Source organism: Linepithema humile, chromosome 4, assembly GCF_040581485.1.
Source record: "Linepithema humile isolate Giens D197 chromosome 4, Lhum_UNIL_v1.0, whole genome shotgun sequence".
NCBI classification, from domain to species: domain Eukaryota; kingdom Metazoa; phylum Arthropoda; class Insecta; order Hymenoptera; family Formicidae; genus Linepithema; species Linepithema humile.
The window spans coordinates 11,734,115-11,797,774 of NC_090131.1; the positions used below are offsets into that span (position 1 = coordinate 11,734,115).

Sequence of the window (63,660 nt, forward strand, 5' to 3'; positions counted from 1 at the left end):
TCGGTAAAACCTTATCTATTAGCTAGGGTTCCCGTAGGTGGAATCCAAGAATATGACTAGCTGGTGCCAGTTTTTCTTTTTATCTCTTACTCTAACCGTCTGGAGTCGGTTAAGGTCTCCAGCTACCGCAAAGTTTTGACTTTTACGGTTTTTCTGGCGACGATAGGCACGCTGAGCGGCCAGGGTATTTTGAAATATCCATGCCCCTTGCTATTTTTCTCTGTGAGAAGATTCGAGCTCCTGGTGTCTCATGAGAAAAACAGCTCTGGCGTTATAATATTTCTTAAGAGTTTTTGTTGGTCCCGTGTTTACTAGGTCTGGTATTTAATGAAAAGAAAAGAATCGTGAAGTCTGATCAGGACGTAACATATGTTTAAAGCTTATTTTTGTCGCAATTAACTCATGTTAATGTTTTAATAGGAAAAATGTTTTTCTACTAAAATTGCAGAAATGTTACTTGTTTTGTTTATATATTGCGATATATAATTTTTATTACTTTATTCTTATTTTATACATTAACGTGAAAAATTATATTCTGCAAATACATAATGTTAAAATATTTTTTTAATATGAATATGATATATGTTTCATAAAAGACTGTAAATCTCAGAAAAAATATTGCGTCGAGCGAAAGCAACACGCCGCTAGTCGACTTAGTCGCGTGGAGCAATATTTGGGAAAACATTTTTGCTGCCAACGTTTGGCAGAAGAAATAATGCGAGCGTCAAAACCGGTTTGATGCTAGGCTTGGTGGGAAGGAGATACAAAACATAGGTCCGCTCACTTCTACCAGTCGACAGTCGAGCGCACACGGACACGTGACGTCAGCGGGTCTCGGTTGTGTGGAGCTCTCCGGGGAAAACTGGCAGCTCTGTTCGCGGGCGCAACATTTTGGGGGCTCGTCCGGGATCATAACGAACGATCGGACTGTGCAGTGATTTATTGTTTTTGGGAATGGCAACTACGCATACGCCAAAGAGAACGCGCTCGCAAACCCCAGCGATGTCTGCCGAAACGGAAACGTTGAGAGCGATCCTGTAGGAGCTGGAGCAGCTTCGGGAGGAGCGCAGGCAGGAACGGGAGCGGTTGCAGGCGGAATTGGAGCGGCGAGATTTGGCGATGCAGGGATTTAAAGAACAACTAACCCAGCTAAGTCGTGCACATAATAACTCTCAGAATAACGCTAGTCGCGAAAATTTAATACCGCGAGATGAATTGTGTGCGAATGCTATGAATTTGGGTTATAAATTAAAGCCTGATGTTTATGACGGAACGGGATCTTTACGCAAATTTTTTGTACAATTTAATTTGATAGCTAGTGCAAATAATTGGTTGAATAGAGTAAAAACTTTTGCGTTAGCTTCTTGTTTGAGGGGAAAGGCACGTTTGGTGTTAGAATGTGTGTCCGAAATAGAAAATTTAAATTTTGACGAATTAAAATCAAAATTGGAATTACGTTTTGGAGAGGGGTGCCTCTCAGGTACATATTACACTCAATTTACGAATCGTCGGCAAAAATTTGGAGATGTTTCGGATTTAGGTGCTGAGATAGAAAGACTTGCCAGATTGGCATATGCGGAATGTACAATTGAAGTCCGCGAAAAAATAGCATGTGCACAATTTATCAATGCTTTGAACGACGGATTTATAAAGAGAACCCTTCAATTGGAAGAGATAACATCGCTAAAATTAGCGATTGAAAGAACAAAAGTCATAAAAGAAATTAATGAAAATAGTTTTTCTAATAGAGAAAATAAAGAATGTTGGCAGTGTGGTGAACAGGGGCACTACCGGTCAGAGTGTCCTAATGTGACCGATGAAGAGAAAAAAAAAATTAATTAATCTTGATAAAATTTTGTTAATTTTGAAAATTTTTAAATTAATTTTAAACAATTTGACAAATTTAGGAATTATAGAAAGTTTTATTACATCTGAAGCCCTAATTAATATTCTTCTTTTGTGATCAATTTACTTGTTTGAGTTTTATTTTTTTTTTAGTGTTCTGAAGATTTTATCTTTACGAATATGGAACTGTTTGGAAATGGAAAGCAGTTAAAGGAATGGAAATGAAAAGAAGTGAAGAATAATTGATTGAAGACTGTCTCGCCCACGGTTTTTGCCCGTGGTTTTCCCGTGGGACGAAAGGTAAATGCCGAGACAGGGACTTGAGGAGTCTTTTTAAAGGCAAAGGGTCCACGGAAGCTACCCCTCCTCTTGTCCGAAAAACTCGATTGCAAGACGCTTGGGTGTAAGGTTGATTGGGACCTAGGAACTAAGCTCGGTAACTTGCAGCAGAAGCTCAAGGTAGAGCAAGAAAATCGTTTGAGTGCCCTGGAATCAACGAAATAAGGACCGACGATTTACGCTTGGTAACTTACTGCAGCAGCATAGGGTAGAGCGAAGAAGAATCTTGGTACCTTATAATCATCACAAGAGGACAACATTGGAACTCTGGAATAATTGTCGGGACGACAATTTTGAAGAAAGGGGGAAGTGTTGCATCCTCGCCGTTTTGATTTTCGTCGCCCGATATCGCGTTTACAGCTGATAGAACCGCGATCGATATATTGATTTGCGGAGTTAATAAAAGAGGATAGTTGCTAAGAAATAGTAAATGTTTAACAGTTACTAGGATATTGTAAATAAACAAGTTGTTGCTAAGAGAATGTAAACAAGGAGACAGATGTCAGATTTTCGGGAGCTGCAGAAAAGTGCGGACGTGTTTCTGCTAGCTCAGCGGTGTACCATTAAAACGAGCTTGTTCTGTGTTTTACCGTTCAGTGTTTGAGTGAAATAAAGTTCTGTTGTGTTCACAAAAGTGTTCATTCTTTCGTGCGTGCCGTTTGCGACGGAAAGACTGTTCGCGGGCGCAACAATATATATATATATAATATATATATATATATATATATATATATATATATATATATATATATATAATTAAAATCAATAAACTATATAAGAATATGTAACTATATATATATGAAAAGATAATTAATATTTATAATTAAAATTTTTTTAAACTAATTTTATAAAAAGTTAATTTTTTTCAAATAATGTTATCATTAAACTTTATGTTCACGAGTTCTTCTATGTCAATTTCTATTTTACTCATCGCAATTCGCATTAAAATTAATAACCGATTATCAGTTAATAAAGATCTGTTTTTGTTTTTATCAGTTTTATTACAGAAAAAGCACTTTTACATGAGTAAGTAGTGCCAAACATCGAAGCCATTTTAAGACCGAAAATTTGAAGCTCGGGGTACAAATCTTTCGGAAAAAGTTTAAAAAAATCAGTGCCTATTTCTTTCTTCATTGAAACATAAGCATCAGCTTGCACAATTCAACTCGATATTTAATATTTTGATTTTTAATTGGTACGGCCAAAGGATCATTAAATAATAACACATCATCTTTTAATATGAGTAATTCTTTAAATCGAGAATTAAATTCAATTGTAATTTTATTAATTAAGTCTCCGAAGACAGTAAAATCAGTATCGGAGTGTTCTTTTTTTATTTCTGCACAACAAGGGAAATGATGAAATTCTTCGTTTTCAATTTCTATTTTAAACATATTTAATTGAATTTGGAAACCATTTATAAAATGAATTATGTCACTAATTGATTGATTTTTTCCTTGCAATTTTAAATTCAAATTGTTCATATGTTGAGTAAAATCCGTTAAGAAAGCTAATTCACTCAACATATCTTTGTCCATTAAAGCTTTCTCAAAATGAATAGTATTACTGGATACTTCTTCTTGCAAAAACTGTAAAATTTCTTTTCTTATGGCAAAAAAGTACTGCAAGCATTTTCCAGCACTTAGCCATCGTACCTCACAATGAAGGGGCAAATTTTTATAAGTTGCATTAATTTCTTGTAAAAAATTTTTAAATTGTCTGTGCGACAACGATTTATGCCCACCTCTAATAAAATTAGTAATTGAGGTAACTAATTTCATGGCATGGCACATTTTAATGGCTTTTCCACATAATGCTTCTTGATGAATTAAGCAATGAATAGTTAAACAAGTGATGTCATTTTTCTGTAATAAGCCAAAAAAGCCCTCTTTCAGGCCAATCATTGCTGGGGCACCATCTGTGACGACAGCTGAACATTTATTAAAATCGATGTTGAATTTTTTAGTTATTTTAATAAAAGCATCATAAATATCGACTCCTTTTGTCGTATTGTGCAGTGATGCCAAACCTAGCATTTCTTCATTAACTACAAAATCTTCTTGTATTGTTCTAATAAAAATACATAATTGACTGATGTTACAAATATCTGTACTCTCGTCTAAACAGAAAAAATAATAAACCGCATTTTCTATCATAGCTTTTAGTTTATTACATAAATGCTCATTAATATCAGTAATTCTTCTCACAATTGTTTGACGACCAAGAGGAACAGACTTAAATTTCTCAGCTAATAAATCTTCCTTGAAGGCTTTGGCCATTTTAATTGCACATTTTTTTATCATTAATCCATCAGAAAAACTTTTTTTACTGTGAGCTATTTCGAGCGATACATCATATGAAGCATGCATAATTTGTTTTTTTCTCAATATTAAAGTCTTGTATTTTGGGAGAATTTTGAAATAATTTTATTTTATTTTTCAGTTTGCATATTTTTTTTATGAAGTTCTCCGTCATATTTTTGAAATTCAAGCTCATGGAACTTAGCGTAATGTCTTTGTACATTATACTTTTTAAAAGTATGTAATCTACTTTTACATATGAGGCATAGTAATGAATCATCATCTTTAATGAAAAAATAATCATTTTCCCATGTTAAAAACGAAAGTATCTTTTGTCTTTTCGCCATTGTAAAAAAACAAAAAAGTAAAATTTAAATAAAAATTATTGCAAAATATTTTGCAAATATTGCAAATTGCAATATAGCAAAATTGCAAAAACACAAAACAGCAACAGACAATAACAAAAAAAAAATAACAAAAAGAATAGAACAGAAAAAATAACAAAAAATAATCTGAAGAACAATGAAGATATCGCTTTAAGATTTGAGAACAAATATCGCTGATCGGGCTGACGAATATCTGGCAGAGCGCACGAGAATTGACGATAGTCAGGCATCACTGCGAGAATGACGGCCGTATGGAGGGGATAGGTGGATCGAGGGGCCAGAAAGGAAAGACGGGAAGAAGCAGCCGCGCGAAGAGAGGGCATGTTCTCCTCCTCACGTGCTCCGTGGGTGCCCACGGAGCCAAGCCTGGTTTACATGTTTCATACCTGCCAGTGAGTCCGGGGTACCTCATATAGACGCGACCCTAGCATAAATACGTCCCTTCCCTGCCAGGCCCCATAACCATAAATACGACACTACAACTTACTTCATTAAATCTATAGGTAGCCCAGCAGACTAGGACCAGGACTAGAAATCCAGCGATCCAGGTTCGAACCCAACTTGGATTTTTTCAATTCGGAAAAATAAAAATTTCCGCCATCTTGTTAACATCCGTCATCTTGTAGACGTCCACCATCTTGAGCCCACTGACCTATCTTTTCCCTCTCCCCTCCCCTCCCCCTTTGTTTTGACGCCAGACCATAAGTAGGTCAGTGGGTCAAATATGGGGTAGGTGGTGGGGATTTGTTGTGACGCCCCATACCTGCCATGTACTACTTAGATTGCTGCACATATTTTTGAAAGTTGCGATTTGTGCAATTCATGGACGTATGAATCTGTCAAATACAACAAACTAACGAAATTCAAATATAATATTCATTGCTATAGGTATATAAAGTGTAACTCATCAATCGGGCCAATAAGTTCGTTGTATGAAGTTACAGTTCATGTATCGCTGGGATAAAGTGCCTTCGATATTGCTGTAGTGGCGAAGATACCTTTCGGCGGCCACCAAATCGTCGAATCGCTTTCGAAGATCCACGAGTCGAGAACTGCGGAGCACCAGTCGTCGCCAATAACAACGTACCACACCTTAAAAAGTAATGTCACAGAGCAGAATCAATATATTCATTTTTATTTATACAATAATTTATGTTTAAATAGCAGGTACAATTTTACAAAAATTGAGCTTTTATTTAATTTTCTTCAAGTCAAAACAAATATAATTTTAATATCATTTGTACAACGTATATTTTACTTTTTATTTTAATTGAAATTAAAGGTCATTATGTAATAAGGCAGGTACGAGGTATGTTGAGTCATTTCTAAAATTCATTTGAAATACTTTATTTTTAATTAAAGAAACTGGCCAGTTTTGCAGGGCAGATAAGTCTGCAACAACGTATATTCCTAAATTTTCTGAATTGCAGGGATAATTAGGTAACATTGAAATATTCGTAAACTTTTTTCGTAAACTGATAATCATTGGAATTTCACGATAATATCCAATATTGGAAATGCAAACAATGTGCGTGGCATTATTTTCCTCGATGTAACAATTGTTATATCTTTTTGTTGTCAAGACAAACAAAGAAAATTTTATCTTACTGTGTGCATTACAGCAACCCAATGGTAAATTCTGATTAACCTTTTTTCTGCAGCTGAGGATACTGCTGATCATAAAATAGCTGATTTTCAGTAGGAAACAAAAATTGTTCATCTAATCTGTTAGAGATCTGTTGTAACGGTTTATCAAACTTTCTGAGAAGTTTTTTCAAAATAAAAAGGTAATTTTTAAATGGAAAAGCACTAAAAGAATCTAAGGGGTCCAATCTTTTTGCATCAGCAGCTAAATGTATTGAATTATGCATGTTATAGGTAACACTCGATGGTTCATACAGAATGCTTATGTTTTGAACAAAATATACAAAAGAAGATCATGTGCATATTCGTTGTTTCTGTCATAATCGTCAACGCTACATAAAATTCTCATTGCACAATTCATTAAAATGTACATATTTTTTATCCGGCAAGACATTTTTAAGAACTAACGGTCCTAAATAAAGAAAAAAAGTGCGATGTTGAGTCGCTTTCCATCTGTGATATTCATCCAAGTCAAAAGATTTTCGAGCAAATTCCATTGGAATACATTTTGACACAGTTTTCAGTGTATCCGATAAAATGTTAAGATAAACTTTGACTACTCTGGAAGTTTTCGACCTGTCTATCCACGACTTCAGAAGCAGCTTATTCACACCAAGACAGGAATTATGCATATAGTCAAGAGGAAAATGATTTACCATTGGAACTGAAACCAGTTTAAATGGAGATGAAATACTTTCAAGGTGATGTTCGAGTTGCGACCTGTTAGAAAAATCGATATCGGTCCGAAGTGGAGCACTTATATCCAAAAAAGTTATTCGCCTATTTATACTTTCGCCGATTACAGTACATTTTCCACAGCCAAAGTGTCTAATATGCGATTTTGTGCAAGTAACGTATGCTCGAGCCGAAGCATCGCAGATTGCAGCACGGATATTGACTTCTCGGGGCTGTTCGTTGATGAAGAATTTATTATTTTTTAAATCTAGATATTCATCGATGAATGGTTGAAGAAATTCGGATAAACAAGCTTTTTGGTAGCCATGATAGACACCGATGACAAATGGTGCAAATGGCAAATCAGAAATTCTGCTTAAAATCGGCCAAAGCTGACCTTTTGAACTTTTCGCAATTGGTAAACCATCAATGTTTAAATCCAAATAAATTACATCCCGATGGTCATAAGCATGAGGAAAACGATTAATGTAAGCGTTTTTAATAAACCGTAGTAAATGACCTTTAGAAAGAGTTTTAATTTCGTGAGTACCTGGTCTTGGGGTTTTCAAAAGCGTTCGCGCATCCCGGGGTAAATTATTATGCCCGTGTCTCGAAAGAGTATGCAATAATGAGGTTACTGCATTTTGATTAATTTCGAATTTATTTACCCATTTGCACAGTTCACCTGCCAAAGGCAAATTTACATTTTCCTGCGCATGCGGATTAATTTAAAATTTGTCACTGACGGTGCTTGTCTCTGGTAATGATGACACATCATCGCCATCGTCTACGTAACTAATGCTACTACCAGTTTCTGATGAAGCAAATTGCGAATTATTGATCTCCATTATGCCATCCTCAATCTCTCGTTTTTCAAATTCGAAAGATGAACATAATGGACCATCGATTGGGTTTCCGTTAATATTTGGAAGTGAAACCGGCTAGGAATCTACTTCACGATCAGAATTGTAAGAAAGTAAAGTTTGTCGGTTTCTTTGACGTTTTGATAATTCAGAAAATAGTTTGGGCATTTTCAATATGGATTTATCGTAAACGTACTTTTCACAGCTATGTAACCTATAAAACCCGGCTTGACTATATATGCTTCAATACCATATCTTAATACAAGATATTTTATTAATTTATAGCAAAAATACATATCATAGTTGTACTCTGATAAATTTACCACCGATTTAATTGATTTACTGTGGAAAATCTCTGGATATTGCTTTGGAATCTCTGAATCTCAGTAGTTAGAACTGGTCGGAACCTCAGAACTACTTATTACTTTGGCAATCACGCGCCATTTGCTTTGCACTGCATCGTGCGCATGCGCGACAGCGACATTTCACGAATGGCTTTTTGACCATGTCTTCCAGTCGACTTAAGTCAACCTACTCACAGTCAACTTCAAAATGTCTACTTCAAGACGTCTTGAAGTCGACATTTAAAGGACGTTTGCAGACGTCTAAATAAAGTTGACTGGCAGTTAACTACTGAAGGTCTGACTTGGCAAAGTCGACTCACAGTCGGCATATGAACGTTCGTGTTGTTAGGGATAAATTTACTGAGGAAATCACACAAAAAAAAAACGTACCATCAATAGTACCTCAATGGTAATGTGAAAATCTATTGACGTTAAATTTAAATATATACCATCTATTTGCTTCATATTATAATAATATATAAAAAAAAAGAATATTTAATGTAAGGCAGTGCTCGGAATTAGATGCACATTTCGAGCTGACATTCCCGAGACGACACCTTTTATTCTCCCACTACTGCTCGAGGCTTGACGGCCGAGCCGCTAATGTTCTGGCTCAGGAGCGTCCCTATATAAAAAATAGGATTGTACCTTTTATAAAATCATTATTAACATTTATATAGGGACGCTCCTGAGGCTGAACATTAGACGCGCTATTGGCGGCTTGGCCGTCAAGTCTCGAGTGGTAGTGAGGGGATAAGAGGCGTCGTCTCGGGAATCGGTATGAAATGTGCATCTAATTCCGAGCACTGATGTAAGGCATGGGCACTATAATTTAAAATAATCCGCTTTATCGAGATCTCAACCTGAGACCGAAAAACCAGGAGGCCGGGGACAATCTGTTAAACGATCTTCTGGTGAGTATATGTCAGGAATCAAAAATTTTTTTTTTTTTTTTTTTTATTCGAAGATGAGAAAAATCTTCCAAAGACACTCTAGAGCCCGTGCTCCAGGGTAGTGCTGGATTCGACCGGGAGTCGTACCGAGGCAACCCAGCAGAATCGGAAGGAATTACGTCCCCGTCCTAACCGGGGTCAGGACATCCCACACGGGGCAAGAGCTTGCCAAACACCCGGAGGCGAGGAATTGCAAAGACCATCGTTCCCACCGGACCCCGATAACCATCCCGACTGCCAACCAGCTAAAAAACTCACCTCTCGCCCTACTGAGCCGTTTACAATGAAGAGAGACGGGATTACTTACGAGAGCATGACGCCGCCTCCCCTCAGACATAGCCATCAGCCCCAAACAACAGTTTTAACGGGACATCAAGAGAGAATGAAATGTAAATAAACCACGCACACACTAAGTCATGCATGAAGCCAGACATATTCATTCTAAACATACATAATGTTCATACCTAAGTATACTACAAATTTTTTAAAATTCTTAATCTAGCAATAACTCTTAGTCCTAATTCTAATAATAGTAATAGTACTTATTGTTTAACTTTATCACTACGCGATCACTCTATATATAGTTTATATCAATCAGTTTATAATGGGAGCTTTCCATCTAGGAGATACAGATCGACACTGTGTGACACGGTCAAACACCGTGCTTGGATACTTGATGGAATGCGTTTAGTTCTGAACTAGACTGCTAGAGTCTGCTTATGTCTTCCCATGATATCTAGTAAATTCATTTAATTAAAAAATTGGCGTACCAAGAGCATATTGGCATATTTAAAGTACGTACAAATCAAACATAACCATCATTAATTATTGTTTACGATCGCGATGAGTATAAATATATTTTGCAGATGGATAAAATAAAAATTCTCTAGAATACCATCCCAAAAATTGGCAGCCATGAACTAGACTCTGTGTTTGACTATGCTCTTCTGCTGTGTCGAACCGTGCCGTGGCGTGTCATTGTTGGAAAGCATTGTGTCTGACACCGTGTCGATGTGTGTCGCCTAAATGCCTTGATGGAAAGCTCCCAATGTAACTCGACCAGGAAACCGATAAGACGTTTAGATCACCTTTCGAGCTATACGTGTATTTGTTTCAGCACCCACAGGAATTGGGAATAGTTTAAAGAGGGACAAATCAATTCACATGATTAGACTTTCGTGAACTCAACACTTTTATTATAGGTACAGCGCCATGTTACGCTTCTTGTACTTCGCTTCTTCTACGACTGACTGTCCGCCAGTCTAGATCCTTGCATCAGACTATCGACCATGGAGGACCTGGAGAGAGCATTACATATGGAAATATAATACTAGCAGTGTAACGGATGTGACGAAATATAGGCCACTTTTCGCACAGGTTTAACGCATGGTGCGCTACCGTCGGGCGAAATAACTAATATGGCTGCCTCCATGGATTGACACTCATGTTCACACAAAGACACATGACTGACACCAACCCAGCGAACCTAAATTGACATACTGTGATTATTGTGAACCTGATTTCTTATATACTGTGTTTAAAAAAAATGGGTAGTTGTAAAATTTGTGGTCAATCAAAATCGAAATCCAAAAATACATCTATAACTTTTCACATGTAGGTAAATAAAATTAACAATGCTTCGGAAATGCTGCTTTCTCAGATGCCTTTTTAATATTTATGTAGAACGTTATGTTCTAAATAAACGTTTAATAATGATAAAACTTTGTAACAAAATATTCCTTCAGGTTTCCTAAAGATCCAGAAAGACGGAAGAAATGGATACAATTTGTTGATCACCCAGATTGGGAACCAACAAATTACAGTTTGTTATGTTCTGTTCACTTTACAAGTGATGATTTTGAAACGAATACAGGTACGAGAAGACGATTAAAATCTGATGCAATTCCTTCTGTGCACATTCAGCGAATCAAATATGTAAGTTATAAGGAAGCAAATATTTTTTATAATATATTCTTTCTCTTTCGTTTGGTTCAGAATAATTGTTAATATAAATTAACAACAATAATGTTTGTCAAAGCAGTTCTTTATTAATGCGAGAGTTAATAAATATTTTTCACATTTTGCAGACACGGAATTTTGATACAGAGATCTGTGATTCTTTTAAAGACAATAAACTACTGGAAATAATTGTTGTTCCTGGAACTAGCAACAAAAGTATTGCCTGCGGAGAAGACTCCTTTTATCCTTCAGCAAGCGACACACCTCGAAAAATCAGCCTTAAAAGGAAAATATTAGAATTGGAGAACATGAACCAATTGCGGCTGAAAAAAATTCGCAAATTGCAGCATTTAAATTGGCGCCAGAAGAAAAGACTAAAAAATTTGCAAGATCTTATTAAGACATTACAGAACCGGAATCTACTGAACGATGAGGATGGAGCCATAATCACGCAAAATTTCGGTAACAACACAGAATTATTTAAGAGATTATTGTTAAAAAATAAAGGTAAATCGGTACCAAGAAAATATTCTCAAAGCTTACGTAGTTTTGCACTAACGTTAAATTTCTTTTCTCCAAAAGCTTATAATTATGTTCGGGATCGGTTTCTATGTTCATTACCACATCCAAAAACTCTAAGTAAATGATATTCGACAATTGATGGTTCTCCGGATTTTTGTTCAGAAGCATTGCATATGTTAAGACTAAAAGTGAAAAAATTAATCAAATCTATTGTATGTTCTTTGGTTTTTGACGAGATGGCCATTCGCGAACATTTAGAGTGGGATGGTAAAAAGTATTGTGGTTTGGTAGATTTTGGTGGTGTTGTTCACGACACGCAAATGGGAAATGCAACTCAAGCACTTGTTTTTATGGTAGTATGTGTCAATGAGGCGTGGAAAGTGCCTGTCGGATATTTTCTCATTAACTCATTGACAAGTACACAAAAAACTGAACTACTGAAACAATGTGTGCATACTGTATCCGATTGTGGCATCATAATAAGTAATATAACGTTTGATGGCGCAGCAGTTAATTTCAGCGTACTAAAGCAGTTGAATTGCAATATAGATATCAAAACATTAAATACCGAAGTCAATATTTGTACCAGCGAATTTGTATTTCCGGATCCGTCACACATGATAAAGTTAGTACGGAATTTGTTTGGTGAAATACTGAGTTTGTTGGACATAGACGGTAATGAAATTAATTTCAAATATCTTGTGGAATTAAATAAACTGCAAGAGAATGAGGGGCTTCATTTAGCAAATTGACTAAGAAAAAAACATATTTTATTTTGCAAACAAAAAATGAAAACAAAACTGGCAACTCAACTGTTAAGTCGATCTGTTGCAGATTCTTTGTTATTTTGCAAAAATGTACTAAAGCTTGAAGCTTTCGCATATTGCGCTGCGACAGTAAAATTCATCATTATGATGAATGATGCGTTCGATATATTAAATTCGCGTAAAATCACTGCTACGGGCTACAAGAAGGCAATGTGCAAAGACAACATTTGTACAATTAAACAGTTTTATTCGGACTTTTGTATATATATATTCGGGCTGAAGGATAAGGATGGCGGATTAATTATTGCAAGTCGACGAAAGACAGGTCCACTCGGACTTGTTATAGCCTTGAAAAGTGCCATTTGTTTGTACGATACTTATATTGGTTGTGACACACCTATTTTAGAATATATTCCACTCCATAAATTAGGACAAGACCATTTGGAACTTTTTTTTGGTAATTTGAGAGATCATGGTGGACACAATGACAATCCGACTGCACGACAGTTCACTGCAGCATATAAAAAATTATTAATTCACTCTGAAATAAAAAACAATGGCATCGGAAATTGTATTCCCTTGGAGGAAATTAATATTTTGAATTGTAGTTCCGGCAAAAAAGTTAGCGCTGTTGATTTAATCAACGAAAGAAATATTATTCATAACGAAATATCAGATTGCTCTACAGTTAGTGAGGCCCTTGAAGATCACGACTATCTGTTCTCTTGCACATTGTCTGAGTACGCCCAAAGTATTGTCGTGTATATTGCTGGTTTTGTCGCCAAAAAATTATTAATAAAAATTAAATGTGAGATATGTCTAACGCAATTGCTAGGGGAAAAAGACAATTTATTAAATTCTTTTATAAATTTTAAAAACAAAGGTCGGTTAACATACCCTAGCGATAATGTAATAGCAGTCTGCAAAGAAACAGAGAAAATACTTCAGCATTATCGTATTTTAGATAATTTAACAGATAATGCAATTAAGTATAAAATTTGCAACGAAGCGCTTCAAAAATTTCTTTTTTCTAAAATATTAGATGATATGAACAGACTTCATTCCAGCGACGAAAATATTTTTTATAATCATCGGATTTTATTTATAAAAGCAATTATAGAAGAATATGCAAGTTTGAGACTGTACTACGTTGCGAAGCAATTATCTGCCAAAGATTCTATAAGAAACCATTTAAAAAAAATCGTTTTATTTAAAGGGCAATAATATTGCACTGTTATGTGATATGTTTTTATTTAAAGAGCAATGTATTGCACTGTTGTGATATGTTTTTGTGATGCATGTAGCGTGTTTAGCATGGTTTCATATTTATATATATTTAAGATTATTATTGTTCATATCTTTATGTCATCATATTTTTTCATATAATTTGCATGTATTTTTTTAGCTTTGCATTTAACAATAAATAACGATCTCTATATTCTGTTCCTTGCTTTAATAATGGCTTTTATTATGTTTGACCTCCCGCTAGATTTTGTACATATTTTTTAACATTTTCAGGAATGAGGTACATGTCTTTTTATTTTATTTTACGTTATTCTTAATGTAACTTTACAATACACGTAATGTAAAGGTTTTAAGTAATTGGTATATTATTATGTATAAAGTATATTTTGTTTCAGACACATCCAATTTTCGCAATAATGAAGTTCAAGTTTAACCGGTGATGGCTGTACAACAGGCATAAAAATTTATTGAACAATTGTATTTATTTCACTTTTTGCGTTAATTGTGCTGCTATAATAAGCTTACAATTTGTACAGAATGTATATCCAAAAATCATTTTTATCTGTAATACTGTATTCTATACATATATTTAATAGTTACATTTGAATCAATGTTTTTCTGTTTTATTTAATAAACTTTTTCCTGCTCTGATTAAATTAGATAAATTTACATTGTTTGTTAGTTTTATTATTTATTAATAGTTTGTTAGTTTTATTATTTAACCCTTTGTAATTGTAAGGCGGACTGTGCCCGACAGAACGCTTATCTCCACGAACGACCATTTCAAAATTTCCCGCCCAGAATTTTGCTTCCGGTATATAGGCCATCGCGGTTAACGCTCGATCGTCTAATGCTCTCTCCAGGTCCTCCATGAACAGCGCTATCAGTACACTCATGGTTGGTCCAATTCATGCTCGCAGTGCCATCATGAACATAATGACATCATTTCGTAGCGCGCACGATGCTCACAGTGCCCTTAGGCTGCGTTTCGTTATTCACTGTAAGTACTAAGAGAGTGTGACGTAATTCAGTAAAGCTCCATGATCGTTCCGTAATTACTACTATTGCTTTTGCGACTTATAATGCTACAAATAGTAGAACGATTCGCAGTACACTGTGATATATAACCTCTTATTCTTGTTTTGTAGTTGAAGTGCATGTAAACCTCTAAAATATGGAAGACATTGTGATATCGGTGGAATTTACAAAATGTATAATAGAATCCTCATCTGAAAGCGATTCATCAGATGAGGAGGATGTTTTGCCAATATTAATGTTAATTGATAGGCCACGTACAATGCAACATGTTCGTTGCCAAAATTATGTAGAAAATGTCGTGCCTTTATATACAGATACGGAATTTCAAATGCATTTTCGGTAAGATATACATGTACATATAATTAATCCTTATAAATATTATTAATTTAATATAATATAAAAATGTCCCTCTCTTATAATCTATTTTACAATTATAGACAACTATCTCTGTCAAATTTACAATTTTTTCTCTCTTTTTTTCAAATATATATTTCTTATTACACCTATCTTATGAATATATAATCAATCTACAAATAAGTTAATTAATACACATTATTTATTCTTACTCATATATATATATATATATACATCAAAATAATTATTATTGTAGAATAAAACGGAATACTTTTAATATTTTATTGGAATTATTAAGACCAAAACTCTGTAAACAGAGTGAAAGATTTGGCAGAGAACCAATTTCTCCGGAGAAGCAATTACTGATTGCGATATGGACATTGGCTACACCAAATTCTTACAAGTAAATAGCATACATATTATTGAATTTAAATGAGAATTTTATATTACAAACATTTATGGCCAATTTCTTCATCTCCAGATAACTTTATCCGGCGAGTAACTTGCTGATTAGCCAATAGAAATTGACTAGGGTAAAAGACCCAATTACTGACAGTGTCCCTAATACTGTCAATCAATATTTAAACGATTTTTTAAATATGAAAACTATATGGTATATTATTTTAAAAAATTTTTTTAAAATCTTTAACAAATATAATTATTATTATAATAAATAAATAAAAAGTAAAACTAAATACTAGTTTTAAAAAAAATTTTAAAGTTTGAGAAACACATTTTTTTTCCGGATTGCGTCCATTCTTATTAAGAAAGTAAGTAAAAAGTACCTGCAAAAATGATTGATTACTGGCGATCTTTACACCTTAAGTCTTCCTTAACGCATTTTTTAAATAATATAATGTTAAAATTAAACAAAAAAAAACAAATATTGAATAAATTATTAATTTTTATAATGTAATTATTAATGCCAGTAACACGTTCACTTTTTTGATATTGTTCCTAATACTGTTAACAGTATTACGGACATAAATCGCAAAATGAATGTAATATTGGCATGTGACATAACCCACATCGTGTGCACAGAGTAAAACGTGTCTGTATCAGTTCAATACGTTCAAACTCAATGTAAGTAAAATAAAATTGTTTGCTAGGTTATCTTATTATTACTTTATGTTTACTAGATATACAGGGTGTCAATTAAGTCTCGGGACGGCTGAATATTTTCTCATGTAAGGTATTTTTGAAAAAGGTCAAGGTCATTTCTGAAGTAATTTTCAACGAGGAATTCAACGGTGACCTTCAATTTGATCTTGAGCTTGACCTTCAAGGTTATTTCAAGGTTAGGTTAGGTTTTTTAAATAGAAACCCCTATTTTTGATTCCAAAATCTAATAGCTGGTGTCAAGAGCTTTTTAAAACACTATAATAAAGTTATTTTTTATTAAGTACTTTTCGAGTTATGAGGCTTGTAAATTACAGTATTTTGACATAAAATACAAAATATCTTGTAAAACATTCAATTTTTGGGAATCTTACCTTAATACTTTTATGCATAAAATAATAAGACGAATCAATTGGTATAAAGAAAACACATAGTTGCTTTTAAGAAAAAGTATGCAGTTGCATGTTGCAAACTACTCAGAAGTATCTCTAGTATCAAGTTTTATAAAAATCTGTCAATTTTCTAAATTTTCAATATTTTTGGTCTTCATATTAGATCTGACATTTTCAGTTTTCGAAATCCGACTTAAGATTTGTATTTAGCTGGCCGTAAAACTCTCTGTTCAAATTTTATAAAACTCCCTTACTTTTAAAAATTTTTCAAATTCTTAGTTGCCATATTAGATCCGCCATTTTGAATTTTCGAAATGCGACTTCAGATTCGTTATTAGCAACCCGAAAAACTCCTTGATACCAAGTTTTATAAAAATTAGTTAATTTCTTAAATTTTTTAAATTTTTGGCGGCCATATTGGATCCGCCATTTTAGTTTAGACTTATGTGACAGTGCACAGATAAACAGAGTACTCGAAAGTATTAATTGGAAGAGAAAAACGTCGAATGAATAATTGCTATACTTGAATAATTACCGTTTTTATTTTTTTTCGGTTTTCTGAAATTTTAAGTATGATCCAATTGAATTTGATAATTTTGCCACGCGCCATTGGAAAGCTTACATTTTTCTGTAAATTTTAAGATTTTTTTAAAAATTTTTAGATCAAATAGAAAATGGGCAGCATGGGTGTAAAGTTGAGAAAGAATGCCCCATATTCATAAATATTTATAATTTTTGTATATTTACCATGTTTTTAGAGTTAAAATGAGTGGAAAAAAACGGTGCTTGTACAGCGTAAATGATTTGGAGAAAGCATTATCTGCAATTAATGTAGGAATGAGCATAAATGCTGCCAGTAAGAAATTTAATATTCCTCGCTCAACTTTGGATGCAAGAAAGAAAAAAATTTACGCAGAAAAAAAGCCTGGTCCACCAACTGTTCTTTCAAATGAAGAAGAAAAAACATTAGTAGATTGGATATTTCCCTTAAGTCGAAGAGGCTTTCGGTGACTAAAAATCAATTATTAGATAGTGTTCAAATGCTTATTAGATCTTTACAAAGAGAAAATGTATTTGTGAATGATCGGCCTGGACGGCATTGGTACCAAGGTTTCCTGCAGCGACATAAAAATCTTGCAAAAAGAATGGTTGAAAATTTGACCTTTCGTCGAGCTGAAGTTACCGAAAATGCTCTAAGAAATTGGTTCCATGAAGTGATTAGTTATTTAAATTCTAAAGAACTATTAAATATTGCACCAGAAAGGATTTTTAACTGTGACGAAGCAGGTTTTCTACTTAACCCTAAAGATTCATCTGTTTTGGCAGAAAAAGGACAGAAAAATGTATACAAGATAGTAGGTAATAATGAGAAAAAAAGCATCACAGTTCTTTTCACTGGTAATGCAGCTGGTATGTTAGCTCCACCTCTAGTGTTATTTTCTTACAAGCGGATACCAAATTATATAGCATCAAAGTTGCCAAATGGTTGGAGCTGTAGCAAATCAGATAGCGGATGGATGGTCGCAGCTAATTTTTATGAATATTTCCTTAGTCAAAAATAGTACCAAAGCTTCTCTAATCATATACTAAATTTTATAATTTGTATTACACTGAAGATGGCCACGTACCTTGGCCGAAACGTCTGTAGAAATTTATAAATAAAAGGAATTTTTGAGCAAATCGATCCAGCTCTTGCTCTATTGGCTATATATATTAAAACGATTTTTAATTTAATTAAGGAAGAGCAATAACCAATTATTATTGTATTTTATGAATATATTACGAATGTATTCCATCCATGGCTTATTCAAAGCGGAATATCTCTTCCAGTAATACTCCATTTGGATGGTCATTCTTCACATATGACTAAACATTTGAGTGATTTTTGTAGCACACATGAAATAGAGCTAATTGCTTTCTATCCCAATGCAACACATATTCTTCAACCGATGGATGTATCAGTATTCAGACCTCTAAAAATGATTTGGAAAATTACTGTTAATAATTATCGCATAGAAAATAAGCAATCAGCTGTGACGAAAGAAGATTTTGGATCATTATTAAATAAAGCTTTAGATGGTGTTGAGATCTCTAAATGTCTACGCAATGGATTTCGGATTTGTGGTTTATATCCACTCAATGCAGATGCTGTTGATTATAGCAAAGTTATACGAAATCAAAATTAAAATACTCAGGAGGTATCAGTTAATGATGAAGCCCAGGATGATAAAATTAACATTGTTTTACATTTTATGAGAGAAAATTTGGATAAAAATATAATTGATGAATTTGAAAGAAATAAAGATGTTGACGAATGGAAAGGAAGTATTGAATATAAAAAGCTATTTGAATTTTGGAAAATATGTATAAAAAAACGATCTGCAATAAAATCACAAATTGAAGTGCGTATATATATGTAAACATTTTTTAAAATAATTAATTCTTAATGAATAATTTGTTCTCAAAACTTTTTTACTATTAATTTCTATTTTTGTTTTTTCCAGAATTTGGATAATACAGTTTCGGAAAAATTACTTGATATATCTCTTAATGTACAGAATATCAATCACGCTACTATGGAAGAACCCATTAATATCGCACATGATTTCTCAAATTATATTTTGCAAGCTTCTCAAAATCATACTGAAGATATTTCACAAGTTGAAGTTCAAAAGTCAACTCCATTAATTGACGCTAATTATAATTTTCTAAATTTTTATATAACAACAATGTAATAATAACTGAATAACAGATTTTTTTATCTTTTTTTTTATAAATACATTTACGTTTTAGATTTAGATTTAGATTTAGATAATTTAGATTAATGAAATATTTTTGTATCTTTGGTAGAAATTTTCAATATTTACGTTTTATTTATAATATGAGTTTTACAAATTTAAGTACTTTGCAGGTTTTATTATGTGAAAACGAAAATTTATTGCGTGAAAATGAAAATCTATTGAAAAATATTACTAAAACTCCTTACAATGTAACGTTAACACTTGATTCGCAACATAATTTTATTACTGAAAATGATTCCTCTTTATATTCTTTGCAAAACAATTCTCAAGAAAAAAATGAAGTAAATGTAGTACAAGAAAATCGCGAATGTTGTCTAAATGAAAATCAACAAAATAAAATAATTCTTCAAGAATTAACAAACCAAGACAAAAATGATTTGAAATTTAATGTGCCTTTTGCATTTAAACAAGCGTTATTTTGGCCAGAAGAAAAACAAGCAAAAGAAAATAAAAGAAAATTTAAGGAAAAAATACCATCAGTTGTAACATCTGAACAGTGGAAGAAATATCAAGCTGATAAAGAAACAAAGAAAAGATTACAAGATAAACAGAAAAAAACACGAAAAAAAATTAGACTTGAACAATTAAAAATAAAAAAAGAAAAACTAGATAAAAAATCCTGTAATAAAAAGATAAAAAGTAGAAAATAAGTAAAAAATAAAAGTATTATTATAACAAAATGAAAGTATTATTATAATAATTATTATAAGTATTAAATAAAAGTATTATAATAACAAGTATTATTATTACTTATTATTCTCATTTATTTTTAATTATTAATAATAATTTTTAATTATTAGTTTAAGTATTATATTATCTACTTATTATAAATAATAATATATAAAATAAAATAATAAAAAATTTTTAATTTTACTTTTTAAAAAAAATTTTTTTTTAAAATAAAAATTACATTTAAAAACATAATTTAGATTATATTTGATTAATATATATGTATAGTTGATTATATTGTAATGTCTTAATTTTTTTTAGTTTCTTCTCAGTATAAAGATTAAGAAAAAAATAGAAAAAAAGATTATTTAATATAATATAAATATAACATAAGTATTTAACATATAATATGAAAAATTGACAGTAATGTGGTTGCCACTATTAGGAACGATATGATTTGAAGGTTACCAGTATTAGGTGCATTGGATATGTTCAGTATTATATTAATTGAAAAATAAAAAATCAATTTTATTAAATTTTTTTCTATTTTTTTCTTAATCTTTATACTGAGAAGAAACTAAAAAAAAATTAAGACATTACAATATAATCAACTATACATATATATTAATCAAATATAATTGAATGTCTGCTTAATATGCCAGTAATTGGGTCTTTTACCCTATTCTAGCAAATATATATATCTTGCAGATAAGTTATATGCCAGATATCTAGAGGTGAAGAAAAAGGGTATTAATCAATAAACCATTCAGATGTGTTTCAGACAGATTCAATGTTGGTAAAGATACTGCATGGCGAGTTGTGCGAAGAGTGATTAATGCGTTATATGAAAAAGTAGGAACATTTATTTCTTAACCAAATAGACAAGACGCAGAGCAAACTATGGAAACAATAGAAAATAATTACCCAGGAGTTATCGGTTTCCCAGGGGTTTCCCAGGAGTTATCGGTGCGATAGATGGAACGCACATAAAAATTACTGCGCCAAAATATCACGGTGAATCATATGTAAATAAAAAGGGATATCACTCTATTCAATTACAAGTAAGAGATATATAATAAATAATATATAAATTATATATAATTATAATATAATTAATAAATAAAATAATAATATAATAAAATAAATAATGAATAAAATATAATAAAATAATAAAAAATAATATAATAATATAATAATAAATCAAATAAAATATAAAAAGAATTTTTTAATTAGGCTCAGTTTTTCAATTAAAACTTTAAAATGGTGATACACGCTTATTTATTGAGCCTTAGCTTGTAACATGTAAAATATATTAATAAATAGCACCTAGAACAAGCTAAGGCTCAATAAATAAGCGTGTATCACCATTTTAAAGTTCAAATAAAATAACAAATATAATAAATAAATAATAAATAATTAATTTGTTTCTAGGTTATTTGTGATGCACGTTTACGGTTTATTCACTGTTACACAGGACAAGTTGGATCTGTGCACGACATGCGTATGTTTCGTTTATCAAATGTCGAAAACATGTTCACTAATGAAAATTTTCCTCATGATAGTCATATATTAGGCGATGCAGCATATCGGCTTACCAAACACGTTATGGTACCATTTAAGGACAATGGTCACTTAACTCAGGCCTCGGAATTATTTCATCTTTTCAGCCGATTCTCGTGGTATACGCCTCCTTTCCTCTCTTCACCGCGCGCGCGACAGTCGCTAGGACCAGCGCCGCTGAGCGTTAGGAGCGGCGCTATCCGATTAATGTTAAAAAAATTTATTAAAAATATTTTTTTTCTCAATAGCAATAGTAACTCATGGGTGACGTGGAAATCTATTGAAATATTTTTACATAATAAATTTAAAAATAAAAAAAATATTTTTAATAAATTTTTTTAACTTTTAATGATCAAGGGAGAAGAACCCAACATTTATCGGATAGCGCCGCTCCTAACGCTCGGCGGCGCTGGCCCTAGCGGCTGCCGCGTGCGCGGTGAAGAGAGGAAAGGAGGCGTATACCACGAGAATCGGCTAAAAAGATGAAATAATTCCGAGGCCTGACTTAACTGAACGTCAAATAAATTTTAACAAACGACTTTCTAGTGCAAGAATGATTGTAGAACGATCGTTAGGTTTGTTAAAAGGTCGTTTTAGAAACATTCTGGATACACTTCCAATGCGAAGAACAGATTTGATCCCGAAATATATTATTGCATGTTGTATTCTGCATAATATATGCATATTACAAATGATATGATAAACATTCCTATTATTGTTAATGAGTCAAATATCGCGCCACCACAATTAGAAGAAAATTGCGAACAGAGAGAGGGCATTGAAAAAAGAAACGCCATTATGTATTTGCTACCAAACATGTAAAATTAAAAATAAGTTACATTTGTTTTTGTATATTTTGGTTTTGTATATTTAGAATAAATAAATAATTGAACATTTCTGTAATAAATATATTATATATTTTGACTGTTTTGTTATACATATATATCTATATTCAGTACAATATTATATTATAATACTAAAAAAATACTGTTTTGTTTTTATCAATCATAGTTATACATACACTGCTATGAATTGAAAGAAAAGTCTGAATCTTTTAAATGTATTTAACTCTACTTTTAAAAATATGTAACTTTATTAAATTGTATTATGTTACTATTGAAACAATAAAATAAAAAGATAAATAATTAAACAAATCAAAATAAAATAATTAGTATCACTTTAACTCTTAAACAAATCAAAATAAAATTATAATTAGTATCACTTTAACTTTTAAACAAATTAAAATAAAATTATAATTAGTATCACTTTAACTCTTAAACAAATTAAAATAAAATTATAATTAGTATTACTTTAACTCTTAAACAAATCAAAATAAAATTATTAGTATCACATTTTAACTTTTAAATTTTGTAAACGTAACTTTATAACAAAATAAAAACGTCGGTTTTTTTCTTTTTGATTCTAACATCACAATTAATCTTTTCTTTTTTCTAACAGTCTTTCTATTATATTCTCAATCCGCTTAAGTATAACCATTTTTTCATTATGATGCTTTTCCTTATTCTCTCTTCTTTTCTTTTGTTCTTCCTTATTATCTGCTATGTATTGCTCCATAAGTGTATTTAATTTCTTTTTTTTAATACCTGAAATTATAATTATAAAAATGCTAACCTAATGAATTTAATTTACATATACATATAAAATATTTAATCTTACGTTTTTCTGGTGGATTCTCTTCTTCTTCACTTTCAGTAACATGAGATCCAGCCACTGCCAATGGTTGCACCCATGGTTTGTCCGCAAATAATTCCTGCATATTCTGAAGTAAAAAAGAGAGAAAAAAGGTACAAATAGTACATTATATTTAATTTACATTTTAGTAAGTAATATTCACTAACAAGTAATATTATTTGTATAATAAAATTGTTAAGTATAGATATACAGTGTCCCTAAATTTGCACCCGTGCAATACAAGACGTAATACTTTGTGCTAAAAGAAGTAACTTTTCTTTAGCAAAATTACGATAAATAATAATAGTCCGATAAATAATAATAAGATACTCTGTAATGTTAATATATTAATATAGGTTCTCGGACGCAATTTTGCTAAAGAAGAACATTGTTTCTGTATTAGGTTCTGTGCAGTATGTCTTATACTCCGCGGGCGCGAATATAGAGACATCCTGTATAAATATAAGTATATAAGACATGTATATAAGAACAAGCATATGTCTTTACATAAAATAAAAATTTAAAAATAAGCAATACCTGAAAGTATTCCCATTTCTTAGGGTTATTACCACTTTTGCTATTATGGTCTAAAATTGTTTTATATTGTTACGCCTGTGCTTTTCGCTGTTGATGCTGTGTGTTACAGCTGACGGATCGATCGATAATATCGATCGGTCACTATAAAGTTAAAGCCATATGGCATTTGTAAATAACAAGAGTTTTTCTTATATTTGTTGTCAAGACGATATCGATTAACGGTTTAAAGGGTCTCTATGACAGTTTGTAAACAAGCTGTCATATGTCAGATCTTCAGTAGCTGTCTGCTCGGGCGGAAGTTTATGACAGCTCTGATATTTAAATTGTATTCTCGGTTACTATTTGTTGAGTGTTTATAATTAAAGTGTTCTTTCTTAAAGTGTTGTGTTGTTTTACTTATTTTCCGCGAGTTTCGTTGACGCGTGTGATATTCCGTTCTGCGGGCGCAACAATATGTACGTTTCAAGGCCTAAAATTTTGTCGAGCATTTTACACCCGATACATTATATCCTTTGTCTTGCATAATTTTTGCTATTTTTCCCCAAGATTGTTTTACAGTACATTTACTACTATAAAACTCGTCTTTGTAGTCACTATATATATTTATAAGCAGCAAAGTCTCAGCTTTGCTCCAAAGATGAGTGCCTGTAACAATTAAAAGTAATAAATATTTTATATACATAAATATTATACATACATAATTGATTTTATAACATTTATTTCATAAATTATATTCACTTAAGAGGATGCTGGAGTGGAAGCCGAACTCCGACGCGAAAGCGCCATCATTTCGATGGTACTAAAAAAGAAATGACATTATCGGCGTAGCCTACGGACCTATGCCGCGTAGGTCCGTGTGTACGCATTTGTTTGTAGTGGTAACTCACTACATTGACGTGTGGTCTGTGTACGTGTGATCGGATAGTTTGTAAACAAACGATGCTTGCGCTTGTTTCCTCGATTGAAATTTCGTCGCAAGGTTGCAATATAATGTCCGAGAAGACGTAGGCGTATACAAGGTGTCAAATAAATATGAATTAAATATGACAAAATAATAAAATACATATAATACTATATATATCACTGAAGAAAAATGTCATATATTTTTCTTATTTTTATCCTTATGTAATAAATACAAAATAGCTAATTAATCAATTAATTAATATATACATATACACATATATTGAATAAATAGTTATCCCTATTTTGTATTTTATATGATAATGGCTGAAATAATGAGAGTATATATCAATTCGGTCATTATATAAAATATAAAATAAAGATAATTATATTTAATATGTATATGTATGTATTGAATAATTAATTAACTTATTTATTTATTTTGTATTAATTACATAAAAATAAAAATAGAGAAAGCATATAATATTTTTTTCCAATTAGATATATAGTATTATATATATATATTTTTCAAATAAAATATTTTATCATATCTAATTTATATCTATTAGATACTTTGTATAAGTCTATTTCGTCTCGTATGTACATCACACAGCCATACGATAGAATTTCAATTGCGAAAAAAAAGGTGAAATAACTTTATAAATTATGCGATAAAACATTAAAAGACCACACTTGTAGTAAATAACAAACTTAGAAATACGTATTTATTAAAAATTGTCAGCTCACGATAGATCGCCTCTGACAATATTTCTTACAATTTGCCAGCTCATGAATTAATCGTCTTTGGTTCTGTTTTTTCTAAATTGTCAGCTGACGTTAGATCGCCTCAGACTGTATTTATTAAAAATTATCAGCTGACGTTAGATCGCCTCTGACTGTATTTATTAAAAATTGTCAGCTCACGATAGATCGTCTTTGACAATATTTTTTACAATTTGCCAGCTCACGAATAAATCGTTTTTGGCTCTGTTTTTTCTAAACTGTCAGTTGACGTTAGATCGCCTCTGACTGTATTTATTAAAAATTATCAGCTGACGTTAGATCGCCTCTGACTGTATTTATTAAAAATTGTCAGCTCACGATAGATCGTCTCTGACAATATTTTTTACAATTTGTCAGCTCACGAATAAATTGTCTTTGGCTCTTTTTTTTCTAAAAAAAATGTCACCACTACAAACATATTTGTACGTCATCTGCGCGTCAGATGTTTTGTAAACAATGCTCGCGTTTTTTTCTTCGACTGAAATTCCGTAATAAGGCTACAATTTTATGTACAAAATGAAATAGGCATACACCAGATGTCTGATAAATTAAAAAAACTAGTACAGTAAAAATTAATATATTTGACATACATGTAATACTTTAGACTATATATATTATATATAATAAATAATACGCTTTTCTTATTTTTACCCTTATGTAATTTATATAAAATTAACAAATTATTGTATATTGAATGTTCATATATTGTTATATTTATTTTGTACTTTATATAATTGATTAATGGATAATACATTTCTTGTCGTATTTTATATATATACACACAAAGTGTATTAAAAGTTCCGGAACAGTAAAATATGTCGAAACAAACTTATTTTAGAGAAAAATGTTTGATACAAAAGTTGTAGGATTTAAAATGTACTATATACTGATATTATCAGTTTGATCTTGAATGGAGGCACTTCGGAGATTGAAAGGTCATCTTCACTTTTTGAAATAGAACTATCCTAATTTTGTTGTACAAATCGATTCCTTGCAATATTCGGCGAAAAATGTTATAGAAATAGTATAGCCGAAATTTGAATAGTTTACGAGATATTTTATACTTTAATTTGACATCATTTTATAAAAACTATAAAATATCTATAATAATTTTTCAATTATCTTACCTTGACACTTTCATGCACAAAATAATGAGAGGAATCGACAGATGTAAAAAAAACACATCGTTGTCTTAAAAAAAAAATATGTTGTCAAAATAATCAATCATATATTTTTCTTAAAAATAACTATGTCTTTTACATCTATCAATTCCTTTTATTATTTTGTGCATAAAAGTGTTGAAGTAAGATAATTAAAAAATAAATATTACGAGATATTTTACAGTTTATGTAAAATTATGTGAAATAAAAGTATAAAATATCTCGTAAAGTATTAAATTTTCGGCTATACTACTTCTATAACTTTTTACGCCGAATATTGCAAGAAATCGATTTGTATTTCAAAATTAGGGTACTTTCATTGAAGAAAATGAACATCACCTTGAAATCTCCGAAGCGTCTCCAATCAAAATTAAACTGATAAGATCAGTATATAGTACATTTTAAATCGTACAACTTTTGTATCAAACATTTTTCTTCATAATGATTTTTTTTCGACATATTTTACCGTTCCGGAACTTTTGACACACTCTGTATATATATATATACTGAATACATATGATTGAATATTATAATATGTATTATTGTTTCAGTCATTATTTTATAAAATCTTTAATAAAGATAAATGTATATGAAATAGGTGTGTGTGCATGCTTTAATAAATTAACTATTTTATTTATTTATTTTTTATTTTTTATTCATTACATAAGGAGAAAAAGGAAAGAATAGCTTTCTTTTTTACTTTAACGTACAGTATTATATATATATGTCAATCGTATATTTTGACGACAATTTTGAGGATGGTTTGGCTACTTTGACGACCGTCGTCACAATTTTTACCAGTCAATCGTATACTTCGACGACTGTCGCCGAATTAACCGTAATGGTGTAAGGGCTATTTTAAGGACACTGTATTTATTTTGACGACTGTCGTCAAATTATACAATGTCGTTAAAGTATTCGATTCATCATTAGAGGTTAATTTGACGACATAAGCATATATTGACTACTTTGACGACATGTAGTATAGTGGCGATCGGGTGATCCAAAAATGTGGAAACCCTTAATATTTCAAAAAATACGCATTTTCATAAAAAATGTTTTATACAAAAGTTATAGGATTTAATATTGCTTTTAAGAAAAAACATGCAATCGCATGTTGCATATTACATTTTTTTTAAAGAAACTATTATGTTTTCTTAACACCAATTGATTTATCTCATTATTTTGTGCATAAAAGTATTACGGTAAGATTATCGAAAATTGAATGTTTTGCAGGATATTTTGTATTTTATGTTAAAATGTAAGGCTGATGGCAAAGAACGAGATGTAAGCGCTTATGTCTGTCGAAGTAGCAAAGAATCGTGGACATATGGTAAAGGCCATCACACACAAAATTCCGTAACAACGTAAGACGTAACCATAAGCATATCGACCAATCACAATTGAGTGTGTATCCCCACTTGAATGCATACAAATTGCACACTCAATTGTGATTGGTCGATTTATGGTTACGTCTTACGTCGCTATAGAATTTTGTGTATGGTGGCCTAAACGACGTATAAAGGCCATCACACACAAAATTCCGTAACGACGTAAGACGTAACCATAAGGAAATCGACCAATCACAATTGAGTGTGCAACTTAAATGCATCAAGTGGAAATGCACACTCAATTGTGATTGGTCGATTTCCTTATGCTTACGTCTTACGTCGCTACGGAATTTTGTGTATGGTGGTCTTTAACCCTGATCTACAATAGGTGTAGTAAGCTTTAAGCAGTAAGAAATTGACCAATCACAGACAAAGCATAATCAACAAGCAAAAGAATAATCGACTATGACTGGTCAATTTCTTACGACTTACGACTGTATTGTAGAACAGGTATTAATGGCCTTAACTCTCTTTGTCTAACTATAGTTTACGTAACTTATATTATAGACAAAGAGGGTTACTCAGAGTAAGATTTCTGAACGCGGCCCTGGATGCATTCAATACATTAAGAACTGAAACAAAGAAAACTGTGTCCGCGATTTGGAAAAGAATACGTATATAATTTGAGGATCTCTCTCTTTTTGCCATCAATCAATCAGCGAATGACTGACAAGAAAGACTAGCCTCACATAATCTATCTATTCTTTTCAACCAAGGAGACACTCTCACTCCTGAAAGGCTCGATCCAGTATGTTATAGAACTCAATGATCCAATATGTCGTAGAATCTCCTTTTTGGCTCCTGCGCCATAGGACACGTGTAATGTTTGCTGAGCGACCAATCAACTTAGGATGAATTCTCACTGAGCAAGTCATGCGTCGCGTCATCCATCAGCGTCACGAATTAACCAATCAAAACATCCATTTTATTACATTCTATTATCATGCAATAAAATGAGATGCTTTGATTGGTTAATTCGACGCTAACGAATGACACAACGCGTGACGCACTCAGTGGAAATTCACCATTACAATATTTCCGAAAAATTGATTGGCTGCTGCAATGTTACTTGCTGCGCGACAAATGTTTTACAGTATGCAATATTTAGAATACTTACCATTTAAAAGATAAAGAAAGGCATTAAAAGTATAATATTAAAAGTATAATATTTTTGTTCTATATTTACATTTATTATTTGTATATTATTATTTGTACATTTTCTCGATAACGCATTCTTCGAAGAATGAAATAATAATTTCAAGTTTACTATTCAAACACAATTGTCTAAAGATGAAAACGGAACGGTAGGTATGCAAAGTGGAAATTATGAATTTGGAAGCAATAATGAAATACAATCAGGTTTTAATTTCAATAACTATTACATAACTATTACATAACTATTGCATAACAATAACTATTACATAACTATTTTATTTTAAATTTGATAACAATGTCGAAAAGTAAAAAAGCATATTATTAACGAAAATAATATAATAATATAATAAAAATGATAATGGAGAAGCTAGTACGCAAAGCAGAAGTTATGAATTTGGAAGCGATGATGATGAAATATAATCAAGTGAGTTTTTAATTTTAATAAATTTCATGACTGTTATTTTATTTTAAATTTGATAATAATGTCGAAAAGTAAAAAAACATTATTATTGAATATAATATACTAATATAATAAAAATGATAATGGAGCAATTAGTGCACAAAGTAGAAGTTATGAACTTGGAAGTGATGATGGTGAAATACAATCAGGTGAGTTTTTAATTTTAATAAATTTTATGAGTTATTTTATTTTAAATTTGATAATAATGTAGTCTTGCACTTTTTACTTTTGGATATTAAGAATACTGTAATAAGATTTGTCGATGAAAATGGAAAAGCTAATATACATTTTGAATATGGAAGCAATGCTGAAATATAATCAAGTGAGTTTTTAATTTTAATAAACTTCATAACTGCCATTTTCTTATAAATTATTATATTATTATATTATATTCGTTAATAATATGCTTTTTACTTTTAAACGTTGGCACTGTGGTAAGATCTGTCGATGAAAATGGAGAGACTAGTGTTCAAAGCAGAAGTTGTGAATCTGAAAGCAATGCTGAAAAATAATCAGGTGAGTTTTTAATTTTAATCAATTTCATAACTGGTATTTTATTTTATAAATTAATATTATTATATTATATTTGATAATAAAATGCTTTCCATTTTTAGACATTAGCATTGTGGTAAGATCTGTCGATGAAAATTTTGAAACTAGTACGCAAAGCAGAAATGATGAATTTGGAAGCAATGCTAAAATACAATCAGGTGAGTTTTTAATTTTAATAAACTTCATGACTGCCATTTTCTTATAAATTATTATATTATATTCGTCAATAATATGCTTTTTACTTTTAGACGTTGGCACTGTGGTAAGATATGTCGATGAAAATGGAGAGACTAGTGTTTAAAGCAAAAGTGAATCTGGAAGCAATACTGAAATACAATCAGGTGAATTTTTAATTTTAATCAATTTTATAACTACCATTTTATTTTAAATTATTATATTATTATATTATATTTGATAATAATATGCTATTTTTACTGTTTAAAAGTAGAAATTTGTCGATGAAAATGGAGAAATTAGTACGCAAAGTAGAAGTTATGAATTTAGAAGTAATATTAAAATACAATCAGGTAAGTTTTTAGTAAATTAATAGGAAAGAAACCATTATTGTGTACTACAAGCAGTTATAAAAGAGATGTGCGTTTTGTCATATTTTATAAGAACACGTGTTTCATTATAAGTAACACTAAAGTAATTATAAAAGTGTACGCTTATTACAAAATTGCAAACAAAACTTCCTCGCCACTTGGAAACTGTGCATTGCAATGAACCTGAAGTTAAAACATTCGCTACGTTACCTAAAGGCAATCCGGAAAGGAAGAAAATAATAGACACTCTTCGAAAAAATGGTAATTTCAAACACAATTTAAACTCAGAAATAAACAATGGAAAACTCATTGTATGTAGGCGTCCTAACGAAAAATATAATAAAAATGCTTTAGGAATAGGGAATAATGTAGGAAAGAAAGAGAGAGAAATAGCTTTTCTCTCTTTCTCTTCTATGTTATTTCCTGTTCCTATTGCCTGTGCTTTTCATTGTGTTTCAGGCTTTACAATATCATATTTAAAAAATCTTGAGAGAACAAGACTTAGGGCCTCAGACTGAAGGCCCTTACCAGATTTGCTGACTTTTAATTTCAAGACAATGTTTTATATTTTATCTGTTAGTAGTCATACAGTAAAATTGTTACCTTTATGTGTTTATTTCTTGCATACATACACATGTATTCTTTGCAATCATTGGTTTGTACACATTTAAAACTTAAGATATAGCAATATTGTGCGTTAGCTAAGATAAAGAGTATAAAACATCATCTTGAAAGTTTGAATAACGGGTTACCAGTCAGCCATTCTACTAAAGTCCTTTATCAATTTTTTTTTTAGATAATGTTAATAATAGTTCAAAAAGTTACGAATCAGAATATTTGCCATCTGATGAAGAATCTGATAAAGAATCCGATGAAAAAGATGAAGAATCCGATTAAAAAATTGAAAATGATAGTCCATGTTCATTGAAACGTAACAAATTACAGAAAGAGAAATCAATTTTATGTACATCAGCGTCTCCAATATCAAATCCAAATATTTCGGCAGAAAATAATACATTTGGATGTAATGATGAAAATATGTCTGTGGACCAATGTAACCAAAAGTCAAAACAAAATTACTGTTACTTCTGTTCAAAATTGCAAACACAACTTCCTCGCCACTTGGAAACTGTGCATTGCAATGAACCTGAAGTTAAAAAATTTGCTACGTTATCTAAAGGCAATCCGGAAAGGAAGAAAATAATACGCACTCTTCAAAAAAATGGTAATTTCAAACACAATTTAAACTCAGAAGTAAACAATGGAAAACTCATTGTTAATACCTTGTGAGCGGTATTATATATTTCCTAGTTAATAGGCTTAATAATCACTGTTTTTTCCTTGTAAGTTTTATTGCGATGTGTTCATAGTACAGGATAAAAAATAATAACGTAACTGTATTATATCTTAACGCCACGTGTGTCAACCAGGCGTTTTTTCTTCGACCTTGCGTGTGGTGTATCCCCTCCACACACACCAATCTCTTTTGTGGCGACACCATTCGGGCCAAAAATGCATAAACAAACAGCGCGCGCAGTACAAATAAAAATAATACACATGCCTTGAATATAATTGAATACGCGCATAACTATGTGAAATAAAGTAAGGTAAATTATCAATATTGCATCAAACAAATACACTTATTAAAATTAGAATGCATAATAACACTAAACAATACCGCCGGCCTTGAAAGATCGTGCTTTCAAAGTTAATCTATTCGTGGATGGGCAAAACACAAATCTTATTTAATGGACGCTGATACGTGCCGGAGCTAGTTCGTACGTCTACTACTCTGATTAAACCATCCTTGCCAGGATGCACCTTTACCACTCGGCCTAAACGCCAACTCATAGGCGGAATGTTTTGCTCACGCAGGACTACCATAGTACCGTTGCTTATCGGCTCATGACGTCTTTTCCATTTATGTCTCTGCTGCATTTGCGTTAGATATTCAATCGACCAACGCTTCCAGAAGCTTTGTCTCATTTGCTCCATGAGTTGATATCGATTGAGACGGTTCACCTTGATATCCGCAACGTCGGGTTCGCAGATCGCGACTAGTGGACGACCAATCAGGAAATGGCCTGGGGTCAAGGCTTCAAGATCATCAGGATCCGCCGACATGGGTGTAAGCGGCCTTGAGTTTAATATAGCCTCTATTTGAGTAACCACGGTCGCCAATTCTTCGAAAGTTAGTGGGGTGGGTCCTACAATTTTTGTCAGTCGAATTTTTACCGGCTTGACCGCGGATTCCCATAGACCCCCCATGTGAGGCAACTGAGGCGGAAGGAAGTGCCATTTAATGGCTTGTTCTGTTAAAAAATCATGAATCTTAACGTCGCTTGCTTTAACTAACAAATACATTTCTTTTAGCGCCTTATTTGCTCCTACGAAATTAGTTCCATTGTCGGAATAAATGGACGTGCATTTACCGCGCCTAGCTATGAATCTTTTTAATGCATTCAAAAACGCAGATGCGGTTAAGTCGGATACAATTTCCAAGTGGACAGCCTTCGTGAGAAAACATACGAAAACGCACAGGTAAGCCTTACCCGTCTTGTTGCGACTAATCTTGATAGCAAAAAGCCCTGCATAGTCTACTCCGCTTTTGGAAAAGGGCGGCAAAGGCAAAACTCGTGATGCAGGTAAAGCGCCCATTAATTGCTCGGCAGGAGAAGCCCGAAACTTGCAACAGACTATGCATTTATGTAGTACCTTTCTAATAATATTTTTTCCTGATATGGGCCAATAGCGTGTACGTATTAAAACCAAAAGAAGTTGCACTCCTGCGTGCAAGTTTTTTAAATGTGTCTCCATTATGATCAAGTGTGTTAAGTGTTGTCCTTTAGGTAAAATTATCGGATGCCTTTGATCATAATCCAACTGAGCTTCTTGCAGTCGCCCTCCAACGCGAAGTAGTCCTCTGGTGTCTAAAAAAGGACGAAGTGATAGTAATTTGCTTTTCGAATGTAGCTCCTGTCCTTGGGACAGCTGACGTATTTCTTCAGGGTATTCTTCCCTTTGTGCTATGCCTAGTAAGGCGAGCATACTGTACTCGAGTTCTTCTACTAGTAGGGGCCCGATGTTATAGTCGTCTCTATTCTTTACCTTCTTCCTTGAGTTGCATATGAAACGCAAACAGTATGCAATTACGCGTCTGAGCTTGGCTAAAGATGAGAACTTGTTTATGATGCTTGCACCTTCTGTAGATGTTGCCATCAGCGCAATGGTTCGCTTTCTTATTTCAGGTAATTCTTCGCTCAATGGAAATGGTGCAGAGCTGTTTAGAATTTCATAATAGTCTCCTTGTAAAAAAGAAGGACCATTCCACCAAAGTTTGTTTGTTTGAATTTCGTCTGGATTAGTTCCACGTGAAAGGATGTCTGCAGGGTTTAGTTCAGAACGCACGTGATGCCATTGCTTCTTGGCCGTTAATTTCTGGATCTCAGCTACTCGATTGGCGACAAAGATGGACCATCTGCTGGGATCTCCTGCTATCCATGAAATTGCTATAGTGGAATCACACCAGAAATGTGCGCTATTAAAATCTACTGTTAAAGATTCTGTTACCCGTTGATATAGCCGAGATAACAACAGCGCACCGCAAAGCTCGAGCCTGGGGAGTGATATAACCTTTAGAGGAGCTATGCGAGATTTAGCACATAATAGCCTGACATGATTGTCCTGAGTAGAATTTGTGCTTCTTATGTATATACAGGCACCATAGGCGCGTTCGGAGGCATCACAAAAGCCGTGCAATTCTACGTGTTTTGAATCGTCGTACAATACACGCCTAGGTATTTTTAGATAATTTAGATGTGAAAGCTTGCCATACCATTTTGCCCATTGAGTATGGAGCTGAGCGGGCAATGATTCGTCCCAATCTAATTTCACTTGCCATAGTTGTTGCATGATCACTTTCGGTGTAAGAATCACTGGCCCTAGAAGTCCCAGCGGGTCGAATATTTGAGCAATACAGGATAGCATTTGTCTCTTTGTTGACCCTTTTAATGGCTTAGTTGCTCTGGTCGTATAGCTTAGCATGTCTTGCTGAGTGTCTCATAATTGCCCAAGAATCTTCGTGTCTTCTCCTAATCGTACTGTTGAATCGACCTGATAAAGGCTTAATAAGGGATGATTTGATTTCCACTTGTGAAGTTCGAATTTGGCTGATTGAAGAATAGTTGTAATGTCTTTTTTCCGTTGCAAAAGATCATTGATGTTGTTACCGCCGGTCAAGAGGTCGTCGACATAAAAATCGCGCATGATTATTTGAGCGGCTTCTGGATATTGCTGCTGTAAGTCCCTTGCTGCCTGATGGAGCGAACGAATAGCTAAGAAGGCTGACCAAGCTTCTCCGTAAGTGACGGTTTGCAACTCGTAGGTCTGTATTTCTTCTTCTGGAGTGAATCTCCATAGTATGCGCTGCAACTTACATTGCTCTTGACTTATTCTTACTTGGCGGTACATTTTTGATATATCAGCGGAGACGGCGTAAGTATGCTGGCGAAAACGCATTATGATGTTGAATAGATCTTGTTGAATGGTAGGCCCTACCATTTGAACGTCATTTAAGGACAGCCCAGAACTTGTTTTTGCTGACGCATCGAAAACGACTCGCAGGCGTGTTGTATCACTGTCGGGCTTGAGAACAGCATGGTGAGGTAAGTAATATGAAATGCTATAATCTTTCGTTTGCAGGTGATCATTCACTGGGTTCGAAACGTGCTTCATGTGTCCGAGGTCCACATATTCCTGCATGAAAGTCGTGTATTGCTCCTTGAGTTTAGGTTGCTTGGACATCCTTCTCTCTACGCTGAAGAATCTGCGTCTAGCCGTTTCGTAAGACTCACCTAGCTGAGCGTAATTATCCTTTAGAGGGATCATCACGACAAACCTTCCATCATTCTGACGTGAGTGTGTTTTTTGGAAATGTTCTTTACACTTCTGTTCATTCGCGGACAGGTGTGATGTCGTTTGTAGCTCTTCAAGCTGCCAGAATTTCTCCAGCTGATTGTGCAACATTGATTGCTGGGCAAGATGGCATTGTACGACCTGTTCAGGCTTAAGATTTGCATTTGCGGTTCCAGATACTACCCATCCTAGCCTGGTCTTCTGGAAAATGGGTTTTTCCTTGCCTATTGAAATTTGCCCAATGCACAATAGCTTCCAGAAAATTTCTGAGCCCAAAATCATGTCTATCTTGCCTGGCAGGTGGAACGTAGGATCTGCTAGCTTGATGTAGGATGGAATTTGGAAAGAGCTTACGTCCACGGTTATGGCTGGAATTTTGTTGGTGACCTTGCTTACGATGATGAATGACAATGTTTCTTGATAGTTGTTAAATCTGGAATGAATCGTAGCGGTTGTTTCCCTTTCAGACGTGGATGCGACGTTATTGACTCCATCTATGATAATATCTGTATTTCGTTGGGGCAATTTCAAGCGTTCGCATAGTTCCAGCGAGATGAAATTGGGCTGTGAGCCCGAATCTAATAAGACTCTGCAGTTGTGCAACTTGTTGGAATAATCTCGAATGTGAATTATTGCTGTCGACAACAAGACGTGCGAGAATGAACCCTGTGTGTGACAAGAAGATAGAGAATTTACGGATTGTGTATCGCTGGCATTAGACGCGCTTGTGCTGTTAGATTCTATTGCGGAGCTTGAGGCGTATTGTTTTGTTACATTTCTGTTTGCCTCAGCCCCTTGGGAAGAGTCATTCGAATCGGCAGCCTTGTTTACATGCAGTAAAGTATTATGATGCTTATGGCATTTTCTACAAGATCCTAGAGTGCATTTTTTACCGTGAAATGGTTTTAAGCAATTATAGCATAATTTGTTGCTCTTGACCTTCTCAAGGCGAGCTTGAATTGTCATGTTTCGGAATATAAGACATTCAAATATTCTGTGAGTGTTTTGACAAACTGGACATGTTGAACCTTCTACGCTAACGTGAGCTTGTAATTGATTGGGTTGTTTAACCGTGTGCTGTTTCAAATGACTCTGTACAGTTTTGGATAGATTAAGTGTGCTAGCGCGCGCTAAGGCCTCTAAGAAGGAGCATCTTGTTTCCAAAAAATTGATAAAGTTCTCCATGCTTGGAAGTTCTTCTTTATCTGCTCTTTCGGACTCCCATTCCCTTCTAGTGTGGCTATCTAATTTTGGAATGAATAATTGAATGAGTAGCGTATCCCAACTGTCTGTGGGTTGTTCTAGCCGTTTTAATGTGCGCAAGTGTTGCAATATTGTATCGACTATTTGTCTGAGAGAAGAATGTGATTCCTTTGAAATGCATGGAAAGTTTATTAATGCCTGAACGTGATTTTGAATGATTGTTTTATTGCCCTTGTATCGTTTGTTTACGATTTCCCAGGCGATTTGATAATTTTCATTTATCACCTCCAACGATTCAATGAGTTTGTATGCATCGCCTACTAATGACCATCTCAGATAATGCAATTTATCTATGGCGGGTAGTGCTTCATTGTCGTGAATCATGGAGGTGAAAGTATCACGAAATGGCAGCCATTCTTCCCATCTACCGTCAAATTTGGGAATTTCGATAGTAGGAAGACGCATTTTGTTTTGCTGAATTATATTTATAGGTTGATTTAATGTGTGAACTCGTTGTTCCTGTGGCATAGCGTTTGTTTGTAATGTTGAAATCATGTTTCTGGCTGTAGTGACTGAACGGTGAAATTTGTTTTCAAAGGTATCACGTTCTCCACTCTCAAGTTCAATTTCATTGAGATCTTCCAGCTCGGTTTGTACCGCGTCAAAATCCTTCCATATTGACTCAATTTTTTCCAAGCGCGATGCCGTTTCTTGTCTTTTTTGCTCATCATCAATACAATCGTTTAGAAAATTAATGAATCAAGTCAACTTAGCTTTAATATGACTTCTTTTCTTAATTAGTATTTGTTCCGCCATTTTGAGGTTAAGAAAACGTAACCGAAAATTATTCTACGAAGGCCGTGAAATCTCGTGTCTACGATTCAATATGGAAAAATATGACGGATGCTTTCTCTGTGTAAAGAAAAGAATTAAAACGACCTAACTTATTGTTAGTGTGTATATCTTTGCTTGTACTTAGCTCGTTGTGTGTTTAGTTTGTGTGTTCCGGATCCATAGGTTATTGTTGCCGATCCGGCTCGAAGGACCATTTGTTAATACCTTGTGAGCGGTATTATATATTTCCTAGTTAATAGGCTTAATAATCACTGTTTTTTCCTTGTAAGTTTTATTGCGATGTGTTCATAGTACAGGATAAAAAATAATAACGTAACTGTATTATATCTTAACGCCACGTGTGTCAACCAGGCGTTTTTTCTTCGACCTTGCGTGTGGTGTATCCCCTCCACACACACCAATCTCTTTTGTGGCGACACCATTCGGGCCAAAAATGCATAAACAAACAGCGCGCGCAGTACAAATAAAAATAATACACATGCCTTGAATATAATTGAATACGCGCATAACTATGTGAAATAAAGTAAGGTAAATTATCGATATTGCATCAAACAAATACACTTATTAAAATTAGAATGCATAATAACACTAAACACTCATTGTATGTAGGCGTCCTAACGAAAAATATAATAAAAATGCTACAGACTATGAGGTATGTGCAAAACGTAACTTTAAAAAAAAAAAAAACTATACTACATCATTCTCGAAAGTGCCTTAAAAAAGATTTTAGTAAAAATAAGTGCATATATATATATATATAATGATTATGAAAAGAAGTGACTTGCAGAGTACATTCTTTGACAAATCAAATATTAGCGAAAATAATATTTCCCGTAACAAAAGACGATAACATGACAAAATAGCACGATTGATGAACTGATTGTATTATATGGAAATAAACTAACTATTAAATACTCAGCACAACACCAAATAATAAATGCAAAATTGCGTCTTCTTGGACGATTCTTTATAGCACGTTAAAAAAAATGTTTTTATGTACAATGTAATAAGTAGTCGCACACATGCTTCAATAATGTTGATAAAAATGTAGAAAATTTCAAATCTTTCTATCATCCAAGTGTGTATGACGATTGTGTTTCTACAATAAATGTAGTTACACAATATGACAAAGAGAAATGGATGTATAAAACTCCAGCAGTAGCGTCTACATTAATTTATTTACATTATTGAAGCATGTGGAAAACTTATTGCAGTGTCAATAAAAACCTTTTTATTGCCGTGAATCAAAGAAAAAAAATCAGTGAAAGATTTTTTACAATTGTTAATCATGGACATCCAAACAAGTGTTAACAAAACTGTTACTGAAACACAATCAGCTCAGGAGAGACAAAATAGGATAATCCTGCCATCAATGCAAGATATTAAAAAATTATACGATCATTTGGCAAACTTGAGAAAAAAGTTTTACATGGCATTAGAAAAGTCGTTTTCTTACAAAAACTGGATTTCTTTAGCAGAGGCAACGTTAACTTCAATCCATGTGTTCAATAGACGACGGGCTGGTGAAATAGAGCGCATACTTATCGAAGATTTCAAAAATCATGAAAAAATAAATAATAATATGTATGGCGATATATATGCATCTTTATCAAAGGAAAATAGAAAAATAGCAAACAATTATTGTCGATTCTGCATAAGAGGAAAATTAGAACGTACGGTGCTTGTGTTATTGATTAATAAACTGCTCAGGATATGAGCATAAATGGGAAATAACAGTTTAAGACTTAAGTCTTAAATGTAAACTAATGCACAAGCTTTAGCGAATGCTTTATAATTCATTATTACGTTTAATTTTTCGCATTTGTATTCATAAATGTGCTCTAAATTGTATGCAGTAAGTTGCCACGTGTTTCCGTAATATTGTACCATATAAAACTGATAATTCACTTGCATTGCATTTTGTTGTGAACCTTATACATTAAGATACAGACTCTAAGATCTTTTTTATTGCCGTGTAATCCAAAAATATACAGGTTTTCTCATGGTACTTTAGCTTTTTCACGAAACTGCAAAATCAGATTGATGCATTTAAGGATATGAGCACAAATATGAAGTAACAGTTTAAGACAGACTTAAGTTTTAGACGTAACGCACAAACTTTGGCCTTAAAATTCATTAATTCAATACATTTAATTCTAAAGAAAAAGAAAAGGAAACAGTCCTTGAAGAATTTACTGTACACGTGAAGAACTTAACGCTACCATATTTGGAAGAAATTCAAGAAATGAAAAGGAAGTACAAATGTCTATCTCATCGGACATCGCCGCAAATAAAGAAACATGGATATATAATCAACAAAAAAAACATGATATTATGGTAACGGCTACTTTTATTACAAGATAATAAATATTAATTTTTACTTATTAAATTTTAATAAGTATCATTTTTTTATAAATGTTTAGATCTCTTGTTTCTTGTCATTTAAACATGTCTACAACTGGATAATTTTCATATATTTTTTTAAGATGTCCTGAATGTCGCAACGAAAAGAGATGAAAATGTTAGAATTCATTGTTATATACGCCAAAGCTTGAGCATTATTTTACATCTAAGACTTGAAGCCTGTCTTAAACTGTTACGAAGACAGAAAAAAATTATCTTTTACGTGTAATATATGTGCATATACTTTTTAACAGTATTAGGTATACAAAGAGGATACGTACTGTAAGATTTATTTATGAAGCACAAGAGAGTTATACAGTTAATTGAAATTAATTTTCTCTCTCTCAATAAGCTATAAATTTAGAAAAATTTTTAAAACATTAATTCTAGATAATCTAATTCTTAATATAAATATACTTAATATTGAAAATGCGAAAAAATAGAAGCTTTTTTTAAAATATTCTGAATTTTTCTAAAAGCCAAACAAAAAAATCGATAATTCTAAGATATATCCGGTCTATAAAATGCTTCCATCATAGCTTTCATTAAATCTTATAAATTTAATAATTATATTTTTAAAAATGTAACATTTGTGCTCATACCTTTAATTTCAATGATGTCAATGTTTCGGATTTGGGCTACATTCATGGGACATGCAGAAAAAATACATTGATATTATAGACAACTCCTAGCAAGCAAGGATATTCTTAAAATCTCACAATAATTAAAAGCAGTCCAAGGAAACACAAAAGATTTAAATGAATTTTTATCCCGTACGTTTTTGAACTACCTGCTATTAACAAATATAAGTACAGATATCTTGCAGCCTGTATTGTAATGCAGATTCGCAAAAAAATCAAGTAAATCTTCAGTTTAATAAGATATATAATTTTACGAAAACATGTGCTAACATAAATATATATGTATTGCTATACATGTTTCTATTTATAAAAAAAATATCTATACCGATGATAGAAACGATACGATGATGATATTTGTTATTGTCATATTCCTGTGCAAGTTACTTTCTTCCCATAAGGTATATCCGCTGTTACTTTAAAGTGTTGATACTGTTGATTATCTTCGATGCTACTTCAATGCTGCTTCAGTTTAATTTCTGCAGGAGAAGTAAACGGCACATAAATCTGAAATAAATAAAATAATGAATAATTAATCAGTAATCTAGTTAATATGAGATATGACATTAGGCACAACTATTCAATTGAATCATAAGTAATGAAAATAAATTTAAATAAAAAAAGATACTTGTGACTTAATATACAAAAATGAGATATCAGATTTGCAAAAATGATATATTATAATCAAAGATCCAGAGTAGATTTTATATCATTTAAAGAATTTTGATTGAGATTACAATACTTGACAAACAATATTCAAGGGTGTATAAAGAAATTGTACAAAGCTATCATAATTAAATTTAAAAAAAATTAAAATCTGATAAAAATTAGTTTAAAATTGTAGCATTGAAGACAACCAACAATATTAATACTTTAATCATGGATCTTTTTCTATTATAATGCATATAAAATCTTGAATTGTATTTTTTAAATATATGCTTTATACAAGGCAGTGACGAAAAAAATATAATTAAGGGCTTGTTCGTTTTAGCTGCACTGGGGCAGCTCTGGGTCTGCTCTAAACAAGATAATACAGGACAAACTATTTATCTGTCCTGTATTATCCTGTGTAGAGCAGAACCAGAGCAGCCCCAGTGTAGCTAAAACGAACAAGCCCTATGAGTAACTGTATATATATATATAAATCTATGTTTTAATATAATTGAAAATGTTTTATTTGTACTTATCATGTACTTTAACTGTATAAGAAATGAGAATGTCAGAAATAAAGATAATTACTTCTGAAATTCTCACAAAGATATTCTTATGTTTTATTCTTATCTATTGCTATTGTAAGCAGTTATACATTACATTAAAAAAAGAGAAATGCTTTTAATCACAACGTAATATTCTGTAAAAATATATAAATAAAAATAAAAAATATATAAAAAAATGTATCTGATTTTTCACTAAAGATCAAAGGAATGATATTACGAGTAAAAAACTGAATGCATAAAAATTGAGCACTCAAAAGAAAGATAATGCTTCAAATTGCTGTTTTCAGTTTAAATACGATACTCGCATTAAGACAAATTATTTGTAAAATTATTTAAAAAACAATGAAATTTATAGAAAAGATTATATGTAAAATATAATACACACATTTTATCAGTAAACTACAACATGTAAAATTGCAGATACTTGCGTCATTACAGTTTTACTAAACAATATGATCTACGATACTTTAAGTAGATAGACATAAATGCATAATTTTCTTTACCCTGCATACTATGAAAGTCCATTTTTTTGAGACATGAATTTTATAAAACGTGCATAGAAGTAATGCATGGAATTTGTTTTTGCTGATGCATAGTACCATCATCAAGCGTGTTTGACTCAATGTCTAAAGCGACACGTTGGCACATGAATATCAACAGAGTTAGTAAGTCATGCCGAGTACTGTTCTTACATAATTCCATGCACAACACTGGCATGAACCATGATCCATGACTGATGTTCCTCCAGGAATAATAACCTGTTAATTCCAAAAATTATTTATAAATTATAAACAAAAGCGAACAATTGTGTTGATTTATAATAATTAACAATTTAATTTTTTATAGAACTCTAACATTTATCCACAAATAGCAATACAATACCTAGTATCGTGAAATATGCAATGAAAAAATCTGCTTGTAAGAGATAACAGAAAGTCGTAGCTGGTTGCCCATTTGTTTCAATACGTTCCTTAAGAGCATTATCTGGATCTAGTTTATTGACCTGGCAAACTTGTGTAAAGGACAATTTGCTGTCCAAAGTAGGGTATCTATCGGCAGTAAAGTGATACCAAGGGGAATCTGCTTTGTAAGAAGCTTCGTCGGCATAGATAAAAACAAATTCACCATGACCTCACATGGCTGCTACTAAACAATCATGATCAGAATGATCCATGTCTGCTACTGTAAAGAAAATAATTTATTTGTAACAAAATAAGTAAATATATCTTTCATGGAAAATTTTGTATAAATAAAAAGATAAAGATTATAAAAATATATTGCTTACCATATGTTTATGATCTTCAAGTTTTATAGTTTGATAAAATGGACATTGTCCTCAAGTCGACCACAGTCAGTTGTGGGAGTGGTGTGCCACGATAACGTTTGTCTTGTATTGGCACATAAGGACCTAAGCAGAATGGCTCTTATGTCTAAAGTCTTACAAAACAGCCATTCTGCTTAGGCCCTATATCTGAAATGAGTAAAATTATGAATGATCAATTAATAATCTAGGGTACGATTAAAAGTAACGCTACAAATGCTTTCAAGTATTTCTTTTCCCTTTTTATTTCAATAAAATTTGTTTGTAGCGTTAGGGGCTGAGCACAATGAAAAGCACAGGCAATAGGAACAGGAAATAACATAGAAGAGAAAGAGAAAAAAGCTATTTCTCTCTCTTTCTTTCCTATATTATTCCCTGTGATTTTCATTGTGCTCAGCCCCTTACATTGGCCGTATCCCAGGTTATTGTGAGACATAGATATTAAATAAAACTATTCAATTGAATTATTATTATTAACTTTCTTAAGATCGATTTTTCCACCAACAGTTAACTTTGATCTTAAGTTAAGTTGTGTCTATCTTTTTTAGATGAAATATAAAAAGGAAGAGGATACAATTTGAGATTAAAGTTAAATGATGGTGAAAAAACCGGCCCTTAATGATAATGAATTTAATTAAAAGAAACGGAAGTACCTACACGTGGTTTAATAAAAAATATTGTACCAGGTTTTTAAGAATTAATAAATTCTAAAAAAGAAAAATTATATATTATAAAAAAGGTTACGTTTTGTCTATCACTTTCGATTTGTAGTTTAACGACTTAAAGAAAAATGCGTCGTTTTATCACGTTATGACTGCGGTCGATTTGAAGACAAATGCGTAGCTCGCAAAATGCGTTGCACGATCTTGGCGGCAACCACAGATGTCTATACTAGTACTAGATCGCTAACTTCGTCAAAAGAGCTGAGGCCGGCAGGATTTCCGGTTTCGGCCATGACACCCTACAACAAAATGGCCGCTCAACAACTGCTCAACAACTGCTCAACAACTGCTCAACAACTGCTCAACAACTGCTCGGCATCTTTCAAGAATTTTTACAATATTATCAATTTGTATCACCACGCCGGGTATCACATGTGCATACGCACGTACAGATATACACATACACACGCATTGTCGCCATTTTGTTGTAGGGTGTCATGGCCGAAACCGGAAATCCTGCCGGCCTCAGCTCTTTTGACGAAGTTAGCGATCTAGTACTAGTATAGACATCTGTGGTTGCCGCCAAGATCGTGCAACGCATTTTGCGAGCTACGCATTTGTCTTCAAGTCGACCGCAGTCATAACGTGATAAAACGACGCATTTTTCTTCAAGTCGTTAAACTACAAATCGAAGGTGATAGACAAAACATAACCTTTTTTATAATATATAATTTTTCTTTTTCAGAATATATTAATTCTTAAAAACCTGGTACATAATTTTTTATTAAACCACGTGTAGGTATTTCCGTTTCTTTTAATTAAATTCATTATCATTAAGGGCCGGTTTTTTCACCATCATTTAACTTTAATCTCAAATTGTATCCTCTTCCTTTTTATATTTCATCTAAAAAAGATAGACACAACTTAACTTAAGATCAAAGTTAACTGTTGGTGGAAAAATCGATCTTAAGAAAGTTAATAATAATAATTCAATTGAATAGTTTTATTTAATATCTATGTCTCACAATAACCTGGGATACGGCCAATGTAAGGGGCTGAGCACAATGAAAATCACAGGGAATAATATAGGAAAGAAAGAGAGAGAAATAGCTTTTTTCTCTTTCTCTTCTATGTTATTTCCTGTTCCTATTGCCTGTGCTTTTCATTGTGCTCAGCCCCTAACGCTACAAACAAATTTTATTGAAATAAAAAGGGAAAAGAAATACTTGAAAGCATTTGTAGCGTTACTTTTAATCGTACCCTAGATTATTAATTGATCATTCATAATTTTACTCATTTCAGATATAGGGCCTAAGCAGAATGGCTGTTTTGTAAGACTTTAGACATAAGAGCCATTCTGCTTAGGTCCTTATGTGCCAATACAAGACAAACGTTATCGTGGCACACCACTCCCACAACTGACTGTGGTCGACTTGAGGACAATGTCCATTTTATCAAACTATAAAACTTGAAGATCATAAACATATGGTAAGCAATATATTTTTATAATCTTTATCTTTTTATTTATACAAAATTTTCCATGAAAGATATATTTACTTATTTTGTTACAAATAAATTATTTTCTTTACAGTAGCAGACATGGATCATTCTGATCATGATTGTTTAGTAGCAGCCATGTGAGGTCATGGTGAATTTGTTTTTATCTATGCCGACGAAGCTTCTTACAAAGCAGATTCCCCTTGGTATCACTTTACTGCCGATAGATACCCTACTTTGGACAGCAAATTGTCCTTTACACAAGTTTGCCAGGTCAATAAACTAGATCCAGATAATGCTCTTAAGGAACGTATTGAAACAAATGGGCAACCAGCTACGACTTTCTGTTATCTCTTACAAGCAGATTTTTTCATTGCATATTTCACGATACTAGGTATTGTATTGCTATTTGTGGATAAATGTTAGAGTTCTATAAAAAATTAAATTGTTAATTATTATAAATCAACATTGTTCGCTTTTGTTTATAATTTATAAATAATTTTTGGAATTAACAGGTTATTATTCCTGGAAACATCAGTCATGGATCATGGTTCATGCCAGTGTTGTGCAATTATGTAAGAACAGTACTCGGCATGACTTACTAACTCTGTTGATATTCATGTGCCAACGTGTCGCTTTAGACATTGAGTCAAACACGCTTGATGATGGTACTATGCATCAGCAAAAACAAATTCCATGCATTACTTCTATGCACGTTTTATAAAATTCATGTCTCAAAAAAATGGACTTTCATAGTATGCAGGGTAAAGAAAATTATGCATTTATGTCTATCTACTTAAAGTATCGTAGATCATATTGTTTAGTAAAACTGTAATGACGCAAGTATCTGCAATTTTACATGTTGTAGTTTACTGATAAAATGTGTGTATTATATTTTACATATAATCTTTTCTATAAATTTCATTGTTTTTTAAATAATTTTACAAATAATTTGTCTTAATGCGAGTATCGTATTTAAACTGAAAACAGCAATTTGAAGTAATATCTTTCTTTTGAGTGCTCAATTTTTATACATTTAGTTTTTTTACTCTTAATATCATTCCTTTGATCTTTAGTGAAAAAACAGATAATTACTGTTACTTTAATGACTATAAACTTTTTTACATATTTTTTATTCTTATTTATATATCTTTACAGAATACGTTGTGATTAAAAGCATTTCTCTTTTTTTAATGTAATGCATAACTGCTTATGATAAATACTTAAGAATAAAACATAAGGATATATATGTTTGTGAGAATTTCGGAAGTAATTATCTTTACTTCTGACATTCTCATTTCTTATGCAATCAAAATACATGATAAGTACAAATAAAAGATTTATCAATTATATTAAAACATAGATTTATATATACAATTACTCTTAATTATATTTTTTCCGTCACTGCTTTGTATAAAACATATATTTAAAACATACAATTAAAGATTTCATGCCCATAGTATAATAGAAAAAGATCCATGATTAAAGTATTAATATTGTTGGTTGTCTTCAATGCTACAATTTTAAACTGATTTTTATCAGATTTCAATTTTTCCTTAGTTTTATTATGATAGCTTTGTACAATTTCTTCATATATCTTTGAATATCGTTTGCCAAGTATTGTAATCTCAATCAAAATTCTTTAAATGACATAAAATCTACTCTGAATCTTTGATTACAATATATCATTTTTCAAATCTGATATCTTATTTTTGTATAAAGTCAAAAGTATCTTCTGTTTCTTTTATTTAAATTTATTTTCATTACTTATGATTGAATAGATGAATTGAATAGTTGTGCCTAATGTCATATTATCTCATATTAACTAGATCACTGATTAATTATTCATTATTTTATTTATTTCAGATTTATGTGTCGTTTCCTTCTGCAGAAATTAAACTGAAGCAGCATTGAAGTAGCGTCGAAGATATTCAACAGTATCAACCCTTTAAAGAGGCAGCGAATATACCTTATAGGAAGAAAGTGCAATTTGCAAGTACAAGAATATGACAATAACAAATATCATCGTCGTATCGTTTCTATCATCGGTATAGATATTTTTTTTATAAATAGAAACATGTATAGCGATATATATATATTTAAGTTGGCATATGTTTTCGTAAAATCATATACCTTATAAAATTGAAGATTTACTTGCATTCTTTTGCGAATCTTTGCATTACAATACAGGCTCCAAGATATCTGTACCTATCTTTGTTAATAGTAGGTAGTTCAAAAACATACGGATTAAAAATTCATTTAAATCTTCTGTGTTTCCTTGGACTGCTTTTAAATATTATGAGATTTTAAGAATATCCTTGCTTGCTAGGAGTTGTCTATAATGTCGATGCATTTTTTTTGCGTGTCCCATGAACGTAGCCAACATTCATGAGACATGCAGCATTCTGAAACATTGACATAATTGAGATTAAATTTTATACATTAAGTTTCCATGTGTTTCTATAAAATTACCATGCAAAATTGATGACTTACTTGCATTGCATTCCGTAGCAAATTTTCGCATTAAATCGCAATACATTAGGTCATTGAATATTTTAGGAGAGAATATGTCCAAAACAAAAATTTTATCGGTATTAAAAATAAGCAAATTTCGAATTAACATGTATAAGGTGAAGAATTGAACTTGTCACAAATCTAATATTTCTGAAACCTCTCAGTAAACAATTCAGGAAGCAAAAAGTTATAGCACTGAGTCATTGCACGTTTGTCGAGATCAAACCGTGCGTTTCATTATTACTAAATTATTTGCTGCGAGATTTTAGATATATTAGATTTGTAACAAGTTCGATTTGTGACCTTAAGTTAAAAATAAAAATATTGTTATATTTCAAAAATATTACATAACACCTTTATTCTTTTACCTAGCATATTTTCTGTTAAAAATGGAAAATTAAGTCTAATATAAATTTTTTTTATCTAACAAATTCGTTGTATTGTTTCTATCGTCATTATAGACATTTTCTTTATTTTCTTCGTCGTCTGATAAAAATTCACTTAAATATTCAATTTTTCATCATACGTATGTTTATTTGAAATTTACTTATTTAATACTGATAAAATATTTGTTTTAGGATATTCTCTCATTTTACATCTAATGACCTAATGTATGTATTTTAATGCAAAAATTCGCTATGGAATGCAATGCAAGTAAATCATCAATTTTTTATGGTATACATTTATGGAAACACGTGGCTATTTAATGCATAAAATTTAATCTCAATATTATTGATGTTTAAGATTTGGGTACATTCATGGGACATGTAGAAAAAAATTAAAAAAACAAGTTAATTTAAAATCCTAAAAGATGTTTATTTTTTACTAAAATAATTTTCCTCCTCAATCTAATATTCTTTAGTATTCTACTTATTGTACACGCAACCAGAATAGGAACTTTGATAAATCGGTGCAAAATACTTGCTGGATCTTTTCTTCCGTTTATTAAGTTTTTGTACATTATTCTCTAGATTGTATGATTGTATATTTAGGTCATTGGATGTATTAGAAGAGATGTGTCTGAAACAAATATTTTATCAGTATTAACAATTAATAAATTTCGAAAAAACATAAATAAGATAAAAAATTGAACTTGTCACAAATCTAATATATCTGAAATCTCTCAGCAAATAATTAAGGAAGCAAGAAGTTTTAGCACAGAGCTGTTGCTCGTTTGTCGAGTTCAAACCAGGCAATTTCATAATTACTAAGATATTTGACAGATTTCACATATATTTGTAGTAAGTTCAATTTAAATTACTTAAATTAAAAATGTCCTTAAATTAGAAATGGAAATATTGTCATATTTCAAAAATATTATGTAATACCTTCATTTTTTTGCCTAGTATATTTTCTGTAAGAAAATTAAGTCTAATATAAGTTACCCGAAGATAAATTTTCTTTATCTAACAAATTTGTTGTATCATTTCTATTGTCATAAAAATTGTCTGATAAAAATTTATTTGAATTTTTTGATAAAATATTTGTTTCCTTGGACCGCCTGTAAATATTGTGAGATTTTAAGAATATCCCTGCTTGCTAGGGATTGTCTATAATGTTGTCGATGAATTTTTTCTGCATGTCCCATGAATGTTGCCAAATCCGAAACATCGATATCATTGAAATTAAATTTTATACAGTAAGTTGCTACATGTTTCCGTAAAATTGTATCACGTAAAATTGATGATTTACTTGCATTGCATTCCGAAGCGAATTTTCGCATTAAAATACAAGCTCGAAGATATCTGTATCTATCTTTGTTATTACCGGGTAGTCCAAAAACATATGGGTTTTCTCGTGGCACTTTAGCTTTTTCACGAAACTGCAAAATTATATTGATGCATTTAAGCAATTCATTCGTCAATAATACAGGCACCGTACGTCCTAATTTTCCTCTTATACAAAATCGACAATAATTGTTTGTTATTTTTCGATTTTTCTTTGATAAAGATGCATATATATCGCCATACATATTTTTATTTATTTTTTCATGAGTTTTAAAATCTTTGATAAGTATGCGCTCTATTTCACCAGCCCGTCATCTATTGAACACAGGATTGAAATTAATGCCTCTGCTAAAGAAATCCAATTTTTGTAAGAAAACGACTTTTCTAGTGCCATGTAAAACTCTTTTCTCAAGTTTACCAAATGAGTGTATAATTTTTTAACATCTTGCGTTAATGGCAGAATTATTCTTTTTTGTCTTTTTTGAGCTTATTGTATTTCAGTAACAGTTTTGTTAACGCTTGTTCCGACAATTATAAAAAATATGTTAATGACAATTGTAAAAAATATATGTATCCAAGGAATAAACACAAAAAATGCTACAGACTGTGAGGTATGCGCAAAATTTTTTTTGTTTTCCCAAAAAATGCGGCAAAATCTTTGACTGATTTTTTTTCTCTGATTTACCTGTTTTTATGTACACTGTAATAAGTAGGTTTCCTACATGCTTCAATAATGTAGATAAACTAGATGCTACTGCTGGAGTTTTATACATCCGTTTCTCTTTGTCGTATTGTGCAACTACATTTACAGTAGAACCTCGTTTATCCGACCTTCGATTAACCGACGTTCCGCGTAATCCGAGGCACTGAATTCATCCGAGCACTCCGTATTAACCGAGGCGGTTGCGCGGATAATATGGAAAAACTCGGATAATACGGAACAAAGCCATGTAGGCGCGCGTAGTATATATGTAGTTCGTTGTTGCTATTTTGTTTCAACATGCGTAAACTTGTACAAGCTTGTTACGGTGTTGCAAACTAAATACAGCAGTTCCAATCCTAGAATTGTGATGGCTCAGAAACGGAAAAAGATTGTAGTGAGTGTGATGCAGAAATTAGAAGCAATAAAAAGATTGGATAGTGGCGAAATTATCCGAAAAGTTTTCCGTATTATCCGAGATTTCGGTTATCTGAGGTATGCTCCTCCCACATTACCTCGGATAATCGAGGTTCTACTGTATTGCAGAAACACAATCATCGTACACACTTGGATGATAGAGACTTGAAATTTTCGACATTTTTCTGTATTTTTCTTAATGCTATAAGAAATCGTCCAAGACGCAATTTTGAACGTATCATGTCGTGTTGGTGCTGTGCTGTGTATTTAATACTTAGTTTATTTCCATGTAATACAATCAATTCATCAAATTGTGCTGCTCTCACCAATATTTGCTAAAATCTTTTTTAAGGCGCTTTCGAGTTCGTGAATGATGCCGTATAGTTTTTTTTTTAATCTTTACGTTTTGCACATATCTCGTAGTCTGTAACATTTTTTTGTATTTATTCCTTTTATACATACATTTATTCCTCGCAAATGTTTGTGTATACACATTTAAAACTTAAGATATAGCAATATTGTGCGTTAGCTAAGATAAAAAGTATAAAACATTTTCTTGAAAGCTTGAATATCAGGATAGTTACTAATCAGCCGTTCTAGTTAGGTAGAATCTATTTTTATCTTAGATAACATTAATAATGGCTTAAAAATAGTAGTGAATTAGAATATTTTACGTTTCAATGAACATGGACTATCAATTTTAGATTCTTCATCGGATTCTTCATCAGATGATAAATATGTTTTTTTCTGCCTATAAATATAGTCAAATCCGAAACATTAACACCATTGAGATTAAGAGTAGAAGTACAAAGTAATGCACAAAATAACGCACGAGCTTTGGCATATGCCTTAGAATTTATTGTTACATTTAATTCTAAAGCATACGCCAAAACTTTGTACGTTATTTTACATCTAACACTTTAAATCTGTCTTAAACTGTTATTTCGCATTTGTGATGAAAACATTGAAGAGAGAAATAGGTTATCTTTTTCGTACAATCTATGTGCATATATTCTTTTACATATTCTTTTATATTAGGCATGCAAAAAGTACTGTAAGATTCACTTATGAAGCAACAAGAAAATTATGCAGCTAATTTGAATTAATTTTCCCGCAATAAGCTATATAGATAAGCTAAATAGATGTAGAAATAGAATTTTTAAAACATTAATTCTAGATTTTATATAAATATAATAATTTAAAATATATTAATGTTGAAAATGTGAAAAAATAGAAGCTTTTTTTGTTAAAATATTCTTAATTTTTCTAAAAATCATAGATTGAAAAGTTGATAACTCTAATCCGATGTCTATAAAATACTCTTCTATTATAGGTTTCGTTAAATCACATAAACATAATAATTATATTTTTTCGACAAAAGGTAACATATAATTTAAAAATGTTACAATATGTTGTACTCGAGATTAAGCAAAAGATAAAGTTACAATGGTAAAACTCGATTTGTAAACTTATTAAAAAATTTTAAAAAGTTCTAGTTATAATAAGATTCCATATGCTGCATCAATTATCTTTTATTAATTTCATCACGTAACATGACTTTGTTTTATCAGCTCTTTGTTTTGTTTCATATTATCATTATTGTTCAATTATTGACATATGTGTGCACATGTCACTTACATGATAATTGATAATTGATAATTGCTTACATGAGAAAAATTGCTTAATCTTATGAATTGCGAATGGATAAAAAAATGATCAGGGATATTATATGTAGTGTATATTTTATGATCATTATCGACTGTTTTTCCATTTATTTTCAATTCCATTAATTTAATATCCATTAATGTGATAATTGCTCAAATAATAGTTGACATTAGAAATTGAAAACAAAATATAAACATTCTATCTTTAATGTTTATTATAATTTTAATAAATATTGTTAATGTGTTCCTTTCCAACATCTAACGATGACACCAAACGAGACGTACCAAAGTTATAATTTAGTCATGTAAACTAGTTTTCCTTCTCAATGTATCTAATATTCTTTACTTATTGTACATACAACAAAAATACGAATTTTAATAAATTGATGCAAAATACTTATTGAATCTTTTTTCTCGTTTATTAATTTCTTGTGATTTTATCTCATTCATAAAAAATTACCGTCAAAGTTCAAATAATATGTTACTTTTTATTCCAACAGAAAAACTGCATCATTAAACAAAAAGTTATATGCATATATATATGAACATGATAATATCATTTTATCTTTGTAATGATATCATTTTATCTTTTGTAATAAACAACAGGATATTATTTTAACTCTGACGATAATTTGTTGTAGATGTACGGCGAAGAATTTCGACGTTTCGGAAGATATCACGACTAGTCACGTGATGTTTTTGACCTTGAAATAGGTGAGCGTCAAATGTCAATAATTGAGGCTGCATTTTACTTCACATATGCGTGCGCATTTTATATAGTATAACTACATAATTATATTAGTGAAATGAAATATAGCCTTAATTATTGACATTCATCTGTTTCCAGATCACATAATATTGCAAAACTAGTCAGGTGACATGTTCCGAAATGCTGAAATACTTCGCCACCATGAAAATTACCGTACGTCAATGCGAAAAATTACCGTCAGAATTGGAATAATATGATACCTTTTATTCCAACAGAAATAATTATATTATAAAATCAAAATTTATATCATATACATGAACACTGGCAAAAATATTACAATCCAAATGTGCCATTGTTTCATTAATTCTTATTAATGATGTAAAAGGTTTTGAAAGTATTTAATATTAAAGTGGAACAGATCCCTAAACTTAAAAAAAAGTGGAAAATATTAGCCATTCACTCATATTTATGTTCATTAATATGACTATTATTTTAATTACAAATGTTATGCATTAAATATATGTAAAAGTGCTTTCCATTTAAGGAATGGCATAATCATACTGTTTTATTTTAGGAAAACAAGGAGTGATCCAATATACTGATCATTAGATAATAGCACTTTTGCATTGTAATGTTTTTATCAATGTTTATATATGTGATATATTTTTGTTTAATGATGCAGTTTTTCTGTTGGAATAAAAAGCATAATTTGTTTCAATCGTAACAGTAATTTTTCATGCTGTCACACGATGCATAATTTCAGCATTTCGGAAGATATTATGTAACTAATTGCATGATGCCTCCTGATCTTGAAACAGATGAGCATCGAATATCAATAATTGAGGCCCCCATTCCACTTCACTAATACACTCACAGTATATGCAATATAACTATATAAAATGCGTACACATATGTGAAGTGGAATGCAGCTTCAATTATTGACATTTGACGCTCACCTATTTCAAGGTCAAAAGACATCACGCGACTAGTCACGTGATATCTTTCGGACCGCCGAAATTCTCCGCCGTACGTCCATGAAAAATTACCATCAGGGTGCAGTTCCATGAGCTGCGGAACTGCGAAAATGCGGATCGGTGGCCTTTAGAAGAAAAGAGATATAGTAGATATATCTCTTTTCCTCTACTGTTCCATCGATCCGCATTTACGCAGTTCCGCAGCTCATGTGACATCACCCTGTTTCCTGTTTGTCGGGATAGGCCTTAAAGGCACACAAAATGACATAATTGCATATGCATAGCATAAGACCGTCTCGACCAATGAGCATTTAAGTGAGTGATCTATGGCGCCTTTATGCTAGATAATCATTGGTCGAGACGGTCTTATGTTACGCATATGCAGTTATGTTATATTTTGTGTGCCTTTAAGCCCGTATCAGACGACGCATTGAAGATTGAGATTAAAGATTGAAGATTAGGAATTTGACGAATCAGGAAGAAGCAAACAGATATTACTTCCTTCTGATTGGTCAAATTCTCAATCTTCAATCTCCAATTTCAATCTTCAATGCGTCGTCTGTAACGGGCTTAAGCCTGTATCAGACTACGCATTAAAGATTGAGATTAAAGATTGAAGATTGGGAATTTGACCAATTAGAAAGAAGCAATATTTGTTTGCTTCTCTTCGATTGGTTAAATTCTCAATCTTCAATCTTTAATCTCAATTTTCAATGCGTAGTCTGATATGGGCTTTACAGACGACGCATTGAAAATGGAGATTAAAGATTGAAGATTGAGAATTTAACCAATCGAAGAGAAGCAAACAAATATTGCTTCTTTCTGATTGGTCAAATTCCCAATCAGAAAGAAGTAATATCTGTTTGCTTCTTCCTGATTCGTCAAATTCCTACGGGCTTAAGGCATCTGCTTACCAAACTTTTGATTTAAGTTCGAATTCCGACGCTGGTCATATCTTTTTTTTATTTATTTATAATAATAAAATAGAAAATAATATGTTAATACTATATTATTAATAATATTCTATTAATGTTACTTAACATTTTTAATTTTTTTATAATTTTTTTTCTTTTTATATTTTTTATTTTTTTTTAAATTTTTTCTGGAGAATTACATATATTTCAAGTTTTTCTAAATTTAAATCAAGTATGCGTTTCTTTAGATATCTTATCCAAATAAAAATGTCGATGCGATCAAATGTCTTTTATACAATATTTAATTTGCCAAAAATGTCTTTGTTTTTCTTGTTTTCATCCTAGTATTTGTATTATTAAATAAAATATAATTCTCCAGAAACATAATTTAAATAAAATAAAAAAATTTTTAAATGTTAAGTAACATTAATAAAATATTAATAATAATATAATATTAATATATTATTTTTTATTTTATTATTATAAATAAATTAAAAAAAGATACGACCAGCGTCGGGATTCGAACTCGGGTCAGCAGTTCGGTAAGCAGATGCCTTACCACGCCGCTATGCACCACTTCGAAGTTCTTGTCTTATCGCACTGGTTTATAACGGACATTACAATCTTATTTTCTTTATTATTATTGAATGGCTGGCCATCTACACCTAATATTTTACGTATGTACTCAGGAGGTCCTCCCCTATACACTATTAAAGTTTTGTTATCTGCGTTTCCCAACTGGTGCACTCTCCTGTTAGTTTACATCGATCGTTTAGTACGCGTATCAAGTACTAAATCTGCTTCTCCGATTGGTTTAAATTATTTAGAGTAAAATCTACACCAATCAAAGAAACAGATTTAATATTTGGTACGCGTACTAAACAGTCGGTGTAAACTAAGCCATAACTTCTAGTTGTGAAAAGAAGGAACCGCTTATTAATGCCGCGTAAGTTTAAGTAATTTTAAAAAAATGAAGGTGACCTTTATATAATTTTGATAACGCTATTCAAAGTCATAATAATATTGCTATGTAATGCGTCACATAAAATCCTACAACTTTTGTATGTAACATTTTTCTCGAAATGCGTATTTTTCAAAATATTAAAGAGTTTTCACACTTTTGATAAACTTTGTATATAAATAATAACTTCTTATTGCGTTTTTTTATTTATTGCAAACTGTATACGTGACAGATATGCTAATTTTACAATATTTTATTGCATACTTTAGAAAAATAAATATACAAAATTATTATAAGATGTTAAATTATTAATCTAATACTATATTATTATTCTAAAACTATTAATTATTCAAAAGAATAATTTCAATTAGCTATTTGATATTATTTAGGAGGAAACAGTGAGCATCGATGAAATCAACTCGAAATATGCAATTAAATGATAGCACTGTCGTACAAAATAACAATGTCGCCGTACTATACAAACGACATATTATTGTAAATAATTTTACCGCTAAAATACCTACTGTCGTCAAAACAACCAATCCATAGTTTATTGCGTATACATTCTTACTGAAATGTCGTATCTCAAAAATTTTGCTGATGTATACGCCAGATAATCCATGTACTTTAATGTATACAATAATATATAGTAGTTTTTTAATTTTTAATACTGTCGTCAAAACAGCCAATCCGTAGTTTATTGCGTATATATTTTTATTGGAATGTCGTATCTCAAAAATTTTGGTGATGTATACGTCAGACAATCAATGTACTCTAATGTATGCAATAGTACATAAGAAATTTTAATGTCGCCAAAATAGCCAATTGACATATATATATATATATATATATATATATATATATATATATATATATATATATATATATATATATACACCGTATACATATGTATATACCATATGTTTAATTGAAATTAATAAACTTAAAAAAGAAAGCCATTCTTTTCTGTTTTTTCTTATGTAACGAATACAAAATAAAAAAATAAGTAATTTAATAGTTAATTTATTAATTATAACATACACACACCTATTTCATATACATTTATCTTTATTTAGGATTTTATAAAATAATGACTGAAACAATTAATACATATTGTAATATTCAATGTGTATTCAATATATATATAAAACATTAAAACAAATGTATTAAATAATCTTAATCGTTATTGTATAATGTACAAAATAAAGATAATGAAATGTTTCATATATGTACATTAAATATACAATAATTAACTAATTGAGTATTAATTACATACGGATACAAATAAGGAAAGCATATGACATTTATTACATGTAATATAGTCTATAATATTATATGTATGTCAAGTATATTTTCATTTTTATTTTGCTACTTTTTATCACAATTTATTAGACATCTGGTATCATGCCGATTTCGTTTGGTCTATTAAATTGCAGTTTTGTGACGGAATTTCGATCGAAAAAAGTACAAATATCTGTTAACAATTTACACCATAACACAGATCAATGTAGTAAACGAAAGAAAACGTTATAACAAATTGCCAGCTCACGTTACATCGTCTCTGGCTTTATTTGTATTTTTTTATTATTATTATTAATTAAAATAATATAGAATGGGCCCCATCCGCCGCCCATTCTTGTGAGACGCAACCATTATTCTTATTCTTCGTCTCTCCGATTTTGCACACCAACTGTGTGAATAATAAAGCATTTTTTAAGTGTGGAAAAGCACAGATCGAATATTATCGATATTACATTAAAAAATGCTACTTTTTAAACTATATTGCTTTTTTTGAATGCCATGTTGCGGAAATCACTTATTGTGAAGGAAAAAGCGACAGCTTGTTCTTTTCTATTATATTCATTAAATGACGTCTCATGCGCTGAACGTCATTAGAATATTTTTCTTCACAAGGATTTTTTCCTAAAACTACAGCTGTTGTGAAAGCAGCTGCATAAATTCCGCAACTTGTGCTGTCCGGTTGTGATTGAACTTTTGGAAATGTTATATCGCTCACGTTTATCGTTGGATAACGTTTGCGAATATAATCTTTCTCTTTTTCTGCCAATTTGTCGTATGTACAGTTAGGTAAACTGTCATACACGTGCAGTTTGGAGCCATAAAAAAAAATGCATCGCCAGTGATCAGTACAGTTGCCTCCAATTATTTGTAAACTGTTATCGCTATCACTGGCTGTTATTAGTTCAGGAAATTGCAAATACTGAACGCTTTGCGTTTCGAAACAAGAAGTTTTTCTAACGATGCGTAAGAATGTGTCTAACGATTCATCGTTTAGTTGGTTCTGTACAGGCAAAACATTGTTTCTCACCAAAGAAAGAGGAACAATTGTATCATCTAGAACTTTCTTACGTTTTGCTATTTCATCTTTAGTCAGATTTTTTCTCTTTGTATAACTGACAAAGATACAATCGCTATCTTGCTCTGCATTCAGATCAGCAGTAACATTTGTCGCGTCTGTTAGCAAAATGTTCCGTTGTAATTCTTTCTTAGCTTGTACAATATTTGTCTCTTGTACTTTGTTATTTTCTTGCACACTTAATTTGTGACTAACTTTCTTTTTAGATGCTTTTTCTTGAGCATCCACAATATATTGTGGATTTCTAATAGGCATATGTCTGTTATGCCGACTGTCTAAGATTTCTGGCAATATACACTCGTAATAAAAGCGTGTTAAGATAGGTACCATTTCTTTTTCCCAAAAGACATTGTCTCTATTAACACGCACGGTTTTTAAACTTTTTGGGGTCCATATAACGAAAATGCAATAATTGCGTTGCGTTATGTTCAACTGCCTTTGAACTTGATAAAAGAATCGATGATTTCGATTCATTTTATCAATATTTTTTTTGTCAAATATGCCTTTTAATTGAGGCAATGTTTGTACAGCTTCATCAGCTGTTAAATTTTCAGCTGATGGAGGACATTTAATCTCCACCAGTCCATCTTCATCGATAAGTCCATCGGGAGAAGCACCCAAGCATGGATTTTCATAATCAATGAACAATCCGCATAGTGCAATTTTTTTATTCAATTTTGCAGCTAATTCTATTCTGGCGATTTCCTCTTTCTCGCGACCATATTTCATGGCTACAGTGTCAATGTGTGGAGGATACAAAATGCTTTTTACAGTTGCTGCACAAGACGTTGTTGGTTTCATGCAACATACGGTTCCAAAATTGGATGCTGTTAGCATTTCACGTCTCAATGAATGCCATAGTTCACAATCACTTTGGCCTCTTGTCTCTAATTCTATTTCTTGCCTCTTTTCCGCATTTTCCGCAAACTTTTCCATATGATTTTCTTCTAATTGTTGATAAACGTTAGGCGGAAGATCTGGCTTTTGTGATTGCGGGCCATAATAACAATCTGTTCCTGGCTCTCGTTTGAATTTTTTTGATCTGCCATGCATTTCTCGAGATTCTTTGGTTCTCGAAATTTTTATTTGTCGTCGCTTTTCTAAATTCTCAACGACTGGAGGGACATTCTTACACATGTTTTCATACATTTGCGTAAGAACTTGTTCAGTATTATACTGCACAACAGCTCCCGCAATTCTAGCATTGTAAGAACCACGTAGGCCGAAATTTATGCGCTTTCCACCTATTGTTTTGCAGATTATTGAATTAAACGATTCTGCAGGATTGTTTGTAAAATTTAACAACAAACTATCGGAATAAGCGCTCAAGTACGTAACAGCACTAGTAGTTATACTATGATGATTCTAACCCAGGGGTAATGAGGGGGGTGTGGGTGAAGAGGGGAAGAGGGGTATCGGATAACAGTGGAGGGGGTAATAACGTCATCGTTTTTGGAGGAGAGGGGGTAAATGTGGAGTGGTAGGGGTATCAGATTACAATAATTTCCGGAAGATAAGGATTGTTAATACAAATCGCGAGATAAGGATTCCCGGAAAAGATAAGGATTGTTTATTGGAAAGAGAACTGTTTACATCCTATGGTTTTTTTTCTACACATCAAAGTAGAGCGCCATGTTGTTGGAATCGCAATGTTTATAGTATGTAGGTTCGTGCAAGTTTACGGATTGCGTCATCGCTGTATTTTAGAACAAAGAGGCAGCATTTGAGCGCCGTTTCTTAGAGGGTGTGATAATGATTGTTAATACAAATTGTAGGCATCGCCATGTTGCTAGATGCGTCATCGTGTTTGGAGGAGAGGAGGTAATTTTGGAATGGTGGGGGGTATCAGATCACAATAATTCCCGGAAGAGATAAGATAAGGATTGTTAATGCAAATATGAGCCATCGATAGTTTTAATCAATGTCGTGTGCAACAAGCGGGTATATAAGGTCCATCATGACCAAGTCGAGGTAACAGTCGAAATGTTCATCGCGCTATTGGACGAACGTGACATTCTGAGCTTGTCCGCGGAGCAATTAGAAATCGTGCCGAAAGTGATTCTTATAAAAAACTTTGCTCGGTTTGTGGATCACGTGTGGGATAGGCTACCGGATCATTTAAGAGCGGATCCGGAAGTGCAAGGTTATCGTCGGTGCTCGTTGCACTACAACCAGTCGTGGCAGCGTGACCACATCGACGGGCCCCCACCGTACAGGAAAGATTGCACTTTGTGCAAACTGAAATAGGTAAAGTACACATTTTTAAAATATCTTTAATACACATTTTTCGAATGTGTAATAACTAATTGGATATTTTTATTTTAATAATTTTTATTTATTACAGAGATGGAAGACAGTCTCGCCTTACGAGAGGAAAATCTGAGTACTCTCACAGATTGGTTAACAACATGTCGGGAATGTAGAAGGAAGTATAAAAGCAGTGAGGAAATAATTGAAAAGTATACAACATTTCCTGCATTCATTAAACCATATATTCCGGATACTATATTTCGACAACAATTTATCGAATGGACGAGTGAAATTGACGACAGTGTACTAGAAGACTCCGAGGAGGAATTTTCGGTGTTTTTGAGAGAATCTATCCTACCGATATTGATGGAAAAGTTGTGCTCGTTATGCGCTCAGGATAGTCTAATATCAAGGATCTCTTCACACTATTATGACTACATATATTATATGATACCGAAGCAGTATAGATCAGCGATACTGGAAAAAATTAGAAAAATGCATCCAGAGAAGGTGCCGACATCGATACATTTGCACAAAGTACACACAACTCCTCAACATCAAACATCGATCGTACACATTTTGCAGAACCGGGAGAACGGAGTATGCAACACCTCGGTGCAAGAAAAGAATGAACAATGTTTTTGCAGAACCGGGATAACGGAGTATACAACACTGAACCATGTATGCGGAACTAATTATTTTTAATAAATATTATTTATTAATAAAATAATTTGAATTATTATTCCTGTGCCTCATCTTATTCACTGACCTATCCTACTGCGAGATAAGCGCGCGCGTCATGTTACACTACACGATAGAAGGAAACGAGCGAACCAGTGACTATCATTTTTTTTTCTTTTAATTGTGGCGAATAATATAGAGTGAATTATTTAAGTTATGCATTTATTCTAAACACCAATAATATACTTATGTTTTCTTCTTAATACAAATTATCCGCGGTAAAAATATAAATTTAATAGGAACTCTAATCTAAACTTAATATGTAATTTAAGGATGGTAGGTGAAAGGAGAAAAAATCGCAATAAGATTAGTATTAACAAATTTTATTCATATTTTTTTTTCATCTATACATTTTTTACAAAAAAAAAAAAAATTGTTTCAACCGAGCCTTTAACGCCTTTCACGATTACGAGGAGGGACGGGAGGCGCTTGAGTCGTTCTCGGACGAGGCTCGACCACAGCTATCGGCTTGTGGTACACTCCGCAATCCTTACACTTCTCGTATTCGGAATTTTTTCTATTCTGATCACGCTCCATTTTTCTATACTTTTTTCTCCACCGCATGCACACTTTGGACTGATAAATTTCTCTCTTCCGCACACCTTATATACAGCTCGACGCAAAAACGTCAATTTTGCTGTAGTAATAAACGTTAAAAGACGTTTGATAGATGTTAAAAGTGGTTTAAGTAATGTTGAAAAGATGTACAAAAGATGTTAAAAATTGTACGTAAGACGTTCAACAATACGTTAAAAGATGTACGATAGACGTTCGATAGAGGTTCAAAGACGTACGATAGACGTTGAATAAATGGAAATATGATACGCTGGCCTATCGCCTATCGTCCTAGCGAAACCTTAGATCCACGATTACTGTTCCTCGAAAAGGAAATGCTACTGTCGAGCGAGTTATCTCGTCTTCGACATATTATTGTAAACTATAGTGGATATCGATACGAATGTTAGCTATCTGTGAACATAATTAGATTATAATAAGATTTAGCGGCATCTTTGATGTAAGGGTATATAAGCCGGGATTAACTATTGCATCGACGTATTAACTTCTCAAGGCTCGAGTGGAACGTAAGAAATCATCCGGGAGCTGGTTATTCGTTTTAAAAATGTCTAGTTTGCGGAAAATTATTGATTCGTGTTTGCGATTGGCGTGTAACTTAAACGGGCTATACATCGATAATTATTTATCATCGTTATCCGACAACGACGATAATAATTATGCGGTATTCGCAAAGTTTGCGGGTGCGTGCCCTAGTGCGGTGCTCGCGGTTTTATTCCGTTTGGGACATTTTTCGATTTATCTGCAGCTCTTGATTATTGCTGGCGAAATAATCGAGACAAGGCGAGCGTTCAACGACAACGAGGAAGAGGATGTGGGAGGCTATATCATCAGGCTGTCGAATTGCTATCATGGTGCGGTAAAAAATGGTAAGTTTCTATTTTTTTTGTATTATGAATATTAAAACAAAGTTTTAAAAAAATTAAAATCATTTTTTTTTTTTTTTTTTTTTAGGAACGCTACAACATTCAACACCTAAAAAAACCATGGTGGTGGAGGGTGTGGTACGCGTCAAAACCGTGACGAGCGAGCTACTCGACGTCTCGGGGTAAGACGTCGAGCAGATACCTCGCCTGAGGCCGGACCCTCGTGTAAGTCGCTGTATACATTATTTATATGAAATAACAGCATCGATTTTATATTAGGAAATTTTACAAAAAAAAATTTAATGTTTCAGCTCGCGCTCGAATTGTTCTAACGCCTGAGCTCGTCGATCTCGCGAGCGACGAAGCCGGACCCTCGTGTAAGTCGCTGCATACATTATTTATATGAAATAAAATAACAGCATCGATTTTATATTAGGAAATTTTACAAAAAAAAATTTAATGTTTCAGCTCGCGCTCGAATTGTTCTAACGCCTGAGCTCGTCGATCTCGCGAGCGACGAAGCCGGACCCTCGTGTAAGTCGCTGCATACATTATTTATATGAAATAAAATAACAGCATCGATTTTATATTAGGAAATTTTACAAAAAAAAAT

General features: G+C 32.2%; 1 protein-coding gene, 1 long non-coding RNA gene and 2 pseudogenes across 6 annotated transcripts; 2 read left to right on the forward strand and 2 right to left on the reverse strand.

Annotated features, from left to right (window-relative positions):
* Positions 1-14,835: 14,835 nt before the first annotated feature.
* On the forward strand, positions 14,836-22,561 carry LOC136999708 (putative nuclease HARBI1; annotated as a pseudogene).
* A 568-nt stretch (positions 22,562-23,129) lies between these two features.
* Positions 23,130-26,568, reverse strand: LOC105678697 (uncharacterized). Its single transcript, XR_010890026.1, has 3 exons — positions 24,005-26,568; positions 23,453-23,555; positions 23,130-23,379 (listed from the first exon to the last, which is right to left on the reverse strand). It is a non-coding gene; the product is annotated as an uncharacterized lncRNA (long non-coding RNA).
* Positions 26,569-30,339: 3,771 nt separating this feature from the next.
* LOC105678672 (uncharacterized) lies at positions 30,340-44,401 on the reverse strand. 5 transcript variants are annotated; one of them, XR_010890025.1, is made up of 6 exons: positions 44,159-44,376; positions 43,466-43,651; positions 43,063-43,362; positions 42,684-42,938; positions 41,292-41,470; positions 30,340-30,354 (listed from the first exon to the last, which is right to left on the reverse strand). XR_010890025.1 is itself a non-coding variant. In XM_067354266.1 (5 exons), the coding sequence occupies exon 5, from the start codon at positions 37,620-37,622 to the stop codon at positions 35,010-35,012; it is 2,613 nt and encodes an 870-aa protein (XP_067210367.1). In that variant the 5' UTR covers positions 37,623-41,470; positions 42,873-42,938; positions 43,063-43,362; positions 43,466-43,651; positions 44,159-44,401. The 5 variants fall into 5 exon arrangements, 4 of the variants coding, with proteins under 4 accessions (XP_067210367.1, XP_067210366.1, XP_067210365.1 ...); XM_067354266.1 differs by lacking the exon at positions 30,340-30,354 and having other exon boundaries at positions 35,010-41,470; positions 42,873-42,938; positions 44,159-44,401; XM_067354265.1 differs by lacking the exon at positions 30,340-30,354 and having other exon boundaries at positions 35,010-41,470; positions 43,466-43,645; positions 44,246-44,400.
* A 778-nt stretch (positions 44,402-45,179) lies between these two features.
* LOC105678664 (caspase-1-like) lies at positions 45,180-53,078 on the forward strand (annotated as a pseudogene).
* The last annotated feature ends 10,582 nt before the right edge of the window (positions 53,079-63,660 follow it).

What these genes read in the sequence shown, in the direction of transcription:
- LOC105678672 (XM_067354266.1), bottom strand. Translation starts at nt 37,622, where the DNA reads ATGATTTCAACATTACAAACAAACGCTATGCCACAGGAACAACGAGTT.